The sequence below is a fragment of the Euprymna scolopes genome, chromosome 19, assembly GCF_053919585.1.
Source record: "Euprymna scolopes isolate OS-2025 chromosome 19, ASM5391958v1, whole genome shotgun sequence".
NCBI classification, from domain to species: Eukaryota; Metazoa; Mollusca; class Cephalopoda; order Sepiida; family Sepiolidae; genus Euprymna; species Euprymna scolopes.
In genome coordinates, this window is record NC_136500.1 from 118,975,093 (window position 1) to 119,047,181 (window position 72,089).

The 72,089-nt window shown below is 33.3% G+C and overlaps 1 long non-coding RNA gene across 1 annotated transcript; it reads right to left on the minus strand.

Annotated features, from left to right (window-relative positions):
- Positions 1-50,021: 50,021 nt before the first annotated feature.
- LOC145239912 (uncharacterized) lies at positions 50,022-60,420 on the minus strand. The gene is made up of 2 exons (XR_013862402.1): positions 60,171-60,420; positions 50,022-53,328 (listed from the first exon to the last, which is right to left on the minus strand). It is a non-coding gene; the product is annotated as an uncharacterized LOC145239912 (long non-coding RNA).
- Between the last annotated feature and the right edge of the window lie 11,669 nt (positions 60,421-72,089).

Genomic DNA, 72,089 nt, shown 5'->3' on the forward strand with positions numbered 1-72,089 from the left:
TTCGAGAATATTTGTACAAGTGCCCCTTTTAGTGATTACCTGGTTCGAGAATATTTGTACAAGTGCCCCTTTTAGTGATTACCTGGTTCGAGAATATTTGTACAAGTGCCCCTTTTAGTGATTACCTGGTTCGAGAATATTTGTACAAGTGCCCCTTTTAGTGATTACCTGGTTCGAGAATATTTGTACAAGTGCCCCTTTTAGTGATTACCTGGTTCGAGAATATTTGTACAAGTGCCCCTTTTAGTGATTACCTGGTTCGAGAATATTTGTACAAGTGCCCCTTTTAGTGATTACCTGGTTCGAGAATATTTGTACAAGTGCCCCTTTTAGTGATTACCTGGTTCGAGAATATTTGTACAAGTGCCCCTTTTAGTGATTACCTGGTTCGAGAATATTTTTACAAGTGCCCCTTTTAGTGATTACCTGGTTCGAGAATATTTGTACAAGTGTCCCTTTTAGTGATTACCTGGTTCGAGAATATTTGTACAAGTGCCCCTTTTAGTGATTACCTGGTTCGAGAATATTTGTACAAGTGCCCCTTTTAGTGATTACCTGGTTCGAGAATATTTGTACAAGTGCCCCTTTTAGTGATTACCTGGTTCGAGCATATTTGTACAAGTGCCCCTTTTAGTGATTACCTGGTTCGAGAATATTTTTACAAGTGCCCCTTTTAGTGATTACCTGGTTCGAGAATATTTGTACAAGTGCCCCGTTTAGTGATTACCTGGTTCGAGAATATTTTTACAAGTGGCCGTTTTAGTGATTACCTGGTTCGAGAATATTTGTACAAGTGCCCCTTTTAGTGATTACCTGGTTCGAGAATATTTGTACAAGTGCCCCTTTTAGTGATTACCTTGTTCGAGAATATTTGTACAAGTGCCCCTTTTAGTGATGACCTGGTTCGAGAATATTTGTACAAGTGCCCCTTTTAGTGATTACCTGGTTCGAGAATATTTGTACAAGTGCCCCTTTTAGTGATTACCTGGTTCGAGAATATTTGTACAAGTGCCCCTTTTAGTGATTACCTGGTTCGAGAATATTTGTACAAGTGCCCCTTTTAGTGATTACCTGGTTCGAGAATATTTTTACAAGTGCCCCTTTTAGTGATTACCTGGTTCGAGAATATTTGTACAAGTGCCCCTTTTAGTGATTACCTGGTTCGAGAATATTTGTACAAGTGCCCCTTTTAATGATTACCTGGTTCGAGAATATTTTTACAAGTGCCCCTTTTAGTGATTACCTGGTTCGAGAATATTTGTACAAGTGCCCCTTTTAGTGATTACCTGGTTCGAGAATATTTGTACAAGTGCCCCTTTTAATGATTACCTGGTTCGAGAATATTTTTACAAGTGCCCCTTTTAGTGATTACCTGGTTCGAGAATATTTGTACAAGTGCCCCGTTTAGTGATTACCTGGTTCGAGAATATTTGTACAAGTGCCCCTTTTAGTGATTACCTGGTTCGAGAATATTTGTACAAGTGCCCCTTTTAGTGATTACCTGGTTCGAGAATATTTGTACAAGTGCCCCTTTTAGTGATTACCTGGTTCGAGAATATTTGTACAAGTGCCCCTTTTAGTGATTACCTGGTTCGAGAATATTTGTACAAGTGCCCCTTTTAATGATTACCTGGTTCGAGAATATTTTTACAAGTGCCCCTTTTAGTGATTACCTGGTTCGAGAATATTTGTACAAGTGCCCCTTTTTGTGATTACCTGGTTCGAGAATATTTGTACAAGTGCCCCTTTTAATGATTACCTGGTTCGAGAATATTTTTACAAGTGCCCCTTTTAGTGATTACCTGGTTCGAGAATATTTGTACAAGTGCCCCGTTTAGTGATTACCTGGTTCGAGAATATTTGTACAAGTGCCTCTTTTAGTGATTACCTGGTTCGAGAATATTTGTACAAGTGCCCCTTTTAGTGATTACCTGGTTCGAGAATATTTGTACAAGTGCCCCTTTTAGTGATTACCTGGTTCGAGAATATTTGTACAAGTGCCCCTTTTAGTGATTACCTGGTTCGAGAATATTTGTACAAGTGCCTCTTTTAGTGATTACCTGGTTCGAGAATATTTGTACAAGTGCCCCTTTTAGTGATTACCTGGTTCGAGAATATTTGTACAAGTGCCCCGTTTAGTGATTACCTGGTTCGAGAATATTTGTACAAGTGCCCCTTTTAGTGATTACCTGGTTCGAGAATATTTGTACAAGTGCCCCTTTTAGTGATTACCTGGTTCGAGAATATTTGTACAAGTGCCCCTTTTAGTGATTACCTGGTTCGAGAATATTTGTACAAGTGCCTCTTTTAGTGATTACCTGGTTCGAGAATATTTGTACAAGTGCCTCTTTTAGTGATTACCTGGTTCGAGAATATTTGTACAAGTGCCCCTTTTAGTGATTACCTGGTTCGAGAATATTTGTACAAGTGCCCCTTTTAGTGATTACCTGATTCGAGAATATTTGTACAAGTGCCCCTTTTAGTGATTACCTGGTTCGAGAATATTTGTACAAGTGCCCCGTTTAGTGATTACCTGGTTCGAGAATATTTGTACAAGTGCCCCTTTTAGTGATTACCTGGTTCGAGAATATTTGTACAAGTGCCTCTTTTAGTGATTACCTGGTTCGAGAATATTTGTACAAGTGCCCCTTTTAGTGATTACCTGGTTCAAGAATATTTGTACAAGTGCACCTTTTAATGATTACCTGTTTTAAACGGCAAATCTGCCAAAAAATTTATTTATTTATTTTTACTTTTTTCATGAAAATAAAAGCATCGTAATTTGTAACAATATATTTTTTTTCAGGAACTTTATGGGAAAAGCTACTAAAGTCAGTATTAATGAATTCGATATAACTCAAAGAAAAATAAATTTGTCGAACTAACGGTATTATCATTGAATTAAGCATTGTTTATTCAATATTTTAAGACAGAAAACTTATAATTGCAAAAAAATATTTCTACTGTTCTTTTAAGATTGAATGGTTCGTGTAATTTTTATATGTAAAATGCTTTTAGGGTTTGTGCTTTTAGAGCAGAACCTAAGAAAATAAATGATTCAACACAAGCTTCTGAAACAATGAACAGAACAATTTCAATAAACGTAACAAAGAAAAAAAGGTTTATTCTGGCCAATGTGCACAGGGAGATATTTTTCCAGGTCAAAACTGGACTCTGGCCATTTGGTGCTGTCATGGTAGTTATTCCCAGTGGGAATCGTTGATAACGGATGAGATGACACAGAGATAGAGAGAACGAGGAAAGGTATTGTAGCTCCGATGCCGCCACGTCGAATCTACTCAAAACAGAATATTGGCACACTGACTCAACTGTAAAACCTAGTTGCGTGTGTGTGGATGTATAAACATCATTTCAGCTCTGCGTACATTTACCTTTCTCCACCCATGCAAATTCAGGGGACTTATCAGTGAAACTTTACCCGTTCATGCAGATGTCGTAAGAAGCATCTCACGTCATAAGCATGTTATTCTTTTCATCCAATCCAAGGAAAACAAATTTAAAAAAATGTTTTTTTCTGAAGGCCTCTGTGGAGCCGGTCGGAAATGTATAAAAAGGGCATTTTTTGTGGCCAAACAAATCAGTCGACCACAAGTCAGCATGCTGCAACCTCATCATCATCATCATCATCGACTCCATCTGCATGGACGTGAAACACGCACGCGGTCGCACGCCTCACAAGTAATTCCTCCATGTGGAGATAGACTTGTTACCCTGATGGACTTTTTATTTTTACACTTTTCTATCTCATGGCTAAAGTAAGCGATGGACTTTTATACCGTTATTTCTTCCTAAAAAAAAAACTGGTTATTTCTAACCAAGAACTTTTACTTATCTCCTTCAAAACATTCAATTACCCCAGTTGAAGGATTTTCTTGATTATTTCAATAGATAAAAAAACATTCAATTACTTCAGTCACTGGACTTTTCTTGGTTAGTTCATTTAAAAAAACAAAAAAAACATTCAATTACCTCAGTCGCAGGACTTTTCTACTTCATCACATGTAGATCTTTTTATACCTTGGTTGCAGAACTGTCTTTTTCATTGCCCGAAAAAAACTTTTAATACCACAGTCACGGAACTGTCTTCTTCATTATATAAAAAGCATTTAATTACCTCAGTCACCTTTCACAAAGAAAACAATCCTCTCTGTTCTCTTTGTTTATTTACAATTTAAAAAAAAAAAAAAAAATTTGTATTTAATTCATCAATTCATCTTAGTCATCTTTGCTTGATTGTTCAACTCCATTTTTATACTGCCACTGCCTGGGAGTCATAATATGCAACACTGGTTTGTTTTGTAGTGAGACAGTATATTTATCTGTATTGTTTAATAGCATAGTGTCACACGCGTTGTGGCTATGAAATTTTTACCGCACTTTACTAGCTATGTTTCTCTGGTTTTCTTATCGATGGTGAAAAATGCTTAAGATTTGCGATGAAGATTGATGAGTATTCTATGTCGCAATTTTGCGATACTAGAATCATGTCAGATTTGCATTCATAACTTAGTGTTATATCTAAGATTCACTAAGACCCTTGATTATTTTAGCTTAGTGTGAATTCTTATCGGTAATCAATTCAAACCAAGATTAGAATGATCTGTCACATTCTACAACCCACAGTAATTATCTTGTAATCGATGAAAACTCTTGTTCTTTTTTAAGCTACACTTTCAATATGTAGCAAAGAGCTTTTTTATAAGTAAGACAGAAGTGTAATTTGTATTTGTCACTGTTATGGGGATGAGGGTTGTGTCGCCTTTTATTAGCCATGCTTGTGCAACTGCTCACCAATCAACAAATTGATGAATAAAACATGATTTTGTCATACTGTAAATAAGACAAACGATATAATCAACAATCCAAGTGTTATTCATAGCTCTGACATTATTTGTTTTCGGTGTATGTTAGGATATATTTGTTATCTGCCTGACCTCATGGTTTATTTTCTTTATCTTAGACCTCCCGACCGAGACATTTTTAAGATTTCCTTTAAGTGCAATTGTTTGAATATATCTGGAACTGAGGTTATTACATATATTTGTCAGATAGTTTTGATTTTTTTTATTTACTTCAGTAAGTTTTAAAAGATCAAGGGGTCTCCTTATGGATCCAACATTTGAGTTCATTTTGATTTGAATTTATTTCGAAATTACTCTCACCTAAGTATTTACTTATTTCAGAGCCCATGCTATTTTAAAATCATTAAATTCTAATATTTTATCTTTCCCGTGCAGCTCTATTCATAATATAATAATTTAGAGAGGTGACATCAATAATGAGCACAGTTCTTTGGAGGTTTCTATTATTATAATGGCCTTGTTGTTAATGTGCCTTTATATATGACTTTTTATTTTATGTTATGGCTGTAGCTTATGTCCCATGTCAAGTTTCATTTCTCCACAGATAATGCAATGGAGGTATTTACAGACTGTCTTGAAACAGACAGTGCGAAAACCATCTTCCAATAAAGTTGAACATTGAACATTCAGACATTAGGTTGATTGCGCGTTTGAGTTGAAGGAGTGAGCTGATTCAATACAGGAGTAAGCTATTTGAATACATCTGGAACTTGATTTATTTGATATATTTGTCAGATTTTTGTGGTATATGTTACCAAATATTCAACGACCTGTCAAGTTACATCTTTCCACAGATCACCCAATGGAGGTATTTTTTTTTTACACAGTGATCACAACTTATCAAGGCCCGGAAGCCACTCAGGGATAAGGGTTATGAATTTACAGACTGTGTTGTAACAGACTGTAAAACCATCTGCCAATAAGAGTGAATATATGAAAAAGGCTGCACTGGCCATTCCCTAGTAGGCCAGACATTTTTTAAATCCATTTGTGAGTAAGCCTTGATATTGACTAAAATGAAAGTCTCCCACTGTTGAAGTGAAGAATCCATTTCCTGCTCTTGTATGCTGTTCCCATTCTTGTTATCTGGTGTCGATATATATATATATTTCTTTCGTTTTCTTCTTGCCATTTTGTCACTGGTTCATCATATACATCTGCAGCATTTACCAGTATAACACGCAAAGTTTTTTAGTGATTGAATTTTGTATGAGTAGACTGCACCGTTCTCATTTTCATGTTTAACTTTTGAATTACTTCCCCTTGCTTACTATGGTTTCTCACCATTTCTATTTCTATTTAACTTTTAAAGTTCTGCCCCATAATAAGGTGGCCCGATATGCCCGGTTTATTTCAGTGTGGCATAGACTGTTTTCTTTTTGTGTAACACACATGCGTTTATCGAATATGGCTTTTGTAAATTGTTAGTTATTTTAAAAACACTTTATTTATACAAATAAAAATATTGAAATAGTGGAAAAGAATATAGATCTTCGGCTTTTTTATTTCATGAAATAAAGTGGTTCCTAAGTTGGAACTAATATTTCCTTTCATTTCGATTAAAATTGAATACCAGTATTTTTTAAGTATAGATTCTTACAAAAGCATCAAATGACACAAGCTTAACTGATGAAGAAGTATAATTTTATTTCTGCGCACAATCCTAGCAAATGTGTTCAATGTAATACTGTCTAGCCTGTAGGTCTCATATGAATAAATGTGAATGCTTATTTACTATAAGCTTATATACTATAAACATAATTTGCAAGCTTTTACTAATTGTGTGTTTCATTAAACATTATTTAAAAGAAAGACTATTCTCATATTCTGCAAAATTATGACTTTTCCCCCATGTGAGTTTTCATATGTTTGACTAACGTTGATGTTTTAGAACAAGAATATCCACACACTTCACAAGAATGTGGCTTTTCACCAGTGTGCGTTCTCATATGTGTCACTAACGTTGATTTTTGAGAAAAAGAATATCCACAAACTTCACAAGTATGTGGCTTTTCCCCAGTGTGAGTTCTCATATGTCTTACTAACGATGATTTCTGAGAAGTAGAATATCCACAAACTTCACAAGAATATGGTTTTTCCCCAGTGTGTGTTCTCATATGTATCACTAACGTTGATTTTTGATAACAAGAATATCCACACACTTCACAAGAATGTGGCATTTCCCCAATGTGATTTCTCATATGTGTCATTAAAGATGATTTTCCAGAACAAGAATATTCACAAACTTCACAAAAATGTGTCTTTTCCCCAGTGTGAGTTCTTATATGTCTCACTAACATTGATTTTCGAGACGAGGAATATCCACACACTTCACAAGTATGTGGCTTTTCCCCAGTGTGAATTCTAATATGTATCACTAAGTCTGATTTTCGAGAACAAGAATATCCACACACTTTACAAGTATGTGGCTTTTCCCCAGTGTGAGTTCTCATATGTCTTACTAATGATGATATTTCCGAACAAGAATAGCCACACACTTCACAAGAATGTGGCTTTTCCCCAGTATGAGTTCTCATATGTCTCACTAAATTTGACTTTTGAGATGAAGAATATTCACACTCTTCACAAGAATGTAGCATTTTCTATTTTTATTTACTTCAGTTAATTCAAAATATGAGTTAACACCTTATTTCATTAAGATTTTGGATTTTTACGATTCAATTTATGTATTTTCTTATTTTTTGTCGTCTTTTAATCGTTTTCAGGTTCTGATATTTTATTTTATGCATTCAACTTCATCAATGCCATAATCATTTGGGAATGTGATATCAATAATGAGCGCACGTCTTCCTTTTGAGATCAAGAATACCTTCATGCTTTATAAATTACCTTATTAATTTATACAAGCTGATGATGGGGATCTATATCAACTGTTAAAGATATATTCATATATATTCCAACCGAGATATCTTTTTAAAATGCATCAGAATGTCAACACACGTTACAAAAACATTGCCTCTCTCTCTTTTTAAATTGTTTCATTAATTTGTACAAGCTAATGATGGGGCTTTATATCAAATGTTAAACATATAAGATATTTTTATAGCATTGTATTAAATTTTTTCAGTAATTTGTGAATTGATCTCTTATGACCTTTTGCTTTATTTAAACACATATTTAACAAAAATCGATATTACCTTTAAGATGTGTTATGTTTTTGTCACTATTTCACCATCATTTCAAAATTCGTTAAATAGTTGTGTCCAGTATAATAAATCGTCCCACAGATATTGCTGTACTCTTCCAATTAATGTCAGAAGTGTTTATAGGATAATGTTTAAAGAAAATGATACTCCGTGAAAATTCAATCAGGAACATCTGTAAAAAATAATGAAATTCAATATCTTTTATATTTGCATTCCTATATTAGTATTATGTTTGTTTATTGTTGTCAATGTTATTGGATTGAACTCACAACGTCTAGATTAACTTAATCTAAAATATTCATTGACAAAACGTTACAAAAATCATCTGATATTTTCTAGCTTAACACAGTCAGGCAATAATGGTTTTGCTTAAGATATAATCTAGTTAAAATTATATCTAGCCTTGTTTTTATGATTTAGATCCTGGTCAGAAGAGAAATACTTATATTTATACATATACAATATATATACATATAAAAAGAGCCATGACAGAAAACGAACTGGAAATCTAAGACTCGAGTTTCACCCTCATTTTTCCTTCATTAGTTAGACATATCTGAACCCAGGATTCAAAACTCGAGCCTCTTGCAAGCGAAGCAAGCACTCTGCTAACTGAGCAAACACTCCATACACAAAAAATTCTATTACCACAGATGAAGCAAACTGTGGCAAAATCTGACAGTGGAATGAACCTACTTTGTCTCGAGAAGGGACGCAGTCATCCAACCAGCTAATAACCCCAAGGCAATGTCTCACAAGTAGAAATTTGCAACTCACAAGGACGATGCCATCAAGCAATGCTATATATATATATATATATATATATATATATGTAGCTTAATGTCACAATGAATGTAAAATAGATTAATTTTATCAAAAAGTATTTCCTGCATACACATATTTTCCTTCTTCAATTGTAATTGTTATATGAATATACATATGCAGAATTATCCAAATATTAAAACATTGTTTCTTTAGTGCCAGACGACACTGATTTGGTTGAAAAACAGCTGCAACAATATTCTATACACTTAATTTTTTTTTATTTATTTATACTGTTATGTTTGCCATATATTTATCAATTTTTCAATCCTATTAGTCTATGACGGGCGTGCAATAAGTAATGCCCCTGACCTATTTCCCATAGTAGTAGAACAATGAAACTTGGCACAGTTATTAGTCTTTCTCTAGATAAGAATTACCCAGGGATATGCATTTCTCCCATCGTTTGATGCAGCTCTGGAAACCGTTTTTGTAGAACACGCCAGGTTGGTCCTCCAACCATGACGTGACTTCAGAAATCAAGGCTGCATCATATGGAAAACGCTTTCCTTTCAAAAATAACTTCATGGCTGGGAAGAGGTGAAAGTCAGAGGGTGCTAGGTCAAGAGAGTAGGGAGGATGGGATAGGATTTCATAACCACACGCCTGTGCTTCTGATCTGGCGAAATGCGAATTGTGGACCGGAGCATTGTCCTGTAGGAGGAGGGTACCTTTGCTGATCTTGCCCCGCCTTTTGATTTTGATAGCTTCCCTTAATTTCCTCAAAAGTGAAGCATAATAGGCTCCTGTAATTGTGGTAACCTTTGCCAGGAAATCTGTCATCACTACTACGTCCTGGTCCCAGAAGACTGTGAGCATGACCTTGCCAATGGAGGGCTGCACCCTTGCCTTCTTTGGAGGTTGTGAGTACAAGTGCTTCCACTGCATTGACTGGGCTTTGGTCTCTGGATCATAGTGATGGACCCAGGCTTCATCCTGTGTAATCAATCTTTTGAAAAACTTTGACTCATCTTCTTGGCAGATCTCCAGATTCATTCTCGAGCACTCAACGCGTTCTCGCTTCTGGAATGGTGTGAGCAACCTGGGAATCCATCTGGCAGACACCTTATGCATATGTAAATGGTCATGAATGATAGTCTCCACAGACCCTGTACTAATCTTGACATCCTGGGCTATTTGGCGAATAGGAATGCGCCGATCTTTGAAAATGGCAGCCTCACCTTGATGGAAAAATGCCTCATCAATTGCAGAAGTGGGGTGACCAGGTTTGGGAGCTGTTTCCACAGACCTCCGGCCATGTTTGAATTCACGATGCCAGCGTTTTACAAGGTCATATGATGGGGCATTATCACCATAAGTTTCTTTCATTTCATCAAAAGTCTCCTGTGGTGTGCGTCTTTTCAAATACAAAAACCAGATCACTGCTCGATATTCAACAGGCTCCATTTCACACCTGACTCTGTTAAAACACCTGTAAAACAGAAACCACAATTAGTTCAGAGCTGTAATTTGCAACATAACCCATAAAGATATAAATCATTGCACATGCAAAATTTCAGTTAGATTAGACAACTGGAAGTGGGTCAGGGGCATCACTTATTGCACGCCACTTGTATCTTAAGTGAAGAAATATATCCGTTCATCTATCTTCATATAACATCTTTTGTAACTGCAGCCATTTCATTTATCAGTGTGTAAATGTTTCAGCTATCTTTAAATATTGGTACAAAAATTATTTTAGTTTATGAATTATCAATTGCATTCAGAAATAATTTGCAGCCGTTTCATTTATCAGTGTGTTAACGTTTCAGCTATCTTTAAATATTGGTATAAACATTTTTTTAGTTTACTTATTATCAAATGCATTAGCGAATAATTTGAGAACATTACAAAGACTTATAAAAAAAACATAGGGTATTTTTAAGACAAATGTAAAATTGATAGATTTCTGCGAGAGAAATAATTTCCTGTTTGGGATTTTACACATCTGTGTTAGTCCTTTGTTATTTTCATTTTATATATTCATGCACATCTGTTTCTGTTTACATTGTGTTTTATTGCGTAATGCCAATGAACTGTTGATTTATCATCCCAAACTAAAAACGTGTATTCATTTTTAAAAATTTAAAAACTTGCAAATAGGTTCATCCTATTCTACAAAAACCTATCATCCCCAAACATAAAATGTGTATTTATTTTTAAAAAAATTTTGAATTTTCAAATTATCACCAGAAAAAAAAACACGAACAAACCTAGAACCCAATCCTCCAACGTAGACCCCTACAACCATGTCTCCTTCTCTAACATCAGGGGTCTACGTTCCAACCTTCCAGAGGTTGAAACCCAATTACAGGAGATGAAACCAGACATATTCTTCCTAAGCGAAACTGGCATAGGGCCGACCACTTCCCTAGATGAGTTCATAATTAATGGAACTGTAACTTAATTTCTAAATCTGACCCCCAAGATCGCCATCGGCATGGAATATGTGCCTACGTTAAAGATGGCTTTCTATGTCGTAGGAATATCTCCAGAGAAGACCCCAATTTACTTTATATGTGCTTCCGGGTTGCTTACAAAACTGCATTTATATTTGCCCTCTATCGCCCTCACAACAGCGAAGTTACAATCTTTAAGAGCATATACAAGAGAAAATTGGCCACATCCTGTCTGCTCATACTTTGGCTAACATTCACATCTGTGGTGACTTCAATGTTCACAATGTGGAATGGCTGACCCACTCAAACAAGACATAAGGAGGGGCAGTTCTGTCATGACTTCTCCATTGCTTATGACCTCACTTAGATTGTTCACGATCCCACCCGTGTGCCCGATACTACCGATCAGTATGCAAGCTTGCTAGACCTTTTTCTCACAACTTCCCTTGAGCTATGTTCATGTTCTGTTCTATCTCCTCTTGGATCTTCTGACCACTCGGTTGTATCAGTTAAGATAAAAATGAAATGCAACAAGTCTTCAGATGCACCTCTCCACTGTACAGTATATCGATACACTACGCCTAACTGGGATAGCTTCCGTACATTTATATCTCATCTAACTCTGCATTCCATGTATAAAAAGGATGTGTCTTCTATAGTATTAGACCTGAGCGAAATGTTAATTGTAGGTATAAACGGATTCATACCATCCATAAAATTCCAACAAAAACCTACCAGCCAGCCATGGTTCTCCCCAGAATATGCTGCTGCCATCGCACACAGAAATCACTTTTTCCATAGCTACCAACATAATAGATGTACTTAGACTAAAGCTGCTTTCAGGACTGCCAGCAACCACTGTAAAAGAGTAATAAAAAATGCAAGAGAGCTATATGCTCAGTCCCTTAAATCCAAAGTAGCTGAGCAGCGGCTTGGTTCCCACAAGTTTTGACTGATAGCAAACAGGATCCTGAACAGAAGCGTGCGTTCTATCCCAACCATCATCAATGGACCTGAGGTCATCTTGTCAGCATCAGACAAAGCCAAACTATTTGCCAAGAAATTTGTAGCTAATCCTACCCTATGTGACCAAGGCCATCAAGTCCCCGGATTTCCTCCTATAACAGACAATCCACAATGCAACATACAAATATCTATGCATGATGTTGCCAAGCTAATCAAGAACCTTGATGGCATTCCAATTATAGTGTTGAAAAAGCTTCAATCAGAACTTGCCCGCATACTTACAAAACTTTTTAAGCATTGTCTTAAGGAGAATTGCTTCCCAACACCCTGGAAAATCTTTTCAGTGTGCCCTGTATTTAAGAATTCAGGTGATAGGTTATCTGCCTCTCAGTACAGGCCAATAAGTCTCCTGTGTGTCCATTAGTAAGTTGCTGGAATTCATATTAAATAAAGAAGTAGTCAACCACCTCAGCAAAAATAACTTTCTCAGTGACATGCAATATGGTTTCCGTTCTGCTAGATCTACAGTAAATGTGCTAACGGTTATATCTCATAGGATTAGTGAATCTCTTGACAAAGGTTTTATTTCTAGGGCAATTATTTTTGACATATAAAAGGCCTTCGATAAGGTATGGCATAAAGGCCTACTTCACAAGATTTCCAGCTACGGTATAACTGGAAATGTTTTCTCAATTATTAAATCATTTCTCATAAGAGTAGTGGTTGATGGGCAGAAATCAAAAGCCCAGAGTATTAATGCTGGTGTCATTCAAGGGTCCATCCTGGGCCCAACTCTTTTCATGATCTACATCAATGATCTCCCAAAACACTTAAATCGTTCATTGACATTTATGTTGACGACACGACCATCTATGGCAACACATCAAAGGCCATAAATAACAAAGTTCTCTCTGATTCTCTCTCCTCTGATCTTGAGCGAGTGGTACAATGGGGGAAGAGGTGGCTGGTTACTTTTAATGCATCTAAAACCAAGCTTTTATCTTTACATCATCCACACTCTGATCCCCATCTGGCATCAATTGAAATGGATGGCTCTCGTCTAGGAGAAGCCTCATGTTTTGACAAGCTTTTTGGATTGACCTTTACTCTTGATCTTAAATGGAACATGTACAACAAATCTGTTGTCAAGGTCACTGGAAAAATTATGGGATCCTTCTACCGCTCCAGAAGATATCTCACTGCTGATGCAATTCTCTACCTATATAAAAGCTAAGTACGTCAGAGGATGGAGTACTGCTGCCATATCTGGACAGGAGCTGCTAAAAACAGCCTATCTTGCCTTGAAAGAGTACAAAATAGACTTCGTAGCCTAGTGGGGGATGCCCTTTTCTCTTCCCTGCAACCTCTCTCCCACAGAAGAGACTTTGTGAGCTTGTCATTTTATCGTTATTGCCATTGGAAGTGCTCGTCTGAACTCCAATCTCTGGTACCCTCTACTAATCCTTCATGAAAAACACCCGTCTAACTGAAACCACTGTCAGTAATTTTGCCCACTCTTTATCTGTGCTTAAATCGAAACGTAGATTCCATGGAGAAAGCTTCTTTCTTAGAAGTGCACGCCTGTGGAACTCTCTTCTGTTTGCCTGTTTCCGACCCAACTACAACTTAGATTTCTTCAAGTCCAACATAAACAAGTTCCTTATAAACCTCTCCCTTAAGTAAGACACTTTATCAGAACTCCATTACTAACAATTACTACGATATTGTCCCACTGCCTGCTGTACACGCAATAACCGTTATCCCCGAGTGGCCTCTGGGCCTTGATAAGTGGTGACTTTCATGTAAAAAAACAAAAAATATGTTCCTCCTATTCTATAAAAATACTCTAAATGCTCCAAAAATATTTTTCAATTGTTTTCAACATTTTCAATACTGCACAAATATAAGTATTGACATGTTAACAGATTAGGTTTATTAGGAAAGTAATTGTAAAGTTAGAAGAAATAAAATATAGTTTTATCAAATGTACCTATTTACAATGTCTCCCCACGGGACAGAGTTAGACACCAGGGTCGTTTTTTAACGTGGAGAAAAGGTACAAAAAAAAAATTGTCTCAGTCGTGAAGGATTTCTCCTCCACCGAAAGAGAACAAGAAATAGAAGTGCAGCATCTGAAGAACAGATACTACACTTTGATCTTGACCAAAAGGCCAAGTAAGACATCAAATGTAAAATGATCCTCAAAATGTTGTATTTTGTTAAATATATAATTTCTAAAATTCAAATATAAACCTTAGCGCAATAACTCTTTACTAAAATAGGTAATTATTATAAGGTACCTTGAATAAAGCTAATAATAAATGCAGTATTTACATATAAAATTTCGTGAATTCCATTTCAGTCATTGAAATGGTCAAAACTTGTACACATATTTGAAGGTCACCATCTTTCCTTTAAATATTTTTAGAAAATTTTTCAAAAATATTTTCATGAGCTAAATCTTCTTAGGATTGTTATGATGATTTTTTTTTTTATCAAAAAAAGTGTGTATGGTTTGTTTTGTGAGGCATTTTCGTTATTTATTTTATAAACCATTCATATATTATAAGTGAAGTATGAAGCAATATATTTTTTCACATCATACCTAAAATTCCTGCATGTCCATACAGCGAAGAAAAGAAGGAAAAGAATTACTAAGGATGTTTAATTATTTTTTTCTTTCCTTGGTGGTTAATTCATATATATATATATATATATATATATATATATATATATATATATATAATAAAATTAACTTTCTTGAAGTTACATATTTGGATTTTACCGTCACTGTATTATTTATCTTCCACCAGACTATCCATTCGTGTGTAATCACCTTTTTCTTCACCATATTTCCTCTGCTTCACTTTTTTGTTTTCAAGTAAGATCTTTGACTTACTTGTTATTTCATCAAATACTTTTGCATGCAAAATCCGATCCCGCATTTTGCTAATTCCTACCCTCTGATGAGAAGGAAAGTATTTCTTCGAAACTCTGCGGATTAAGGACTATCCATTAATCTAGTGTTCCCTTTTCAGATTAAATATGTTTTTAACTCATTTTAAAGTGGTTTTTAACATGTTTTATTAACTGTTTGCTCGTAGGTCATGTCATGTGCTACTGGTACCATGTAACTCAGTACTACCTGCCTCATGGTCGGGTCACCGGCGACTAAACTGGTTCCCCCACCAGACTTGTTTGGTGAGAAGGGCGGCTAGTCTCCCTGAAGGATTAAAAACAAGACCTTCCAAAGGGCGAATGAACTCTTTTTCTGGGTCAACGGCCAACTAGCACCGTGTATATTTGTGTGTGTGTATATGTGTGTTGGGGTGGAGAGGGCTCCCATAAGCCGTGGTGAAGGCAACCTTTCTAGGAGAAGCAAATCTCTGATTTAAAAAAACATAAAGCGGAAGACTATTACCCGCATTAAGCTAGTCTGCAGTTTAATTTCTTGCTGGCTATCTTGCTCTTGCTTGTTGCTGGATCTCAACATTTTGAACCGAGAGAGAGACTAAGCTGTCGTACAAAGCTAAGACACTGTAACATCATATTTGTATAGATACTCCCTCAGCGATTTGGGCTCATGGATTTTAAATGTCTGAGGGAGTGGCACTCGTCTGACAATACTTTGCAATCATCACATATATATGTATGTATATATATATATATATATATATATATATATATATATATATATATATATGTGTGTGTGTGTGTGTGTGTGTGTGTGTGTAAGAGATATGAATAATAATAAAAAAAGAACATAAACACTTAAGTAAAATATCTAAATATGAAATATATAAAATATGAAATATATAAAATATGGAATACATAAAATATGGAATATATAAAATATGGAATATATAAAATATGAAATATATAAAATATGAAATATATAAAATATGAAATATATAAAATATGGAATATCTAAATATGAAATATATAAAATATGAAATATATAAAATATGAAATATATAAAATATGAAATATATAAAATATGGAATATCTAAATATGAAATATATAAAATATGAAATATATAAAATATGAAATATATAAAATATGAAATATATAAAATATGAAATATATAAAATATAAAATATCTAAATATGAAATATCTAAATATGAAATATATAAAATATGGAATAAATATAAATACATAGGAATTAATTTTAAACATGTAATTAATATTAAAAAATATACGGGTACTCATGCAGAGAGTGATCTGTGCTCAAATAATAACATTATTATTTAAAAAGCCATTCTTAACATGGGTAGGGAAGGGTATTTTGCACCTATTCTGTACTTTAACCTTAAAATTGAATTAAAAAAAACATATCATAACACTTTAATTAAACTTGGAAATATGATTTTAAAAAAATAGCGCGGATCACTCTCTGCATTAGCACCAAAATACGGGGAAAAAATAAGACAACAAATGCAAGTGAGAAAAATAAAAAAATAGCTAGAAATTTTGGAGGCTTTCATTAATAATTGGACACAAATGCTTAAACATAAACTTCATTGCAGCGTCTATTTAAAGAAGTATGAATAACAATATCGGGGAAATATGTGAAAACGTAAAGATAAAGGCTTCGTTTTTTAACTATGAAACTTTTCCCAAAAATTGTTTGTTTATTACTCTTTTGACAATATTTTTATATTTGGTGTAAAATCATGTAACTATAGAACTGCAGTGTTTAACTTATTTTAAATAAATACATTATACATAATTCTCTCTCAACATAACAGATGAATTTCTACATCAAAATAGAATTGTCAAGCGACATAATATAATAATATACATTAGGCACTGCCAAATGAATGTGAAAAATTGTGAAAAAAAGGAGCGCATGATTCCATGACGTCAGACTTCTGTTAACTATACGAACTATGGAAAAGCAGAAGCGACTTAATGAATTTTTAAAACCTTTGTTTCTCTTCTTCAAACTTCAATTAATAATTAATATTTGTTATAATTTTGTTAGGTTTTAAGATTTACACAGTTTAATAATTAATAATATTATAAATATTTGTATATTAAATATGAAATACGGTTTTACTGAATGTTCATTTGGTTACCTACGGGGTTTCATATTTTGTTCGGTAAAAAGAGACAAACAAAATATGAGGGGGGAGCTACACAATGTTTAATATTTGTGCAATATTTTCAAATCGGTTTTAATCTGGAGATAAAATAGCTGATAAGAGCCGTATTCATATTAAAACTTAATATATAAAAAAAAAATTAAATACAATTAATTAAAATCAATGTTATAACGGAGCATTTCGAAATAATGGAATTTAAATCATTTTAATCTTTAAAAAATTAATTAGTGTTTACGAAGTTTTTTTTTCTTGGCAATTCAACTGATTATAGTATATATAAATTCGAAAAAAAACTATTAAAAAACATAATATTAAATTTATATCATTATTTTAATTGCAACTTCAAGGTAAATTTTTCTTCAATACGTGTATTTAAATTTAAAAAAATAAATATATTTTACTTATTTGAACTGTTATGTGCCATAACAAATAGAAATTTCGATAGATTTTAATATATTTTGTTCAAATTTCGAAAAAATAAACATGGGGGGGGGGCACGTACTAAAAACATATTTCCCCTCGTATATTTTAGGGAAACTGCATTTCATATGTAATTTCATTCTAAACTGGATAAGTAACGAAAATTTCACGAAAATCTGACTATTAGTTGATTTTTGCTAGATTTATTAAACACGGGTATGTTTTCACGTTCGAAATGCTTACTACAATGGGAACGTTATTTTAAAGCGCCAATTATGTAAACACGATTTTCGTTTCACAATTTCATTATTTTCCTACGATGAAATAATTTTTTTAAAAATTATTACTGGTTTATTTTGCCCTTCTTTTAAATGGTGCAAAAGTGATATTGATAATATGGATTTGTATTACTGTACACATAGATTCGAAAAAGTTGTCAAAAAACAAATATATAACAAATAAATGTTATCAAAGGCAAGATAAGTTACTTTTCTACCAAACTGGATATATTTTTCGTGTTTTTATTCAATGTAACATGTTTATTCAGCTCGAAAACCATACAGTGTTTAGCGATGTATTGGAACATTCAAGATGGCGTCTTATTCTCTCTTTAACACGGTAAGTGTGGGAAAAGATGTTATAAATAAAAAACCGGAGAAAATACTGTTAAAAACTTGCTCAATATATGTTACCGTGACATAGGTTGACATATATTCGGCGGGTGTTTAATAGTATTTTGTATAGTTTTTTTTTTATTTATAACACCTTTTTCCATACTTACGGTGTTAAAGAGGGTGTGAGACAGACGCCATCTTGAATTTTCGAATACATCGGTAAACACTATGTTTTTCGAGCTGAATAAATATGTTACATTGAATAAAAACACAAAAAATATATCCAGTTTGGCAGAAAAGTAACTTATCTTGCCTTTGATAACATTTATTTGGGTCGACCTAGACGAGAGTACCCAAAATGGCCGACCAGGACTGAGATATGACACTTGACCGGATGTAATGGAAGAAATATCTCATGTATTTAATTTAAGCCGTCGTTTCGTATCTTACAACATCGTATCTTACAACATATACAACAAATACTTTATTGTAACTTTTTCTTTAATCTTTAATAATTTATAAATATTTATATAAAATTATCAGAAAAAAGCCAAATTTGAAGCCAAAATTGAAAAAGAAACCAAACTGTCAACCCTGATAGGCACTTGAATTTATTTATTTACGTTGTTTCCTTAATAAATTATTTCAGCTAGAGCCGTGTTGCCAAAGTACATTCAAGTGCCTATCAGGGTTGCCAGCTTGGCTTTTTTTTCAATTCTGATAATTTTATATAAATATTTATTAAATATAGATTATTAAAGAAAAAGTTACAATAAAGTATTTGTTGTATATGTTGTAAGATACGATGTTGTAAGATACGAAACGACGGCTTAAATTAAATACATGAGATATTTCTTCCATTACATCCGGTCACGTGTCATATCTCAGTCCTGGTCGGCCATTTTGGGTACTCTCGTCTAGGTCGACCTTTATTTGTTATATATTTGTTTTTTGACAACTTTTTCGAATCTATGTGTACAGTAATACAAACCCAATAATATTAATTTATAATAAAGTTACATCGTTTTACATATGGGGGGGGTAATTCTGTGGTGACTTTTGGAGGTGCCTAATAACAATGATATATAATATGATATAGTGCTTTTAAAATGGAAAAAATATATATATAAACAATCAAATTATTGTATTTATTGTAATTGTTTTTTGTTTTTTTTCTAAAATCATACGATTTTACTTTGTAAAATTTGTGAAAAAATCCATATGCTTCATATGATTACAAGTGATTTCTTTGCATAGGAGATTCATCTTTTTTAATTACGTCTGTTATGGCGAAATCATTCAGATTTCAATAAAAAATAAACTTATTTTTACGTTTAAGAAGTTATTTTTACGTTTTAAAAGTTATTGAACGGAATTTGTTAAAGTGCAAAAAAAAAAGCCCTTACCTTTTCTTCAGGGAATTTAATAAGATAAAATATCGTAATGGAGATGTTATTTAGTGTTCAGAACAAAGAATTTGTTTGCTTCTTTAGTAAATTGATACAGTTTTGTTTTGTGTGTCATTAAGAAATAAAATATATGAAAATACAAAAGAAACAAAATTAGAAGATAAAAATTACGATTTAAAGGTAAAATTATTTGAAGAGAAAAAAACAATAGATTTAGATCACGGTGTAGGTATGTCGGTGTAATTATTATTTCGTTCTTCGTATAAAAAGGTCCATTTATTAGTTAAGTCTGTCAAATTAAGTGTTAAATGTGTCAAATTGTTTCCTTATCAAATTTAGATTATATTTGTAAATATTTAAGTCTCGTAGACATTTCTTTAGTTACTTTTAATTTGTGAGTCCAATTTCTTAAAAAATAAAAGCTATGAAAGTATAAAAATCAGGTTTGATTTTCAAGGTTGAACATTTCATTATTATTTGGATTAATCGAACTACTGTTAACTCTCGAGATTGTTGTACTATTCACTGCCAACCATGTTGCATTATTCTGTTGTATTTGTTAGAACGAATAAGTAAACATAAAGGAGATATAACGATGAGACGTCTTTAAGGTATAAGAAGCCATTTTTTATTCTGTTCCAAGGGTCGTAACTCGTGAAGTTAACAATACAAAAAAGATGAGATAATCCATATCTTGACATCTCTCTTTCTTAAAGGAAATGTTTTTGATTCAGCAGAGTTTGTTGGATGAGTTTTCGAATATGAACCTTTTCTACATATCGTATCTTTTTTTGGGGGGAGGGGTTACAAGACGACCCTATTTTGTGATTATTTAAGATGATTTATTAGTACTGGATTGTTTTATATGTGCAGGACTGTATATTTCTGCATATGGGGTGCAGATGCTTGTATGTGTATTGGGAATTTCTGCAGGATGTATATCTGAAATATTGAGTGATGGAAGCTGAGTATGATGCAGGGGCGTATTATGTATTTCTTTTCAGTCTGTTTTGTCGCTGTTCCTATGAAAAAAAATGGCTATGACTTTACCTGCCTTCGCAGGCGATGTTCGAGTTCGGTTTACTCAATTCGAATCCTATTTTTCAGCGAATAATGTTTCGGAGCAACAACAACTCCACATACTCTTCAGTGCATTCCCTGCGTCGTTAACGCCAGTTGTAAAAGATTTAATAACTGACACCCCTCCGCATGCAACTTACGATAGTATTAAGCGGGAGCTTTTGCTCTGGACGTCTGTGCTGGCAGAAAAACGTTTCCAGATGTTAGTACACGACGAGCTTTTGGGGGGCATATGCTAACAGAGTTGCTCCACAGAATGAGGGAGCTGGCAGAAAATGTCCCCGCTGACAGTGCCCTTATAAAGTAGCTTTTCTTTTCGAGGCTGCCTCCACAAATTAAGGCGATACTGGCACCCATGCTGGAGAAGCATCCCATAGATGAGATAGCGAAATCAGCAGATAAAGTGATAGACTTCACTACTACCGCCTCCATCCTACACCCACAGGCCGCAGCCTCTATATACTTTATGACTACTATGGATGCAAGTCAAAACGCCGCATCTGTGGCTATTCTCGACGCTATTAAGAGGTTATGAAGCTTAAAGCCAGTAGGTCTCATTCGCCCAGACACCGCTACAAAAGCCATTCGTCTTCTCCACACTACCGTCACCGTTCAAACATGTCAGGACTATGTTTTTATCATAGTTGCTATGGCGCTGAGGCGTGGAAATGCAAAAACCCCTGTTCGTACATGAGCCAGGGAAACTAAGGTCTGGGGAGCTGAGCACAACATGCTCTTCACGGGATATTTTCAACAACTGTGCCTATTTCATCACAGATTCCCTATTCCAAGCATGTTGCTTGGTTGATACCAGAGCGGCCTGCAGTATTTGGCCACTGAAACTTCTCACAGAGAAGCCTCCAGTGTCGACCATCACACTGCAGGCGGTAAATCACGCCCCCATCACCACGTACAGTCAAATTTCTCGTTCTCTGGACTTGAGATTACAGAGAGACTTTACATGGGTCTTCACTATAGCAGATTTATCCTACCCCATACTAGGCGCAGACTTCCTGAACCACTTCAACCTGATAGTAGATATGCGCAGACGCTGGCTGATAGATGCAAATACAGAACTTTCTGTCTCTGGTGTGAAAACAAACACCCCCCTCTATCAGCCAAGTATTCTTCATTGCTGCTTCAGATAACCAGTATCAGACCGCCTTACACTCCTACCCGGAGTTAACAAATTTAAATTTTGTGGTAAGCGAACCCACGCACACTACAAAACACCACATCGAGACCACAGGTGCTCCTGTTTTCTCACGCCCTCGCCGCCTCCCTGCTGATAAACTTAAGGCAGCGAAGGCAGAATTCAACCATATGCTGCAGCTAAAAATAATACGCCCCTCGTCCAGTCCATTGCATATGGCCCCAAAACGAGATTGAGATTGGCATCCGACTGGGGACTACCGACGACTCAATGCCATGACGATACTTGATCGTTACCCAATTCCACATATACAAGATTTTGCTTCCTCTCTGCATGGTTGTAAGACCTTCTCCAAACTAGACCTGGTTAAGGCTTACCATCAGATTCCAGTGAATTCGGCCGACATACCCAAGACTGCGGTAATCACTCCATTCGGAGTGTTTGAATTCTTAACTATGCCCTTTGGTTTACGAAAAGTGGCTAGCACATTTCAGCACTTCATGGACGAAGTAGTGCGTGACTTGGACTTAGTCTATAACTATATAGATGACATTCTCGTGGCAAGTGCCTCACCCGAGGAACATGTCACTCACCTCTGCCTACTATTCGAACGGTTTCAGCGATATCAGGTCAGGATTAACCCTGGTAAATGTGTTTTCGGTTCGCCGTCACTAGTTTTCCTGGGCCACATTATCAGCCCAGGCGGTATGTCTCTGTTACCGGAAAAGGTGAAGGCTCTACAAGACCTTCAACCACCCACTTCACTTCGCCAACTAAGGCACTTCCTCAGTCTGTTAAACTATGACAGACACTTTCTCCCACACTGTGCGGATCTCCTAGCTCCTCTTTCCGACCTGTTACATAATAGGAAGAAGAAAAATGAGCAAATCTCACTTAATGAGATCCAGCTTAAGGCTTTTAATGAAGTGAAAACAAAACTGGTGAGAACATCTCTACTTGCATATCCTGTACCCGATGCCATTTCCAACATTCACTTGAGGGCCATCATTTTATGACCGACACTGATCACCGTGCGCTTACATATACACTGCGTTCTAAGCTGGACAAATATTCTCCCTGTGAAACGCGCCACTTGGATTTTGTTTCGCAATTTACCAGCGATATCCGACATATCTTGGGTGAGCAGAATGCTGCGGCAGATGCTTTGTCCCGCCTTCCCATTAATTTTCTGTCCTCACCATCGGATATCGACTTACAGCAGATGGCCTTAGACCAGCCAAGTCTGGACACGTTGGATCTGTTACCTGAATTTGCAACTTGCAAATTCGCATACCTGCCCGTGCCTACCTCGGATATGCAGATCATTTGTGACACTTCAACGGATTCATCTCAACCATTTGTTCCATTGACTCATCGTATAGTTGTTTTTGACACCCTACACAATCTGGCACACCCTGGATGCAGAGCCACAGTGAAGCTGATTACAACTAGATTTTTCTGGCCAAATATGAGGTGTGATATCACTGCCTGGGCACGTTCCTGTGTATCCTGCCAAAAATCAAAGGTGCACAAGCATATCCGTGCACCCCTTGGAACATTCACCACCCCAGACGCTCGGTTTAGCCATGTACACATCGACCTGGTTGGACCTTGGCTGGTCAGTCAGGGATTTACTTATCTCCTGATCTGTATAGACCATTTCACACGGTGGCCTGAAGCCATTCCCTTCACAGACATTTCAGTTGAGTCTGTAGTGCGAGCCCTTATATTAGGCTGGATATCGCGTTACAGAGTTCCCACCACCATCACCACTGATCGTGGCATACAGTTTGAATCCCACCTCTTCCACGAACTCTCCAGGATTCTAGGGATCCAACGTATTCGCACTACAAGCTATCACCCTGCTTCTAATGTGATGATTGAATGCTTCCATCGCCAATTGAAAGCAGCATTACGTGATTCTCAGTCGAGAATTGAACAAAGTCTACTTTGATGTCCAGGTCTAAATATAAGCCCGAAAATGCTCACAGTAAAACACGATAGCCAAGAGCTCACGCTTGATATTGGCATAGCGGTGCTCCATCTCGGTCAATGATTTTGAAGCAAACGCTATGGGTTTGCCTTCTGGTATTAGTACTGCACCCAATCCTTTATATGATACATCAACATATGATATATGTATCAGTGCATAGCCACAAAATAAGCATTCTTATTCTGTAGAGTAAGGTTCCATATTTTTGGTAAATCCCGCTTGTTTCAATCTAGTCCCGCAGAATTGAGTCACTGCATCGAGCTCAGAAATTGCACTCTTTGACAGTACACTTAGATCATTGTAAAACTTGTCAAAAGCCCCTCCTTCACAAAAGATGACAAAGTCTTGGGAGCAACACTTCCTTTCATGAAAACTCAAGTCATGAAGACCCAAATTATCATATCTTAGTAAAGCTTTTCTTTATGTAACCAACCACATTAACGGGCAATCCTATCTACTTTATGTTAATACTAGGCAATCGATAACGCATCTGCACAAACTATTTATTCCTCGAATATGTAGAGGACAGATAGCCCATTAATGTGGTTTGCAATTCCATCGTCAATTGTTAAGTAGGAGAAATGAAGAGACGTTGTATGCCGTTATATGATTACAACCAAAGTAATTTGTACAAAACAATGCACTATGTTACTTGTGTTTTTGTTAAATGAGACATGTTAAATGTATGTGGTAGTCAATATCAGTAAAAGAAGGAAGGTCCACATGTGGAGATGGGTTATCGACGTCTTTATCTTAAGAATGTTAACACCGGAAAGAAAGAAACATGACTCCTTAAGGGGAGAGTTCTCAAACCAAAGGGGCATAACTCAGAATGCTAAGGTTTACTCTCTTAACAGTTTTGTCCTCAAGTTCTTGATGAAAGGTCGATGCACATCTTCACTTGTTAAGAGTTCCAGCAAAAAGGGAATGAATAATACAAAATGGAAGTGAACATAACTGTATCGCCCCTTGGTGGCAAGGCATGGTGTAACCAGAGTTGAAGGGCGATAATCGTGTTTACATTAAGGTCATCTGTTTGTATGTATGAGTTCACTTCACATAAATATGTTGAATATCTAGGACATAATTTACAAAACTGGGTTAGAACATAGTAAAGACTTGATTTGACCAAACACTTCCTGACAAGCTGATGTTCAAAGAAATTTCAAGCAATTAGGTGAGCGGTATTGCTATATTGGTAAAATTTTGGTAGAATTTCCTATAATATCCGGCTGAGGAATCGCCTTAGACTCTTTCGGTTGTTTAGGAGAAGAGTAATCAATGATACCTTGAATTTTGGTTCTGACGGGGATATTTTCCCATAACTGAACACGTGTTCTGATTATGTAACTTCAGCTATCCCAAGAGCGCTCTTTGCTAAATGGACGTTGAGGTTTGCCCGCCCGCGTCTGTCAAATACGATGGTCAGGATGTTATATGTCCAAGTCAGCTATTATATATATAACTATATCGTATGCATAAGTCTTGACACAAACACAAACATTCATTATCTTCTGGAAGGCTGTCTGTGAATTCTTCATCCCAAAAGGCATAACTCGGTACTGGTTATCCGGTAGCAATAATAATTTGTGTGAGTTATAATATGTATAACTTTGAATTGTGAGAAAATATATCTACACACTTTTGTTTTATTTTACTTTGGTTTGTTTTAAGAGATCAGTGATAAAAGAGAAATCAATGATAACTTGAATTTTGTGTCTGACGGGGATATTTTCCCACAACCAAACATGTGTCCTGACTATGTAACTAACTTCAACAATAGCAAAAGGACTCTTGGATAAATGGACACTTAGATTTGCCTGCCCGAGTCTGTCAAATAGGATCCTCAAGGATGTTTTATGTTCTAGCCAGCTATTATTATATACAACTGTATCGTTGATATGGAAATGTCTCACAGACATATATGCATCATCTTCTGGAAGGGTATCTGTGATTTCTTCATTCCAAAAGGCATAACTCGGTACGGGACATCCGGTTATAATAATAATTCTCTCCTGAATGCAGTGAAGTGATTCACTTGTAAGCTAGTCTAAAGAGCCATTGTTATCTATAGAGTCTTCGGTGAATTCATTCAGATAATACTTTGAACGCTGTTGCTTATCCCAGTCCCTGAGTTTTTTTTTTTCATAATGGACGTTCATGCTATATTTTTTTACCACACTTTTGCTTATTTTTGTAGCAGACGTGCTTTCTGATTGTGTCTCATTTGTAAGACTTTTGTGTCCAAAATCTTTGGCCAGTTTCCTCCACAGTGTGAGTGCTTATATGTGTCACTAAATCTGGTGGGTAACTTTTTCAGAACAAGAGACACACACTTCAAAAGACTATAGACTGCTCTAATGTGAGTTAAAATAAAAATATCTTCACACTTTTGTTTTATTATTTTATTTCTTTTAAGAGATCAATGGGCTTCGTCCTAGCGCGAACACTTGATTATTATGATTTGAATTAATATTGAAGGCTCTTCTTAGAATAGACATTGCTCCCTTTATAGCTGTTCTCTGTATTTCATGCCAGCTTGGTCTTCCAGGTCCTGTTTTTAAGTATTTCGTCAGATTTCATTCATTAAACTAGTTGCTTCTATCACAAGAAGTATAACATTGATTTCTTTAAAAGTTTGACCAGCTTCGTCCTCAGTGTGGCAGGTAATTTTTATTTCAGAACAAGAATTGCCACACAGTAAATATAACTATGGCTTCTTTCTTTTTTGTTTTATTTTACTTCAGTAAAATTTCTCAGAAATCAAGGGGCCCACAACCTGGGGCTTACACTTGAACTCTATATGAGATACATAGATATTCGAATGTTCCATTAAAGTTCTTTATCTCTTAAACAATGAGTTCATAAAAAAATTGGAACTTAATTTTCCTCTCCCCAATTAACCATTTTCATGTTGTAGTATATCTTTCATTTTAGTTTCGGTCTTACTGGATTCCAGGACAAGAAATTATCTAGTCTGGTGGAGTATCCACCTTCATGCGATTCCTTGAAGGGAGCACCATTTCTCGTAAAACTAATGTGAGTTAGTCATAGAAAGGAGGTTAACTTGGGTTGTAAATAATTTTTAATATTTGGTCAGGGTTTACTTCTTGAGAAACAATATCCTCATGCCAGGTTGTTCTGACAAACCCCTGTACAGAGAGATCTTAGACACTCGAGGACAGTGTCTAGTAGGCATACAAGTTCTCTTCAATCTGTAATTTCATATCAACTTTAATTTATGAGAAAAAGAATATCCACAAACTTCACAAGAGTATGGCTTTCCCCTTTTAATTTATTTTACTTGAGTAAGTTTTAAGAGATCAAGGGGCTCCCTCCTGGAGCTAACACTTGATTCTGTTATGATTTAAATTTATATCCATAGGCTCTTTTAAGAATAGATGCTGTTTACTTTATGGCTGCTATTTTTATTTCGTTGCAGCTTGGTTTTCCAGGGATTGCTTCTAAGTATTACTGAAGATTTTTTTTATTAAGCCAGTTGTTCCTATCACAACCAGTATAATGTTTATTTCTTTCATAGACCATGTGGTTTTTAGATCATTTTTAGGTCTATTAAGGCCAAAATCATTTGGGACTGTGACATCGATAATGAGCGCAGTTCTTTCGGGCTTGTTCTGGTATGATGGCCTTGTCTTATGCATCTACCCACCTGTATGTCTTTGTCATAGAACACGGTCACTTTTCCATTTTATGTTATCGGTGGTGGTTCATGTTCACAGATGTTTGTCGATCTGCCAAGTTGCATCTCTCCAGAGATCTTTCAATGGAGGTACTTACATACTTTGTTGTGACGGGCAGTGTAAAGGCCATCTGCCAATAAGATTAGACATGCAGACATTAGGTGGTTTGGGCTCTCAATCGCTGAGTGGCAAAACTGGCATTGCCCATTTGAATGTAGGCCAGCCATTTTTAAAATCCATTTGTGATTAATCCCTGATCTTGACTGGCTACAAAGTCTCATTAAATTGAAGTCTCCCGCTTTTGAGTCATTAAAGTGAAGCATCCCTGTCTATATATTCCTGTTTAAGCTCCTCTAGGAACTTTCCTGCTCTTTTATGTTGTTCCCATCCTGGTTTTATTGTGTCTTTCTCGATTTCAGTGTATTTCTTTCTTTTTTCTTTTAATCTGTGTTGCTGGTTCATCATATACCTCGGCAGTATTTTCAAGTATGACACCTGCTAAGTTTTCAACAAGCTTTGCGACTGAGGTTTGTTGGGGTAGACGTTCATGGTGGTCCCTCACTATTTCTATTGTCATATCTGTTGGGCTTTTAATATACTGCCCCATGCTTAATATGGTGGCTCGATATGCACGGTTTATTTCACTAAAACCGAGCCCACCCTCTTTTTGTGATAGGTGTATCCTGTCCATACATTGATTTTGATAAATTATTTTATGTTACGTTAGGAGTTTCCTGGTCTTTTTATATAGCCTATTGATATTGCATTGAGGACAGTCAATAATACCAAACCCATATGAGATGACATGGATTGCAAGCTGATTTATGGCAGATATTTTGTTTTGGGGACTTAATTCGGATTCTTTTTAAGGCGTGATGTGTATTCTTGTTCCACCTTATGTCTCATTTTTTCATGCTCCACAGTTACATTCTCCTCTATACCGAGGTACTTATATGTGGCATCCTCTCCTAGATCTTCAATACAACCATCATTGAACTGAATATTATTTAATGTTGTCTTTTTCCTTTTTTTATTCTGCATTTGGCACATTTGTCAAATCCAAACTCCATGCAGACATCCTCTGTGAAAGTCTTTACAGTCTCTATCAGGGAGACAAGCTGTTTTTCTGTATCTGCACAGTTTTTGAGATCGTCTAAAAGATGTAAATGATTTATTCTTTTACTTTTCCCCCCTTTTGTTTTATTTTACTTCAGTCGAACTTCTCAGAAATCATGGGCCCCAAACACGTGGGGCTAACACTTGAACTTTATATGAGATACATAGATATTCGAATGTTCTATTTAAGTTCTTTATCTCTCAAACATTGAGTTAGTAAGAAATTGAGAACATAATTTTCCTCTCCCCAATTAACTATTTTTATACGTTGTAGTATATCTTTCATTTTGGTCTCTTGGTCTTACTGGATTTCAGGACAAGAATTTATCTAGTCTGGTGGAGTATCCAACTTTGTGCTATTACTCGAGGTAACATTACTTGGAGAAAGTGCACTATACCTCATAAAAGCTAATTTGAGTTAGATCTTATTTGGGCAACGAATACTATGTGATTTTGAATATTTGGTCAGAGTTTACTTCTTTGGAAAAAGTAGCCCCATGCCAGGTTGTTCTGACAGACCCCTGTACAGAGAGACCGTAGACACTCGAGGACAGTGTCTAGTAGGCATTCAATCTGATCTTTCAGAAGAGGAATGTCTGCAATCTTCGCATGAATATGGCTTTTCCTCAGTGTGAATTCTCATTTGTCTCACTAATGTTGATTTTAGAGAAGAAGAATCTCCACACACTTCACAAGAATATGGCTTTTCCGATTTTTTTTTTATTTTACCTCCTGGAGCTAACACTTGATTCTGTTATGATTTAAATTTATATCCGAGGGCTCTTTTAAGAATAGATGCTGTTCCCTTTATGGCTGCTATTTGTATTTCATTACAGCTTGGTCTTCTAGGGATTGCTAAGTATGTCTTAAGATTCTTTTTTATTAAGCCAGTTGCTCCTGTCACAACCAGTATAATATTTATTTCTTTTAGAGACCATGTCGTTTTTAGATCATTTTTTAGGTTCTGATATTTTGTTATCTTTTCCCGTTCAGCTCTATTAAGGCCGAAATCATTTGGGACTGTAATATTGATAGTGAGCACGGTTATTTCGGGCTTGTTCCATATTGCAACATCTGGTTTGAGGGCCTTGTCTTTTATGTATCTGCCCACCTGTATGTCTTTGTCATAGAACATGGTCACTTTTCCATCTGATGTTATCGGTGGTGGTTCATGTTCCTAGATATTCATCGATCTGTCAAGCTGCATCTCTCCACAGATCTTCCAATGGAGGTACTTACATACTTTGTTGTGACGGGCAGTGTAAAGGCCATCTGCCAATATGATTGGGTATGCAGCCATTAGGTGGCTTGGGCTCTCAATTGCTGAGTGGCAAAACCGGCATCGCTTATTTGTTTTGGGGACTTAATTCGGATTCCAGCCATTTTTTTTAATCCATTTGTGTGTAAGCCCTGATCTTGACTGGCTATAATGAGGCTTTCCTCATTAAATGGAAATCTCCCGTTCTTGAGCCATTGGAGTGAAGCATCTTTGTCTCTATATTCCTGTTTTAGCTCCTCCAGGAACTTTCCTGCTCTTTTATGTTGTTCCCATCTTCGTTTTCTTGTGTCTATTTCGATTTCAGCGTATTTCTGTCTCTGTTTTCTTGCAATCTGTGTTGCTGGTTCATCATATACCTCGGCAGTATTTTCCAGTATGTCACCCCACAAAGTTTTCAGAAAGCTTTGTGATTGAGGTTTGTTGGGGTAGGCGTTCATGGTGGTCCCTCACTATTTCTATTGTCATATCTGTTGAGCTTTTAATATACTGCCTCATGCTTACTGTGGTGGCTCGATATGCATGGTTTATTTCAGTGAGATCGAGGCCACCCTCTTTTCGTGATAGGTATATTCTGTGTATACATTGGTTTCAATATATTATGTATGGACAGGATATACCTATCACGGAGAGAGGGTGGCCAGTGTAAGTTCTCATAAGTGTCACTAACCTTGATTTTATAGGAGAAGAATATCCACAAACTTCACAAGAATGTGGCTGTTCATCACTGTATTACTGCATGTTTTACTAAAATTGATAATTATGAATGTATTTATAAATATGCCATTTTACTTGCGTATTTTAGTCCTAATTTACAGATTTCTGCAGATTTGAGAAACAGCCACAGCTGTCTCTTTCTTTAACATAGGATTCAACAATTATTTTTTATATAAATGCTGATTCATTAAAATACAATAAACGTGTAAATAAAAAATAACACAAATTCCATATTTTTAATATCGTTGATAACATATCAGTTTTTGTTTGTTTTACTTAGATAAGCATTTTTGACAAAAATCTAATGTCTAATTAAATAGTATATTTTTAGAAGATTTTTTTTTAATTAGAGAGTTTTACTTTTTTATGTCCATCTGTTATAAAGCATGGCGGAGTCAATATTTTTTTTTTTTTTTTGGACAGCAATAAAAAAAATAAACGGAATTATAATGTTTAAAGTATTTTATAAGTTATTGAATGGAATTTTAAAAAAGTATTTAAAAAAAAAAAAAAAACTTACCTTTCATTCCAGTAATTAAAAAAAAAAATGGCAGGATGAATTCCGAATTCCTTTTTCTATTGTGTTCAAAACAGAAAATGTGTTTTGTTTGATAGGATTTCTTTAAATTGATACAACTTTTGTTTTGTGTGTTCAATCCGTTAAGAAAAAAAAGTAATATAAACGAATCAAAATTAAAAGATGAAAAACACGTGAAATTATTTAAATAGAAAATTAACTTCTAAACAACAATGAATTTAGGTCATCGTAAAGCGGTGAAATCATTATTTTGTTCCTCGTGTAAAAAATGTCCGTTAATTAGTCAAGTGTGCCAAATTGTTTCCTTATCAATTTTGTATTATATTTTTCAATGCTTAAGAGTTGTGATTTCATTAATAAATCTATCTTTTATGCGTCGAATGAATTTTAAAAATAAAATAGTTACTCTTGCATAATTTGACCTGGATTCTCGGGAATTCCCGTCAAGGGCGAGACCGGCAATAATCCATTTCAGCCGAACGTTGTAACAGACGCAGACTAACTAAAAATAAATAAATAACAAACAAAAAAACTACCTTTTAAAGGACTAAAAATATTTTTATTTATTTTATTTTATTTTATTTATTTATTTTTTACTTTTGCAAAGTATTTATCAACAAAATGTTGTTTTTCTCTTCAAGAAAAGATGAAAGTTTTACTTTTTAACCGTAAATTATTACGTGTAAGTACAAGTTTCTTTTTTTAATACTTTTTTCAGCCAAGTTTTTTTTTGGGTGGGGGGGGTCCACAGGAATTATATATATATATATATATATATATATATATATATATATATATATATATATATATATATATATATATATATATACTGGATATACTGGGTGTCCACAAAGTCTGGCTACATTATGCAGCCAGACTTTGTGGGCACCGTGTATATTATGTAGCCAGACTTTGTGGGCACTATGTAGATTATGTAGCCATACTTTGTGTGCACCGTGTATATTATGTAGCCAGACTTTGTGGGCACCATGTAGATTATGTAGCCAGACTTTGTGGGCACCGTGTAGATTATGCAGCTGTCACCCCCCACCCACTCTCTCACCTTCACCCGCCTGTTGCGGACGATCGTCGACCTCCGAACCCTTCTACTGCTGGTGATAATTCTTGGCCGTCTAAGTTACGGGTATGAGGTGGTGACTGAATTATCGGTGGATCGTCTAGTTATACGTCCTGGACCTAGTTTGTTGTGTACCCTCTTAACGACGAACGTCATCGAAAGAGGGCCGTGGATTTGTGGTGTAGTTTAAAGAAAAACAGGACAAACGGTTATACACACCATAATATATTCAAATGAAACAGTAGAGGTCTTATCACTCTTTCAGAGCTTTGAAGGAAGCGATGTGTTAGCGTTCTACAAACAATGTCGAAGGTATCAGCTTTCAAACTTATTGAGTGTTGGCCTCTGGGGATCTGGGTGGACGCGCATGTCTCAAAAGCTCCTCGGCTCTATGCATATATCTTTTCATCTGAGAGTCTGTCGCTCTGGCATTCTCGGCTTCTTCACCCCTGCCTCTTCCCGGCAGCCTCTCTCTGTTTTATCTCTCTTGGATATATATACCAGCTTTCAAGTTTGACCTCTGAATCCGACGCAGATATGATTTCACTGACAGATATATATTCAATTGTCAATTCATGAGTTGATTTCGTCATTCCTAAAAATAACACAATCGCTTCCCTCATATCCGATTGAGTTTCAAACAAACAGTTATTAATCTTCAACATACACAGAGTTCTCAGGTTCTTGAATAAACAACTTGAAACCAAGTGGTTTCGTCTTACTTTCTAACGGGGGGGGGACATAAAAATGGGGACAACTTTCTATAATTCAAATATACTAAATTTGTACTGAAGTTGATTCATAGCAACATTTTCTTTTTTATATATTGTTTTACAGAGTATATATCTAAAACAGATACACATAGTTGTCACCCCCTTACTTCGTTACACAGCCAAACTTTGTGGGAACCCTGTATATATATATATATTTTACTCTTACTATTGAATAATGGCAGCCGCTTCCTTTTCAACAGCTGAATGGTTTAGTTCAGAGCCGTGTAGAGTTCGTGAAAAAAAAACAACTGGTCTACCATTTTGGTTGAGGACTCCAGAAAGAGCCCAATCAGCGGCATCAGTCTCCAACTCAAGGGGAGCATTCTCGTCGATAGTTTTTATTACAGCTGATTCAATATCTAGCTTTAGACTGTCAAATGCATTTCGAGCTTCCTGATTAAGGGGAAATAAATTGGTCTTAATAAGAGGCTGAATCTTATCAGAATACCTATGGATCCACTATGAATAATACGAGAAAAAAACCATGGCTCGCTTGAGTGATTTGCCGTCAGTTGGATAAGGGAGTTCTTTTAAAGGCTTCAACCTCTCAGAGTCGGGTTTAATTTGACCGTTGGGTCCAATGATATAACCCATGGAGCTCAGTTCATTTACAGAAAACACACACTGTTCTTTATTGTACGTAATTTTCCGTTTTTCTGCTACTTTGATAAATTTCGCCAGATTCTCATCGTGTTACTCCTGATCCTTTCCACAGATGAAAATATTGTCCAGGTATTCAAAGGTGTCGTGTAAGCCCTCAGAACTAATAATTTCATCGACAATTCGCTGAAAACAAGCAACTCCATTTGTAACCCCAAAGGGTATTCGGGTGAATTGATACAAACTAGTTAGCTTCAAAAGCAGTGAATGATTTGTCATTCTCATTGATGGGGATCTGGTGATACGCATTTTTCAGGTCGATTGTGCTGAATACATTATACTGAGCAACCTTATTCACTACATCATCCAGCCGAGGCAGGGGGTAGGCATCAAGGCTTGTGTACTTACTCACAATCTCAGAATAATCAATGACCATTCTCTTTTTCTGATTATCGGATTTAACCACGACCACTTGTGCCCCCCAGAGGGAGTTTGAGTTGTCGATGATCCCCTCCTTTAAAAGGCTCTTAACTTCTGAGTTAATGAACTTGCTATCACTTAAGCTATAACGTCTAGACTTGGTGGCAACAGGTTTACAGTTCTTATTTATATTAGCAAAAAGTTAAGGCGGTTCCACCGAAACCATAGTGAGTCCACAAATCTCAATAGGAGTTGAAATCCCACCGTACTTGAAGGTAACGCTTTCATGTTTACTTTGAAAATCCAGTCTAAGAATCACATCACAACAAAGGTTATTTAAAACTGACAGTTTCTGGTTGGGATACATACGTTTGTTGAAAAGTACGTTAGGAAAACAAGCACCTACCACTTTGGGTGAGAGGTCAGACGATGCCATCGAAACTCTCGAGTCTGTATCTGTTATTTTTAAATCCAGATCCTCAGCTACTTTGGTATGAATAAAACTGTCAGAGCTACCACTGTCCATTAGTGCTCTTAATGGCCGACCCAAAATGTGAATTTTTACGGTGGATCTCTGTAGGGACGATGGAACTGCCGAACTCGAACTTATAGAGGCTAAGTTTGGATAATGGACCGAGGCAGAAATTGATTAAGTAGTATTATTTGATTTGCAGCATTTTGCAAAATGCCCGATCCGTTTACAATCGATGACAAACAGTCGATTTCGCTGGACATCGTGATTTTGGGTGTTTATACTTTCCACAGTTCGAACATTTTATTTCTGATTTAGCAGCACTTAGATTTATTTGATTAAAATCCAAGTCCGATGTCTCTTCCTTCCCGAGGGCTGCAGCGGTTGGTTCCCGATATCGTGCTGGTGAATACGATTCCATATTCCTCATTGCATTGTCCAGCGCTCGGGCTTGGCCAAACATAGTATCCAGGTCGAGCGTTGTATTTTGCAACAAACGCTGGCAAATGGTATGGGACTGAATTCCGGCAATAAAGGCATCCCGAATCGATTCATTAGCGTATATTGCCGCGCTGACGTCCCTAAAATTGCAGTCCTTGCTAAGGACTCGTAATGCTCGAAGATACTCATCCAGACTTTCTCCTGGTTGCTGACGCCTCGTGGCGAGTAGATGACGTGCGTATATCCCGTCTTTTGGTTTGATAAAGTGTTCCTCCAGTTTGAGACAGGCTTCTTCATAATTTCCGCAATCACTGACATATTCGAAAACATCCGGTGAAATAAAATTTATCAGGACCCACAATTTGTTGAGATTTTCCTGGGGTAGTGCCGCTAAAACTATTTGAACGTAGCAAGCCAGTGCTTAAATTCCCGCTCGGCATTAGATGAATTAGGGGTTACGTCCAATCAGGAAGGCCTCAGGGCACGATCCATTTTAAAATCTTTTACTTTTTTTTACCCTTTTGTGCTAATAAAATTGTTGTAAGTAAAAACAAATACTGTATACCCTTTAAATAAGGTTTTTATTCGCACAAATGAACGATACATCAGGTCCGACGTCAACACTAAAAAGTAGCATGGCGGACACTACTGTAGTAGTATACAGAGCTAGTGCTTCGTCAGGAGAGTGCTATTGAGAAGTTTTGTATCCATACGAAACACAATACAACACAATGCTCGACTTAACCTGATAATTCCGGTCTCGCCCGATCCATGCTTGATGGGAATTCCCGAGAATCCGGTTCAAATCATGCAAGAGTACCATAAAATATATGAAGATATAAAAATTATTATGTTTTGGATTAGTCGAACTACTGTTAACATCCAAGATGTTTGAATAATCCAAACAATCTTCATATAAAAAAAAATTGCGAAACTGAATGTTTCACGTAAACCACTCAAATAAGAAAAAACTGAATTGCACAAACGACGAAGTCAATCAAATGACAAAAATAGATTTGCGCAAAAAAACAAAACAAAAAAAAAACTATAACCACATGATTACAATATAAAACTGGCAACTTTTTGCTAACAACTGTTTCGTGTTATCACCAGTGTGGCGAGATAAAGACAGACATTCACTCCTTCTTTAAAAAGGAAGTAATCAATTTTGACTAGCCGCGGCAACGCCACTTAATAATGCTAATGTATTATTTTCGGTCATTATTTTCCAAATCAGTGCCCCTCCCCATCTAGTAAGTAGTTTTTTTCTGTCCTATTTTGTTTGCTAATATTATTTATGCTTTGCGTTATCATTATTCTGACAAGTTGAAGGATTTACTTGTTTAAATGAGATATAGTTCTGCCGAAGATCATGAATGGCATCATCCCCGGCATTATTTTCTCTTTTCAGAGGAAGATTGTAACTTGCCAATCGTTGTGGCGCTGATACTTGGAATACTTTATATCATATTTTGAAAACTAATAAAAAGTAATTTATTTATTGCTGAGTATTATCCGCATCTTTTTAGTTACTGTTTCACGACGTTTCGGCCAACTATTCCTCTGGCCTTCCTCAGGTGGTAACCGCAACGGGATAGGAACTCCGAATTTCCTAACTGCATCCTCAGCAATAGGTGTGTCAGAAACTTTGTGAAAAATATTGAATAATTCGACCCCATGTCTTTCCAAGCTTATAACTACTCGAAAAATGTAATTCAAACCCTAATTTTTTTTCAGTTAAAGGATCAAGGATCAAGGTTTAATTTTTTAAAAAATACAAACAACGTTTTTTTTTTTTTTTTAAAAAAAGAGGTTTTAAACTTCGGACTTTACAGGTAAATTTCCAAAAAAAAAACTATTCTTTTTTTGTTGTTGTTTTAAATTTGAATATATTATTAATTCATCTTTTATCTTCAATTTATGATATATAAAACTTTGGACAGAAATTAATTATTTACTTTTAATAGACATTTCAAAATAGGGGGCGTGAATTAAAAAAAAAACGTTTGTCTAAAATATTATATTCAGTTTATTGGAAAGAACATAAAATTTTACAGTGACCCTAGTAGTTTCCAAGATCTGAAGAAATGTTAGTTTAAAGAAAGTGGGGGATCACTTTTCTATAATAATTTAACGTATAATGATCACCCACTTTATGGCCACCACTAGTGTAAAACTTGAATTTACGCCGCTGAAGTACACATTTGTCGAATTTTTGTTGGAGGAGTGTCAACGTGTGGGTGCTCAATTTACGTAAAATTCTTCATATGTTGGAAACTACTCGTTTGCTTGAATTTTAAACATTAATTTCGTTTTCAACATCCTCCAAAACATGTCTTAATTTTCCAAGTTTTTTTTCTATAGCGTGGACAGTCGATTGTCTGCCCCTTGCTGATCTTATATTCCAAACATTTCCAATAGGTGTCGCTAGCAGTGTATCATTCAAACACAAGATGGTGGGAAGTTTTTCTTCGATAAAATGTCTCATAATATTTGATTTTCTTAAATAAAAAAAAAAACCCTACTTGATCGATTTACAGGATTTTTGGAATATGACATTTTCATTCAGTGACAAGTACGTACATTATAAAATATTTTCAGATTTTTATAGTAAAAAAGATTATTTGTGGACCATTTATATACTTGCACCGTTCTTTTAACAGCGATGACTTTTTACAAACAATAAAATCCGACTCGAACAGTACTCTTATAAAATAAATCCATCGTTTAAAAACGACACCCTTTTTCCTTGTCAGCACAACAGGATTTCATTTTAAATTCCGCATTAAAATAGGACTTCTAAACATACAAGTAGACCAAACTGCATTCCAACGCGTTCATTTGACGACGATAGTTAAAGAAATCCAACGAATCCCACTGGGATTAACAAACAAAAAGACAAAAAAGTCCGACTCAACTTCATATCTTCAACCTTCGCAGTTTGACACGACTCATTCAATTCTCTCTTCGACAACCCTTTTCAATTTTAATGTGACTTTTAATTTTTCAGGTTCGAAGCGAATCATTTAAATTTTCCCATTACATCTCGGCTGCATTGGTTCCATATTTAAAGCTGGAATAGCTTTTAATCGAAAAAAAAAAAAAACTGGGACTGGATTCTCAGCAACACTCTCTGCTCTAATCACATTCCATCTGGTTCTCGAGAACTCAACAGCTCGACTCCCCCAAACATGTTAACTACCGGCCTTATATTATCTCATTTATGCAAATTAATGCGCGCTCAAACCTGATTTTGTCGTCTTCTCGTCTCCCATCGCTCGGGTTTCGAGTTCGCACTTGCAGCCCACCTCCGTGACTGCAGTCACACTACAGTTTTCACTACAGGTAAATTAGTCTTTCTCTTCTCTGTGAGTCAAATCTCTCCAGAAATAAAACTTGGGAAACTCCCAGAACGCTTCTATATATCTTCTCTTTATGAAAGGAGATTTAGTTGTATAGCACCACTGATGACGTATCATGGCCAGAATTAAAGAGCCACATGGAGCAAATAATGCAGTGGAAACGCCAAAACGGCCAGAGTAAATGAAAGTAGACAACAAAAACGAAGCAATGACTCATGAAGTCGTAGCAAAATTTGTGACTAATTGAAACAAGGATTTCATAAAACTAAGAGAATTTAACGCCGTCAGCAATTTGAAGAATTTGAAGAATTTGAAGAATTTGCTCCGAAATTCTTATCAATATTATCTCTAGTAATTTCCGTTCTCAGTTGCTCACTGGTCGTTAGGAAGAAGCAGAAATAAGCTTATCTAAATGACCTAGAGATAATATATCGACCAAATCCAACGCTATTAAGCAATAGTTAAATAATGAAGTTGCTCTATATCAATAACAAGTAAGTGAGCTACTGTAGATTTTCACAAGGGTCGCACTAAGTAGAGGTCATGATGACACAGAACTGGATAAACAGCATCGTTCACAGGAATTTAATCATAGATGATAAAACGTGTAAGATTTAAGTACAAATCGAAAAGTCAGATAATTTAAACAACACAAAAGTCTGGATGGCGAATGATTGCATGCTTTTTGAGAAAGAAACAAATTTCAACTCAGTTTTGTGCAATGAAGACAGCCAATAACATGAGTTGTCGATGGCAACCGAACTATAGTCATCAATTTATGCAAGTCTGTCTATGGCAGAAAGAAACCTTTGATGATCACTAATTTATATTGATATTTTTACCTGTAGAATTCGTTTATTCATCGATTAAATTACGAGGATAAGTTAAATAAACAATTATCTAGGAGTATGTTTGTCTTTCTCTTCTCTCTGAGTCAATTCTTTCCAGAGAATCTCTAAGAACACCTCTGTATATCTTTTCAGTGTAAAAGGAGTTTTATTTGTATAGTACCACTAATGACGTATCGTGGCCAGGGTTAAAGAGATATGCGAGGCAGATCATTCAATGAAAAACGAAATGGTCACAGGGAACCAGAATAGACGAGAAAAACAAAGCAGCCACTAGACGAAACATGACATCAAAGCGAAATCTTTGACTAATTTAAACAATGATTTTGCAAAGCTAAGAGAATCTCGTCAGCAATTAAAAGATTTTGTTCCGAAATTCTCTTCAATAACTCTACAATAACTCTCGTTTCAAATTGCTCAATAGTCATCAGAAATAGGCAGAATCATTTGACAAATTTGTCATCATGATAAAAAACACTCGACTAAAGATGTGAGTTAGGTCAACTGAGCGACAGCTTGGTATAGGGTGTTACAATTATAGGCAGTAATGATCCACGCTTACAAGAATTTTTTTTAGCCGAATCAGATTTAAATCAGAAATAACATAAAAGCATGACAGGCGATTAAACTTGGGTGTTATAAGTGATGAAGCACAATAAATTTTACAAAAAAACAAACAAACAAAACAAAAAACGGAATAACAAAGAAAAACACGAAACAACTATTTATAAGTGAGATATCAAATTTTCTAAACACTAATAAAACTGATGAGAAAATAAAAAAAATGCAAATTCTGTTTATTCTCAAATTCTCATGTAAACTGCTCTGCATACGGACATACCTGAAATAAATGTAATAAACAAATACTTTTACAAATCTTGTTAAATATCAGTATATAAAGTGCATCAAAAATACAGTGAGCCATCATCAAGAGGATGATAAATCCAAAACTTTTGGTGGTTGCATCTCTGCCAAATTTTCATCCATGAATAGAAAAAAAAACAAAGGTCGACAAAATCAATGCTTTATCCTATGATTGGGACGCAAATTTACAAGTGAATAAGACAAATATTTAACATAGACTCAAGCTGCCAAATGAACGTTCTTCCTGTAAGAAAATTATACAAGATTATACCAAATGCGCTTAAATTTAAAATCAAAATTATATAATATTATCTGCCTATAACAACACACAGCACTACCAGTCCGAGGTAACTGCATTGCTCAAATAACAAGAAATGATTTAATGCATCGTGTATTATGGTAGATATAGATGCATCTCATACATGTGAACTGAAACACTGAACAAACCTGAACCTCATTAATCGAATAGATAAGATTAACACAAGTTTGATTTTTTTTCTCAAAATTCAAAGTATGTTTTTGAACACTTCGTACACATCACGTCACAATGATCCCAGAAACTGGTCATAAACCTTCAGGGAATATTAATTTTTTTTAACAGAACTAAAAAAATGAGGGAAATGACAGAATTAGATGAACACTCGTCTATTTGTAAACACTATCAATAATTCCCCCCACTCTTTATCTGTGCCTAAACCTAAACGTAGATTCCATGAACAAAGCTTCTTTCTTAGAACTGCACGCCTGTGGAATTGTCTTCCGCTTTCATGCTTTCCGGCTGACTACAATATGGTTGTCTTCAAGTCTAACGTAAATAAGTTCTTGATGAGCCGTTCCATATAAGTTATCAAATTTACCAAATTTTCATTACTAATGATTACTATATTGTCCAATTTCTACTGTACACTCTTTAACCCTTATCCTTGAGTGGCCTCTTGGCCTTGATAATGTGGTGATGTGTATGTAAAAAAAAACTGCAAAATGGATATCATCACTAGTCATAGTGGTAAAACCTGTTGCCCTCTTCATATATGTCTTGAAATCTTAACAAGACGATAAAAACAGAGCACTAGCTGCTACCAACAGCATTGGATATAATGAACGATAGTTGAATCATGCAATGTATTCTGGCAAATCAAATTTTCACTTTTAACTTGGCGAGCAATTCAGATCCACACTCACCCAATATGGTATATAAATAATGTGAATAAAACGTGTTATGCAAAAATAGTATCAATTATTGAACGCATTAAAGAATGCAGTGACTCACAAGACGATCAGATCGGTTGGGCAAATACTTAAACATTTTACAAGAAAAACAAATGAAATTCTGAAAACTGCAATAAAATCAGGCATAAAACTAAATCAATGATTGTACTAATTTAACATTTCTAAGACACAAAATGCATAACTATCATACATATGCCAGATCCAACATATAAAACAGAACTACAGCGTCTTTCTTAGGCATGGTAAGTTAAGAAAATCCATTTCTAATTTAGCAAATGAAACTGCACTGCATTACACTTAGTAAAAGATAACACAGTTCAACATTAAAATACTTGGGTCTGAGCTTCTTTATATTAATCAATGCAAAGGCTCGGAACCAAGTTGGAAAAAACACAAAATAATTATTGGGATCTAGTGTATTTGCTAGCCGCTTTTTTAAATTGGCTGTGAGAACTATTGCCCCTTTAGAACTCGGAATACAACTTATAGCATTTGCATCTAAACATTTTCATGAATTTCTATATAGACGACTCTGTCTCACTAACAATTGATAACAAACTTTCAAAACCAGTGTCACAGAATCGATTACTATAACTCCACCAACCGTACAACTTTTCTTAATGCATCTACAGAAATATAATTTTTAAATCGATTATATTAAAGTAAAACTAATATATGTTGTTTACACAATCAACTGTATACCACAAAACCATGATATACCAGAAAGTTCTGACAAAGAAATGAACTACTTTGTGCACTGCATAATGTCTTCAAAACAAATCAGTGACAGACATCGACAACAGATAACTGAGACATCTAATGATGAAACATTGCAACAGTAAATTATTATAGATAAAATAGCAGTCTCCATTCTTTAATTATAGAGATGACCTGAAATACTAGGCGGGGTTAATATTAAAAAGCTAACAACTTATTGTACCAATCAATATGCGAGCATAAATGCATACGATTTTGAAAACCTATTAAACCTATGAACAAAGAAAGATCTGGGAATTAAAAAACTAAATCCAATCTCAGGCAGGCCTGTTTTGACCGTCATGAACAAAGAAATATATATAATAAAAAAAACTGTAATTTCTGTCAACGTTCTAGCTTTCGCCAATGTTCAGTGCCACTGATTTTGCATGATTTAGCGGACTAACATTGGTATCAGGTTGGCACAGATATCTTCAGACTGCATGGATTACTACTCATTTTTTCAAATTGTCCAACATATTCAGAAAATAAAATCGTTAGTCAGTTGGCTTTGTTACTGTTGTTCGATTACTATATACCGTCTGAATTAACATTAGGCTTCATTAATGTTTACATTTTTGCATCGGCCGGTGGTGATGTAGGGCTTTACTTCTCCACTAGCGGAGTCAAATGTGATTTTGTTGCTAATAGCCTATAATTTAAATCCAATGAATACGAAAAAATGCAACAAAATATGACTTTTCTTATATAACAAGTAATCCACAATATCCACAATATAATGGTCTAGTAGAAAGTACAATTCTACCTCTGAATAAAACATTGCAAAATGCTTCTATGATCGAGACTTGAAATTTCTAATCTGAAATCGAGGAACCCATCTCCGAACTGTGCTGACATGAAATGCATCGGCTTCATAAGCAATCAACATGCACATGAAGGAATTGAATGACACATCTTGGCGTTTTTGCATTGAATGTTATATTTTAGGTAAAGATAATTTATTCAAAACAGATTTTCAAACCCCTGTTTATGTTACTGGATGCTGATTAGGAAAATAGCATTTTAAAGCATTTTGTCTATATTTAGATAGTTTTTCATATAATACTTTTCAGTTAAATAATGTATGTGTAAAAGAAATAACCGATTCCTATATGATCGTCCCCTTCACTTAAAATCAGACAAATATAAAAGAAATCAACCAATGTAAATAGGATTTTCCGTATTTATTAACGACCATTTTCTTTAATCTCAGTTAATATTTATTATTTTGTGTGAACAAAAATATGTTTACTAAATTTATAGTTTTAAATATTAAAAAAAACGTATAATTATTTTGCTTTTTTAATAAAATTAAGGTATTGTAGATGTTATCAACAAAATTAAACGTGTATGTTCCAGCAATATTGCGAAAAAGACCCTAAAATCTGTGTTAATAAAAGACTCATAGATAAATTTGTTTCTTGTCATGACGATATTTATATTGAATAACCATTAAGTACTCAACATTTTTATCCAAAATAATATAATTGCAAAACACATTTGATGTGATTTTAATAACACTCTGTGAAAATGTTAGATACATATTTACAGAAATTAGATAATTTATACGAATGACTAATTTGAAAAAATGATGGAGAGAATAACCAAATAATACAATAAATAAAATCCAAGTTTGTAACTTTAAATAAAAAATCATTTAAGTTTAAATTCTATTTAATCATGATTAAAAATTGTTTTAACTAATTTTACTAAATAATAAAATTTAAGAATAAATTAAGTAATGTAATTTGTGAGGATTGATTTTATGAATAACATGTTGCAAAAGGTAATTCAAATTCTATGAAAGGACATTTGAAAATGTTAAATATTGATAATAATAAATTGTTTATTCGACATTTTTACCGACAATAATATGATTGCAAAAACATTTCATGTAATTTAAATGATAACGTTCTCCATGAAAATTGTATTCATACACGTGTAAATATCGATATGAGAAATAATTGAAGTGACGGATCATTTAGAAACTAGTTTATATAAATTGGATATTTTATTCTAACGAGTAATTTGAAGAATGGCGAAATATTAATGATAAATAAATCTAAGTATGTAACATTATTTAGAAATAATCATTTATTTTAAATTAAAATTCTATTTAAATATTGGAATGCTATAGTTTTATTAACACGTAAATGTATTTTCTTTTTATCTCTAAAACACAATAAAAATTTCAAAATAATCATAATTTGAATTTTATAGTTTTATTAACACGTAAATGTATTTCTTTTTATCTCTAAAACACAATAAAAATTTCCAAATAATCATAATTTGAATTTTATAGTTTTATTAACACGTAAATGTATTTCCTTTTATCTCTAAAACACAATAGAAATTTCCAAATAATCCTAATTTGAATTTTATAGTTTTATTAACACGTAAATGTATTTTCTTTTTATCTCTAAAACACAATAAAAATTTCAACATAATCATAATTTGAATTTTATAGTTTTATTAACACGTAAATATATATTCTTTTTATCTCTAAAACACAATAAAAATTTCCAAATAATGATAATTTGAATTTTATAGTTTTATTAACACGTAAATGTATTTTCTTTTTATCTCTAAAACACAATAAAAATTTCCAAATAATCATAATTTGAATTTTATAGTTTTATTAACACGTAAATGTATTTCCTTTTATCTTTAAAACAAAATAAAAATTTCCAAATAATCATAATTTGAATTTTATTGTTTTATTAACACGTAAATGTATTTTCTTTTTATCTCTAAAACACAATAAAAATTTCCAAATAATAATGATTTGAATTTTATAGTTTTATTAACACGTAAATGTATTTTCTTTTATCTCTAAAACACAATAAAAATTTCCAAATAATCATCATTTGAATTTTATAGTTTTATAAAAACGTAAAAGTATTTTCTTTTATCTCTAAAACACAATAAAAATTTCCAAATAATCATAATTTGAATTTCATAGTTTTATTAACACGTAAATGTATTTTCTTTTTATCTCTAAAACACACTAAAAATTTCCAAATAATCATCATTTGAATTTTATTGTTTTATTAACACGTAAATGTATTTTCTTTTTATCTCTAAAACACAATAAAAATTTCCAAATAATTATAATTTGAATTTTATAGTTTTATTAACACGTAAATGTATTTTCTTTTTATCTCTAAAACACAATAAAAATTTCCAAATAATCATGATTTGAATTTTATAGTTTTATTAACACGTAAATGTATTTTCTTTTATCTCTAAAACACAATAAAAATTTCCAAATAATCATAATTTTAATTTTATAGTTTTATTAACACGTAAATGTATTTTCTTTTTATCTTTAAAACACAATAAAAATTTCCAAATAATCATCATTTGAATTTTATAGTTTTATTAACACGTAAATGTATTTTCTTTTATCTCTAAAACACAATAAAAATTTCCGAATAATCATAATTTGAATTTTATTGTTTTATTAACACGTAAATATATATTCTTTTTATCTCTAAAACACAATCCAAATTTCCAAATAATCATAATTTGAATTTTATAGCTTTATTAACACGTAAATGTATTTCCTTTTATCTTTAAAACAAAATAACAATTTCCCAATAATCATAATTTGAATTTTATAGTTTTATTAACACGTAAATATATATTCTTTTTATCTCTAAAATACAATAAAAATTTCGAAATAATCATAATTTGAATTTTATAGTTTTATTAACACGTAAATGTATTTTCTTTTTATCTCTAAAACACAATAAAAATTTCCAAATAATCATAATTTGAATTTTATAGTTTTATTAACACGTAAATGTATTTTCTTTTTATCTCTAAAACACAATGAAAATTTCCAAATAATCATAATTTGAATTTTATAGTTTTATTAACACGTAAATGTATTTCCTTTTATCTTTAAAACACAATAAAAATTTCCAAATAATCATAATTTGAATTTTATAGTTTTATTAACACGTAAATGTATTTTCTTTTTATCTCTAAAACACAATAAAAATTTCCAAATAATCATAATTTGAATTTTATAGTTTTATTAACACGTAAATGTATTTCCTTTTATCTCTAAAACACAATATAAATTTCCAAATAATCCTAATTTGAATTTTATAGTTTTATTAACACGTAAATGTATTTTCTTTTATCTCTAAAACACAATAAAAATTTCCAAATAATCATCATTTGAATTTTATAGTTTTATTAACACGTAAGTGTATTTTCTTTTTATCTCTAAAACACAATAAAAATTTCCAAATAATCATAATTTGAATTTTATAGTTTTATTAACACGTAAATGTATTTCCTTTTATCTGTAAAACACAATAAAAATTTCCAAATAATCATAATTTGAATTTTATTGTGTTATTAACACGTAAATGTATTTCCTTTTATCTCTAAAACACAATAAAAATTTCCAAATAATCATAATTTGAATTTTATAGTTTTATTAACACGTAAATATATTTTCTTTTTATCTCTAAAACACAATAAACATTTCCAAATAATCATGATTTGAATTTTATAGTTTTATTAACACGTAAATGTATTTTCTTTTTATCTCTAAAACACAATAAAAATTTCCAAATTATCATCATTATAATTTTATAGTTTTATTAACACGTAAATGTATTTTCTTTTATCTCTAAAACACAATAAAAATTTCCAAATAATCATAATTTGAATTTTATAGTTTTATTAACACGTAAATGTATTTTCTTTTTATCTCTAAAACACAAAAAAAAAAATTCCAAATAATCATAATTTGAATTTCATAGTTTTATTAACACGTAAATGTATTTTCTTTTTATCTCTAAAACACAAGAAAAATTCCAAATAATCATAATTTGAATTTCATAGTTTTATTAACACGTAAATGTATTTTCTTCTATCTCTAAAACACAATAAAAATTTCCAAATAATCATCATTTGAATTTTATAGTTTTATTAACACGTAAATGTATTTTCTTTTTATCTCTAAAACACAATAAAAATTTCAAAATAATCATAATTTGAATTTCATAGTTTTATTAACACGTAAATGTATTTTCTTTTTATCTCTAAAACACAATAAAAATTTCCAAATAATCATAATTTGAATTTTATAGTTTTATTAACACGTAAATGTATTTTCTTTTATCTCTAAAACACAATAAAAATTTCCAAATAATGATAATTTTAATTTTATAGTTTTATTAACACGTAAATGTATTTCCTTTTATCTCTAAAACACAATAAAAATTTCCAAATAATCATAATTTGAATTTTATAGTTTTATTAACACGTAAATGTATTTCCTTTTATCTCTAAAACACAATAAACATTTCCAAATAATCATAATTTGAATTTTATAGTTTTATTAACACGTAAATGTATTTTCTTTTATCTCTAAAACAAAATAAAAATTTCCAAATAATCATAATTTGAATTTTATAGTTTTATTAACACGTAAATGTATTTTCTTTTTATCTCTAAAACACAAAAAAAAAAAATTCCAAATAATCATAATTTGAATTTTATAGTTTTATTAACACGTAAATGTATTTTCTTTTTATCTCTAAAACACAATAAAAATTTCCAAATAATCATAATTTGAATTTTATAGTTTTATTAACACGTAAATGTATTTCATTTTATCTCTAAAACACAATAAAAATTTCCAAATAATCATAATTTGAATTTTATTGTTTTATTAACACGTAAATGTATTTTCTTTTCATCTCTAAAACACAATAAAAATTTCCAAACAATAATAATTTGAATTTTATAGTTTTATTAACACGTAAATGTATTTTCTTTTATCTCTAAAACACATTAACAATTTCCAAATAATCATAATTTGAATTTTATAGTTTTATTAACACGTAAATATATATTCTTTTTATCTCTAAAACACAATACAAATTTCCAAATAATAATAATTTGAATTTTATAGTTTTATTAACACGTAAATGTATTTTCTTTTATCTTTAAAACACAATAAACATTTCCAAATAATCATAATTTGAATTTTATAGTTTTATTAACACGTAAATGTATTTCCTTTTATCTCTAAAACACAATAAACATTTCCAAATAATCATAATTTGAATTTTATAGTTTTATTAACACGTAAATGTATTTTCTTTTATCTCTAAAACACAATAAAAATTTCCAAATAATCATCATTTGAATTTTATTGTTTTATTAACACGTAAATGTATTTTCTTTTTATCTCTAAAACACAATAAAAATTTCCAAATAATCATAATTTGAATTTTATCGTTTTATTAACACGTAAATGTATTTCCTTTTATCTTTAAAACACAATAAAAATTTCCAAATAATCATAATTTGAATTTTATAGTTTTATTAACACGTAAATGTATTTTCTTTTTATCTCTAAAACACAATAAAAATTTCCAAATAATCACAATTTGAATTTTATAGTTTTATTAAAACGTAAATGTATTTCCTTTTATCTCTAAAACACAATAAAAATTTCCAAATAATCATCATTATTTTATAGTTTTATTTACACGTAAATTTATTTTCTTTTATTTTTAAAACACAATAAAGATTTCCAAATAATCATCATTATAATTTTATAGTTTTATTAACACGTAAATGTATTTTCTTTTATCTTTAAAACACAATAAAGATTTCCAAATAATCATAATTTGAATTTTATTGTTTTATTAACACGTAAATGTATTTCCTTTTATCTCTAAAACACAATAAAAATTTCCAAATAATCATAATTTGAATTTTATAGTTTTATTAACACGTAAATATATTTTCTTTTATCTCTAAAACACAATAAAAATTTCCAAATAATCATAATTTGAATTGTATAGTTTTATTAACATGTAAATGTATTTTCTTTTATCTTTAAAACACAATAAAAATTTCCAAATAATGATAATTTTAATTTTATAGTTTTATTAACACGTAAATGTATTTCCTTTTATCTCTAAAACACAATAAAAATTTCCAAATAATCATAATTTGAATTTTATATTTTTATTAACACGTAAATGTATTTTCTTTTTATCTCTAAAACACAATAAAAATTTCCAAATAATCATAATTTGAATTTTATAGTTTTATTAACATGTAAATGTATTTCCTTTTATCTTTAAAACACAATAAAAATTTCCAAATAATGATAATTTGAATTTTATAGTTTTATTAACACGTAAATATATTTCCTTTTATCTCTAAAACACAATAAAAATTTCCAAATAATCATAATTTGAATTGTATAGTTTTATTAACACGTAAATGTATTTTCTTTTATCTCTAAAACACAATAAAAATTTCCAAATAATCATCATTATTATTTTATAGTTTTATTTACACGTAAATGTATTTTCTTTTATTTTTAAAACACAATAAAAATTTCCAAATAATCATCATTATAATTTTATAGTTTTATTTACAAGTTAATTTATTTTCTTTTATTTTTAAAACATAATAAATATTTCTAAATAATCATAATTTGAATTTTATTGTTTTATTAACACGTTAATGTATTTCCCTTAATCTTTAAAACACAATAAAAAATTTTACTGGTGCTTTTGAATGTGAATGACTTATTTCCAACAGTTACCGGAATGATAAAGATCTTTTTAAGATTCCAATTTTGTATTTCGTTAACTTTTCCCTTTCAGTCTATTTAGCCCAGCATCTATTTAATCCATATAAAAAAATAAGACAAAAAAAAATTACGAAAAGAGGTGAATGGGAGGGGATGGAATATCTTGTCTCAGGACTCCAGTACAATATATACCGGACAGCAGGACACATGAAATAACAAGATAAACGTAACATGAAAGTTTATAAATTTTATTTGAGGATTAGCATTAGCTAAAGAATAGGGGGTTGAGAAAATAAAATAAAATAAAAACATATAAAATAACAGCAAAAAAAAACGAAGGGCATTTTGGGAAGAGAATTCTGTTCTCTTAAGTAATTAATGGAGTCGAGTAGAAAACATCATCCGTATTTTATAAAGCAAAGGAAATGTCCATTCAATGTTCAATGTTCAATGTTCAGCGCGGACAGACGAGGGTGAAAGAGAGAGAGAGAGAGAGAGAGGGAGAGTAAGAGATAAAATAGCAAAAGGTAGCTTACTGTTTGCCGATACGCGTGTTTGGTATATTGTCCTGTTTTTGTTCGTTTCTCACTTCGGTCCCAATTCCTCTTTCGTATTGTTATCACATAAAGCAAGCATCATCCACAGAAAATTCTCGCAATTTCTTTTGTTAGGTGAGAGCTACGCATCATGCGTCTAGCTCTGTCGCTGGTCCGACCCCGAAAGAGGAAGATGGCTCCAAAATTCGATATTCAACTTTTTGCAGATAGTCCAGTAGAGATATTTACATGCTCCATTGTGTCAGATCATATAATAGTTATCCGCCAGCACACGCTTACAGTTAGATATTACTTAGACCACTAATTTTTTTAAATTGGTCATCAAGCCTTGATCTTGGGCAGCTATTATAATTCTCTCCCGGTCATAGTGGAACGATCCTCTTTTCAGTTAGTCTATGGAGCGTATATGATCTTGAGTGAATTCATCCATAAAATACTGGATGTGCTGTTTGTTAGTCCCTACTTTCAGTGTCTTGAAATGGGAGTTCTTGTGTATTTCTGGCAACTCTTTTGAGCTATTTTTCGACCAGACTTATTTTCTGATTCTGTCTCATTTGTAAAACAGTCTTGTCAAAAATGTTTGGCCAGTGCCATGATTATATATTTCTGTTGTCTCTTGTTTCGTAGTGTTTCAGTACTGTTTTAAGATTTGGGTTTTGGGTTCTCATCAGGTATTTTCATGGTGTTTGTTTTTTATATTTCCGACGGTTCTTTCTGGTGTATGTTCCTAGAATTTGCTGCTGCATTCAATATTCAGTTTTTTGCAGATTGTCCAGTGGAGATATTTACATACTCCATTGTGTTTGGTCGTCTAATAGTTATCCTCCAGCAGACCCTTACAGTTAGATATCACGTGGTTCACACTCTCTACTTCTGTGTGGCAGAACCTGCACTTGTTCTTATTACTTAGGCCACACTTTCTTAAATTGTAACAAATGTTTGGCTGGTTTTGTCATGATGTATTTCTACTGTCTCTTATTTTATGGTGTTTGATAACTGTTTAAAGATATGGGCTATTCTCCGGTTGTATAGTTCTGCAATGTAATTTTTATGTTTTACTAAACTTATTTTTTTCAGAACATTGTGAGTTCTCATATTTATATATACACAGAAATTTTAGGGAATTATAGAAGAATATAGTTTTCCCTATTCCCTTTTTTGTTTTATTTTACTTTAATTGAAGTTCTCAGAAGTCAAGGGGACCACAACCTGGGGCTAACACTTAAACTTTTTTATGAGATTCATAGATATTCGAATGTTCCATTTAAGTTCTTTATCTCTCAAGCACTGAGTTAGTAAAGAAATTGAGAACATAATTTTCCTCTCCCCAATTAACCAGTTTCATACGTTGTAGTATATCTTTCATGTTGGTCTCTTGGTCTTACTGGATTTCAGGACAATAATTTATCTAGTCTGGTGGAGTATCCAGCTTCGTGGTATTACTTGAGGTAACATCACTTGGAGAAGGTGCACCATTTCTCGGAAAAGCTAATGTGGGTAAGCCATAGTGTGATCTTATTTGGGCAGCGAATACAAAATGTGATTTTGAATATTTGGTCAGGGTTTACTTCTATGGAAAAAGTATCCTCATGCCAGGTTGTTCTGACAAACCTCTGTACAGAGAGACCTTAGACACTCGAGGACAGTGTCTAGTAGGCATTCAAGTTCTCTCCCCATAGTCTCTAGTGTGAGTCCTCATATGTCTCACTAACTTTGAGTTTTCAGTGCACGAATATCCACACACCATACAAACATGTGGCTTTTCTCCAGTGTGAGTTTTCATATGCCTCACTAAATTTGATTTTTTAGAAAAAGAATATTCACACACTTCACAAGTATGTGGCTTTTCGCCAGTGTGAGTTCTAACATGTATCGCTAACAATGACTTAACAGGAAAAGAAAATCCACACACTTCACAAGAATGTGGCTTTTCCCCAGTGTGAGTTTTCATATGTCTCACTAAACTTGATTTTTCAGAACAAGAATATTTACATAGTTCACAAACATGTGGTTTCTCTCCAGTGTGAGTTCTCATATGTTTCACTAAATATGATTTTTCAGTGCAAGAATATTTACACAGTTCACAAAAATGTGCCTTTTCCCCAGTATGAGTTCTCATATGTCTCACTAAGTTTGATTTTCTTGCAAAAGAATAATCACAAACTCCACAAGAATGTGGCTTTTCCCCCGTGTGTGTTCTCATGTGTTTCACTAAATTTGATTTTGTAGAAAACGAATACTTACATAGTTCACAACTATATGGCTTTTCCTTAGTGTGAATTCTTATATGTGTCACTAACTTTGATTTTTCAGAACAACAATATCCACACACTTCACAGGAATGTGGCTTTTCCCCAGTGTGAATTCTCATATGTTTCACCAAACTTGATTTTTCAGAACAAGCATATTTACATAGTTCACAAGAATATGGCTTTTCCTTAGTGTGAGTTCTCATATGTGCAGTTAAATGTGATTTTTGGGAACAAGAATATCCGCATATTATACAAGAATGTGGCTTTTCCCTAGTGTGAGTTCTCATATGCTTCACCAAACTTGATTTTTCAGAACAGGAATATGCACAAAGTTCACAAGAATGTGACTTTTGTCGACTTTGCCCCTGCATGTTTTTCTCTCTAAAGATGTTGAAGTAAACTTTACTTAATGCTTAGAGAAATAAGCATATGAATATCGTTCTTAATCACATGGAATTTTATGTTCGTTTTTCTTAGAGAAACTTCATAATATAGGATTTATATAATGTACTTGTTGAAAAGGAAAAATATTAAATATTTCACTAATATAAATATGATGTGTGTCTTGACTATTGTACAAATATTAAACAAAATTATCCAGTAAAATAGATCTTCCTACAGATATCGTAAAATATTTATGTGGCTGTTATAAGGCAAATGTTGCCTGTAGATTAATGTTTGATAAAAATAATGGTCCGTTAAAATTCAATAAATGCGTTCAATCAGGAACATCTGTAAAGACAAATAAATGAAATTCAATATGTTTTGTATCGTCTTTAACATATTACTATTCAGTTTGCTTATTCTTGACAACAGTATTGAATTAGACGTAAAACGTCTTGATCAATTTTATCTAAAAGTCAAAATCATATAAGAAACATTAGAAAAATTACGAGATATTTTCTTACTTGATAAATAACCAGTCGATAAAGGGGTTTCTAAAGATATTATTTAGAGAAAAACGAACTATATACACACATGCCAATAAAAAAAGAAAGATATAAAAAATTATATACTAATATATATATATATATATATATATATATATATATATATATTCATTAATTTATTCCAAGAAAGGCGTTCAAGCAGGAATATTTTTAAATAAAAATATAAAATTTGATATTTTTAATATCGTCATTCAGACATTGTTTTGAACAATACTAAATTCACAAACTTAAGAGTGGAAAAATAAGAACCGGGCAATATTAGTGTTGCTTAGGATATAGTCCAGAGACCAAATAAAGTTTTTATAAGAAAATTCTTCACATTGGTTCAGGAGTCATTGGTGACATTAAAATTGCGCCAATGATTTGCATTGTAACTCAACCTTGCAGGTAATGAGTTTTTGATGAGTAGTTGCTGACGTCTTTCGATTTTCTCTTTCTTTTTTGTGCAGTTGTCACCAATTGTAGTCAGTATTTGATTTTTACCATGAGTTGGCACTTGAAACGATAATTCGTTGCATGGATATTTCCACAAAGTAGCCCACTGTTTATCGGCATATCTTATAAAAATTTAAGTTGTATATTGGCATATCTTCAAAATATCCCCCTGTTTATTGACATCTTCAAAGTATCCCAGCTGTTTATTGACATATCTTCGAAGTATCCCACCTGTTTATTGATATATTTTCAAAGTATCCCAATTGTTTATTGACATATCGGCAGTTTCTCAGCTGTTTATTGACATATCTTCAAAGTATCTCTGCTGTTTATTGATATATCTTCAAAGTATCCCACCTGTTTAATGATATATCTTCAAAGTATCCCATCTGTTTATGTAACTTCAAAGTATACCCCCTGTTTATTGACATATTTTCAAAATATCCCAGCTATTTTTTGACATATCTTCCAAGTATTTCCCTTGCTTATTGACATATCTTCATAAAATCCTAGCTGTTTATTGATATATCTTGAACGTATCCTACATGTTTATAAATATCTTTTTAAAGTATGCTCCTGTTTGTTGGCATATGGTCAAAGTATCTCAACTGTTTATTGACATATCTTCACATATCCGAGTTGTTTATTTCTCTGTTTATTTTGTATCTCAACGCAGGCCTCCCGCCACTGCTTTCTTTACAATCAATGTCATGAGATATCAAGATTTAGAGAATTCTATGTTCATTCATTCCCAATAAATGCATTTCCTGAAAACTCTCAACACATTTGGACAATATTATGGCAAAAAGATGTTCACAAACAATTCTTGTTGAATACATTAATTTGTTACTTTTCCATAAATATAGTGTCTATCTTTCTGATCTGTATAATAATGTAATTAACATAGATTTTAGATTTTAGTTTTAAGTCTAATTGTACACTTGTCCAACTGTCGATTCCCCAGCTTTCTAAATGCAATTCCATTAGAAATCTCATCAATAATGTTGGATGAATGTGTCAGTGAGACATAAGTTCTCTTCCTTGTTATACATTTTCATCAGTGAATGAAACATAAGACTATTATTGTCCCTCTTTTGAACATAACGTACAATCCTTCAAAGGTAGCATAGTACTTATCTTTTTCATAGTCATATTAACATCGACACTTTCCCATGGGAATAGGCAGATGGGGACCAGACAAAATGGTGAAGTATGGCACACAAAGAAGGAGAAAGTAAGAAGTATTGCCCGATTCCCCACCTACACTCCCTTGCAAATACAGCCTGCAACTCTTCTATGACCATTTGGGGCTTGCAAACCATGTAAAGTATAGACATCCTAGAAGACAGGGACCAAATGATGGACCGATACTCAGACATGAGTGGGCGCCGCTGATGATATATATATATATATATATATATATATATATATATATATATATATGTATATATAAAGTAATGTGATTTATAATTTAAAATTTAAAAATCAAATTTTTATTAAATTAAAAATCCATTTCATAAGAAGGAACAACAACAAAATCAATTATCTGTACAATCGTTTCGGAAAAACAATGCTTTTTATTGTGGTATACATCAAGTTATGTAGAATAATTATATATAGTTTTTTGGTAAGCAAGGTCTCCACATCAGCAAATTTTGAAGGGTTTTTATTGAATTTAAAAGACACCATAAATTATAAATCACATTACTTAATATTGAATTAGCTCTAGGACATTTAACTATCGAGCTTATTATATATCTAAATTACAAGGAGCACTTTCTCTTTCCTGTATTTTAATTAAACTAGTAATTTCACTGTTACATTAAAATACACTCAGCTCTTTAGACTATTGTTCTAATCTCCCCTCTCTCTCTCTCTCTCTCTCTCTCTATATATATATATATATATATATATATATATATATATATATATATATATATATATATATATATATATTAAATGAGAGGGAGAGCTAGGATTAGATGAGTAACAACGAATGTTCCACACTATGCTTTTATTGATTGCTTATGTTGGAGCGTAGCGGCTGGTGAATATCACAATCAAAAGAGAATATCATCATTCTACCAGGTATGGGTCCAGGAAGTCATGATAGTTTTTTAGCAAACCCTCCTTCTGATTAACGTGATTTCAAGACAGCAAGAAAACCTGATGTGACTCTTTTTCATTTTTACTAAAACAGTAAAACAATCCTTTTTTAATTCTTCAAATTGTGAATAACCAGCAAGACTTGTTTCACTAAATGCTGAAATATTAATGTTATGCTTTTTTAGTTTTAAATAAAAAATGCACTGTCGAGGAGAGTACAACCATGTCCTGAATCGAAATCGAGTGCTTTCTTTTCAATCTGATTTGACTGTAAATTACCTAACCAGGCAGCTGCAATAAGCTGCCAAGCAAGCGAGTATTTGTTTAAAGCTTCTTATATTGCCTCCCGCTTACATACAAAGGAGATGCAATGTCCAAATAGATCTGCTTTGAAAGCCACTGAACACAGACTGCATATTTATTCACACCCAGTGATTAGCACTGAGGAGGAATCTTCATCTGCTTTCATTACTCTCTGTCAATCCATTTCCAATTGTTTATAATACTGGATGAATAAATCTTTAGTTTTTCAACGAATGAATTCTTTTAATCATGAAGGCATTGCACACTTTATTGTTCTGAGAGAATTGCTGAACAGATTATTTCATGGCAGTTTTTGAATTTAGAAATTCTCAAGATACCCCTCTCTCTCTCTCTCTCTCTCTCTCTCTCTCTCTCTCTCTCTCTCTATGTATATATATAAAAAGTCGGATTATGTAGGTGCTAAGTCTGCGATAGGTTAAAATTAATATATTTTTTTCCATCCGGGAATTTAAACAGCATTTTTTTTTTTATTTTTGCATTTTTTATTCAAAGATTTTTTAGACTATATATATATATATATATATATATATATATATATATATATATATATATATATATATATATATATATATATTGGCATGGGTGCCCGGAGTTGCCCTGGTGTTTGGAGGTGTGTGTTGAGCCAAAAAAAAAACGTGGTAGTAGGAAGGCAGGCTCGAACCCGTACCACAAAGGAGGAAAAGAACATGAAAAAACGTGACGTCTTTGCCGTTGAAACCACCACAAAACCGGAAGTGACATAGGTTTAAATTAAGGCTGGACAATCGAAAAGAGGGGATGACTTTCGGAAATATTGGCAAAAAAAGCGACCTCTCCCTGAAGAAAAGTTCCCAGTTAAGGGTGAAGAAATTAATGTTTTTAGGCAATTCTTCTGTATTTGTCATCGGAAGGGTCGAGCTTCAAAACGATACTGATCTTTTGAAAATCCGTCGCCTCTATCGAAAGTTTTAGGCAGGCATGCAAACATACATACATAGATGTTTATATTTGAAGCTCAAATTTTCGACCCAACCCAATTAAAATGCTTGCCCTATCTCTGAATACCTTTTATGTAAAATTTCAAATGTTTAGACCAGAAATTGTCTGAGAAATTTGGTAGGACCCACAAACGTCAAATTATTTTACTTTTATGACGCTTTAACATTTATTGTTTTGGACTCAAATCAAGTTATTAAGTTAGATCCATGTCTAAGGAACCTATATCTAAAATTTCAAGTGTTTGGACCAACAATTGGTGGAGGAGTTTGGTAGAGTTCTCAACTTTGACCTCTTAACAGCCAAATTTCTAGCCGAAAACTGATTACAATTACAGGTGTCTAAATGGAATATGCATCTGTAATTTTAACGAAAGGAAAATAGAAACTAAAAAGGGTGGCGGGTATGATTTAATTCTGCTTACAACCAATTTCAAAGTCATGCAGGCCGCACCCAAAGCAAATACCATTTATATTTGGTAGACAACTAATTCAACTCCTGTAAGAACACCACCACCTCTCTCTCTCTCTCTCTCTCTATATATATATATATATATATACATATATATATATATATTTATATATATTTATATATTTGATGTTATACAATGAATTCTTTACATAATTATTGTGCTATGATTAAAAACTGAGATAAAGTCGCATAAAGAATATGTTCAGCAGCAGAAATTAATTTATTTATTATATTGTTATGTTTAAAATGGATTTCTTACATGATAGTCATCAGAGGAATCCCAATACTTGTTCAAGAATCAAAAATGAAACAAAATACTGGTAGAAACCAATCCAGTAAGAGTCAGGATGACACTGTTTGCAAAGTTTTGTTATGTTCACAGATATTTTTATGATATATTTGGTTTAATAAACTGTTAGGCGAGAGTAGAGAATAGTTAACAGCACTTGGGCTTTAATCTCACTGCCCCAAATGTAAAAAAGCAAAACCAATCTTTCTCTCTAACCCTTAGTCCCACTATAACAATTGGAAACTGTGAATGATTTCATAGCTCGTTGACCCCTTACGGGCCATAAATGGGTACTCATTATACATTAAATTTATATAGAAAAGTGATACTCTACACTAAAATCTTAAATATTTATCATTTGTTTTATCAAAATTACTTCTTTGCATGTCTTTAAAGCTTTTGATGTGTGATGACAAAAAGGGTAGATTTGTAATTGTTTTTATGGTTGGATTGTAAAGATTTACAAATATTTTTTCCAACATAAAGTTTCTGCTAATTAGTGAAGACCGATAAATGAGTATTCATATAAGATAATACATAAAAAGTCAAACCGGAGTTTCTAGCAACAAAATAGGTACAGACAGTCATCCCTGCTGAAATAAAAACGTTATTTAAAAAGCCATTCTTAAGATGGGGAGGGGAGGGTGTTTTGTACCTATTCTGTACTTTAATCTTACAACTGAATAAAAAAAAACATATCATAAAACTTTAATTAAGCGTAGAAATCGATTAAAAAAATAGCGCGGATCATTCTCTGCATTAGCACCAAAAATTCAAACCGAATTAAAAAAATAAAAACCGGAAAATCAGTTTTTGTGCTCAGTTGTCCAACAATTGACAACTTTCTGACCAACATCGAAATTAAATTATTGTGTTTATGGTTATTAGTTTTTAAAGAAATCTAAATATCAGATTGAATAATATATTTTTAAAATAAAAAGAATATGATTCTCCGATTACAAAAAGTGTGTGTGTATATATATATATATATATATATATATATATATATATATATATAAGAATATGATTCTCCGATTTAAAAAAGGATAAATATATATATATATATATATATATATATATATATATATATATATGTATATATATACATACATACATGTGGGGCAAATGCACTTACTGATCCGCGCTATTTTTAAAATCATATTTCAAAGTTCAATTACAGTTTTATGATATGTTTTTTTTTTATTCAATTGTAAGGTTAAATTACAGAATAGGTACAAAACATCCCTCCTCCCAATGTTAAGAATGGCTTTTTAAATAATAACGTTATTATTTCAACACGGATCATTAAGTGCATGAGTACTATATGTATATATATATATATATATATATATATATATATATATATATGTATGTATGTATGTATGTACATGGTGACCCCACAAAAACGGGCCCCAAATCTAATTAGGTCCCGTTTCTTAGTGCTTTGTCCAAATGAAATGAAACTTTGGTCATAACTAGTTTATTATATTCAAAACATCACATCAAAACACTAGGGTCTTTGGCCTTTTTTCTCCGTTCTACAGCATATGTTCTAGATGGCCTCCATTTAGCTTTTGTTTTCTTGGGGATCACCTTATATATATATATATATATATATAAATCGGAGGAATCAATTTGATTGCAAAAAAAAATATTTTAATGTATAAAATGATTTTAAAAGTTAATGACATAATACATAAGTGTAGACTAAAAAAAGATTTTTTCTTAAAATATTAAACCAATTAAATATCGAAAAAGCAGTTTTTATACTCACTTGTCTAAAACTCTAGTTTTACTCAATTAAGCAATTTTTTAATAAAATCTAACTTTCAGATTGAATAATATATTTTTATGAGAGTACTTAATCGGAGAATTATATTCTTTTTTATTCACATCTGTTATAAAGCATGGCGGAATCAATATTTTTTTCGGATAACATTAAAAATAAACTCATTTTAATTTTTATGATGATTTTAAAACATATTGAATAGATTTTATTTTAGAAAAGAAAAAAAACCTCTTACCTTTCAAGAAATTCAATACGGGGGGAGGGAAAAAAGAGGGGATCAATTCTTTCTTTTTCTTTTGTGTTCAAAGCAGAAAAATTGTTTTGTTAGGATTTCTTTAGTAAATTGATACAACTTTTGTTTTGTGTGCCCAATTTAATAAGAAATTAAATATATGAAAATATAAAAGAATCAAAATTAAAAGATGAAAAACATGATTTAAACGTGAAACTATTTAAAGAGAAAATTAACTGCGAAGGAACTATGAATTTAGGTCATCGTAACACGGTGTAAGCAATCTTTCGTTCCTCGTGTAAAAAATGTCTGTTCATTAGTTAAATGTGTCGAATTGTTTTTGCATTCATATAAACACATTTGTTACGACATTTTAAAAATACAATATATGATGATAATTTTCATTTTTTTTATTGATCATTTTCGGCTCGAAAGTGTTTTCCATATCTGAATTGGTGATATCAAGTACAAGCCAACCCTATGCTGAGTGTTTCTAATTCAAACGGTCAGTAATTTTGTTCGACATAAGTTGTCGAATGTGATACGTATGATACAATAACCATTTATCTTAAAACTTTTGTTGTAATAATGCATCTAAACCTATTTTTTCTTGCGTCCTTAATGATTTGTTTGCTTGTCTGGATAATAAAATTGCCCTCCCCCCCCAAAAAAAAATAAATAAATAATACACATTTATTATTTCAATTTCTCTATTGATTCTCTCTGAAGTTTATCGAGACTTCATTGTGTAGAAGTTGTTCTCTTGATAGTGTAGATATGTCCGAGTTTGGTATTAATTTACATAAGTAATTCGTCAAACTTAGAAATGTTTGTATATTTGTTTATCATTTTTCATTTTCACGATAAACATTTGTTAAAATGCTTTTATTTTCGAAGGACCTGTTTTTATCCCTCGATTCGTAATTACGTGACTTAATCGCGAGTTAAAAGTTAGTGATTTTGAACTTTTGTTATCAATATATATCTGTTTGATAGGTCCAATTTGGAACTTTCGTTATCAATATATATATATATATCTGTTTGATAGGTTCAATTTTGAATGGACTTCGAGTTACTTATTGCTGCAAAGATAGCTTCTGTTCGTAAATAGCTGACATAATCACGAGTTAAAAGTTAGTGATTTTGAAATTTCTTTGTCAATTTTTAGGTCTCGATTCGTAATTAGGTAACTAAACACTAGGTGAGCGTATTTGTTAAATGAGACATGTTAAAAGTATGCAGTGTCAGAAATTTCGTGAAAATAGCGAATAATTCCACCCCATCTTTCCAAGCTTATAACTCCTGGAAAAATGCAATTCAAGCCCTAATTTTTTTGTCAATTAAAGGAGCAAGGACCAAGATTTCATAAAAAAAAAAAAAAAAAAAAAACGTGTTTTTTTTTAAAAAGGTTTTAAACTGCGGACTTTACAAGTAAAATTCTACAAGAACAATATGTTCTTTTTGTTTTAAATTTGAATATATTATGTATTGACCTTTTCTCTTCAATTTGTGAGTAAATAATTATGTACTTATGGGGGTCTAAATTAATTATTATTAGGCATTTACAAAATGGGAGGCGTGAATTATTCGACCCCCTGTCTTTCAAAGCTTATAACTCCTCGAAAAATGTAATTCAAGCCCTAATTTTTTTTTCAATTAAAGGAGCAAGGACCAAGGTTCCATTAAAAAAAAAAAAAGAAAAAACAAATAACGTGGTTTAAAAAAAAGGTTTTAAACTTCAAACTTTACAGGTAAAATTCTAAAAGAACACTATGTCTTTTTTTTTTTAAATTTGAATATATTATGTATTGACCTTTTCTCTTCAATTTGTGAGTAAATTAATTATTTACTTTCGGGTTACTAAATTAAGTATTTACTTTTTAATAGACACTTAAAAATTGGGATGGGGGGGTCGTGAATTAAAAAAAAAACGTTTGTCTAAAATATTATATTCGATTTATTGGAAAGAACATAAAATTTCACACTGACCCTGAAAATATCGTAAAAATAGAATCAATAGAAAAATTTTGATAGATTTTTAATTGAAAAATATTGAGTTCGGAAAATTCATTACTGTTTAAAAAAAATAAATAAATATTTCTATTACTTTTAAAACAACTGTAATAGTTTATTTTGGAAGTATGATCCATAAAGAAAATAAATAACCCACTTTTAACAGAGAAATTCCGAGATTTTTATATTGTATTCGCAGTTTCGTGTTAGGGGTGTCAAAAATTCCTACAAAAATTCTGATACACCTAGCGGTCCACAACTCAGAGATGGGTTATTGACGTCTTTATTTGAAGAAAGTTAACACCGGTAAAAGAGAAATATGACTCCTTAAGGAGAAAGTTCATGAACAAAAGGGACATAGCCCCGGATGCTAAGATTTACTCTTTTAACAGTTTTAATGGCGGAACACTGATAGAGAGACAGTTTTAAAAGTCGATTTATCATAATTTGTTTGCAGGTTTTCGACTACGTTTTGATTGTATTTTAAAGAGTTGATTTCCCAAGGGGGAAAAATATATTTGTACACATGAAAAAAAAAAAAAATGGTTATAATGAAAAATGGTGAAAAAGTTGTCAAAAAACAAATATATAACAAATAAATGTTATCAAAGGCAAGATAAGTTACTTTTCTACCTAACTGGATATATTTTTTGTGTTTTTATTCAATGTAACATGTTTATTCAGCTCGAAAACCATACAGTGTTTACCGATGTATTGGAAAATTCAAGATGGCGTCCCACACCCTCTTTAACAAGGTAAGTTTGGGAAAAGGTGTTATAAATAAAAAAAACTATACAAAATACTATTAAAAACCCGCCGAATATATATCAACCTATGTCACGGTAAAATATATTGAGCGAGTTTTTAACAGTATTTTATCCGGTTTGTTATTTATAACACCTTTTCCCAAACTTACCGTGTTAAAGAGAGAATCAGACGCCATCTTGAATTTTCCAATACATCGGTAAACACTGTATGTTTTTCGAGCTGAATAAACATGTTACATTGAATAAAAACACGAAAAATATATCCAGTTTGGTAGAAAAGTAACTTATCTTGCTTTTGATAACATTTATTTGTTATATATTTGTTTTTTGACAACTTTTTCGAATCTATGTGTACAGTAATACAAACCCGAAAAATGTTTTTATGACGACATCTGGAAATTGACAAGTTCAACTAAATTTTGAAGTGAAATAAATTCATTGTAAAAATTATTTGAAAGATAAATATTAGTTTTCTGGATCTATTTCAAAGATAATTAGTAAAGTCGTTTGAATTTAATTTTAAAAATTAAAAAAAAAAAACAACAAAAAAATGTTGCAAACAAAAATTATCTTAATTAGCCACCAAAAGTGTAAGATTCTGGCTTCGGACAAACAAAAAAAATATCGTCTTAGTATCTGTTTTATGGAAGTTCAAAAGGTAATTAAGCCGAAAAGCTATCTAAAAATTACGTTAGGTGGTTGGAGAAACGAGTGATTTTTTTTTTTTTTGCTGGCCATGTATTCGTACATTCCTATTGTGAACGTTTGTATAATTTTTACCATTTTTAAATTAAATTAGCTTGCAATGTTCATGCTTTAACTTTTTTTTTCAATATTTTATAAAATTTATGTTACGCTGAAGACTACATATTCATTCAGGCAAGGAAAATATTAGAATCATACATATAAAAAAATACCCGAAACCTGTAATATAAACAAATAAAGAGAAATAATTTTTGCAATCATAAGTTTTTGTGTGTGTGAAAATATTTAATAAACAATGCTTAATTTAATGATAATGCCAGGGGTTCTAGAAAATAATTTTTTCAAGTAATATCGAATTCGTTAATATGGGGTTTAAGGACCTTTTTCTGATAAAAAATATTTTTTTTTATTTTACCGTCACAATTTACGATGCTGCATTTTCATAAAAAAGCAAAAATAAATTAATTCATTTTTAGTACTGAAAACCATAACTTTAGTAAAAGTTTTTTTTTTTTTTTTTTTTTTTTTTAACAAAATAATACATTTCCACTAAGATTCAAAATTTGATAAATACTGGAAATTGCAATTGGTTAATTTATTCATTTTTTGGTGAATTTATAAGTAAAGAGAGGATTAATTTTTTTTATACATTTTGAACAACGGCTATTCATTTTGTTCGCACCTACTAAATACGAACTTTTAAAAGTAAATTCGAAGTTTCTCCATCATCAGATGTATGTCAATGCACATTTGGTAGTATCATTGTCAATTTTGTAGGATAAGCTTGCAGGGTAGAACACCTTATTATTTCATACAAATCCCGGCATCTTTTTGTCTTAAGTGACGCCAAACAAAGAGTGACAAAATATTTAAATATCATTACGTGTTACAAATCTCCAAGTTGAGTTGCCCAATAAATTTAATTTTGCTAACAGAGAATACACATGTATCATTTTATGTTATTCCTGCTGCCTCCATTCTCTCTAGCACTATTTTTAAACGCTGGTCATGTTCCTGTTGGCTTCTCCCACTGACAAGAACATCATCTATGTCACAGATGACTCCTGGTATTCCTGACAAAATATGTGCCATTTCGCGGTGAAAAATTTCAGGGCCTGAACTTATTCCAAATGGTAGGCGCTTATAGCAATATCTTCCAAATGGCGTAATAAAAGTGGTAAGCTTCTGAGAATCTTCATGCAACATAATTTGATGGAATCCGCTGTTGCAATCCACTTTACTGAATATCTTGGCTCCATCAAGTTGAGCTAATAACTGGTCTGAAGAAGGTAGTGGGAAATGTTCACGCTTCACACTTTCATTAAGTTTAGTGAAGTCAACACAAAGTCTGATTTTACCATCCTTCTTTGGAACTGCTACAATAGGAGCACAGCAATCAGTAGGTATTTCGATTGGGCGGATGATATCTTCACTTTCTAATATTTTAAGTTCATTCTGGACATTTTGCTTCATAGGAAGTGCTAGTCGTCTGGGAGTTGTAATTGAAAAAGGTTGAGCATTCTTATCCAAATGTATTTTATAAACATGCTTCAGTTTTCCTTGTCCTGTAAATACTTTTGAAAATTTTTTTTTTGTATTGGTGATCTCTGCCTTCTATAGAGTTGATTTTGCTCAACAAGTTCAAAGCTTTAATTGCTGGTCCACCCAACAATGGTTTCATCAAGTCCTTAACGATGTACAACTCTTGCAGTGAATGTTTTCTCTATAACAAAGTGTAGCATCTACTTTTCCAATCACCTTTATCTTGTTCTGACCTGATCCATATAGTTTTTTATCCGTCTGCTTTATTATAGGAGAATTTTTCCTAAAGAACCGGTCCGGCACTACAGTAACATCAGCGCCTGTGTCCAACCTGAAGTTGACTATTCTGCTGTTCTTCGCGGTGGTGACCTTTATATTGGCTTGCCAGTCGATTTTTCCTTCCTCTTCACCATTTTTAATGTTTCCCAAATGAGATCGACCCTACGAAGTCATTTTCTTCTTTTGCAACTCCCCTTACCGACTTTGCTCTACATTCCGATGCATAATGTCCTAGTTTTTTTTTTTACATTTATTGCATGTTGCACGCATCGCTGGGCAGTCATTTCTGCCGTGTGAGGTAAAATATCCACATCGTATGCACTTTCTTTTAGTCATTTTATTATTGTACTGAAAATTTTTTTTCTAAATACACGGTTTATTTGTGTATCTGGTTCTGCTGAGGATATAGCTTGTGACTGTTGCTTTGAGGTTTCATGTGCTCTACCCATTTGCAGGCATGTATCTAGAGTTAAGATTTTATCAGCTAAAAAAATTTCCCTTAAAATATCATCCTTCACCCCAACAACAACTTGATCCCTAATTAATCTGTTCGTTAATTGTCCAAAATTGCAACTTTTTGCAAGCTGACGTAGAACCGCTATATAAGTTTATATATTTTCTTCTGGTTCCTGCTTTCGAAGGTGAAATTTATATGACCCGTACGCTTCATGCGTTTCTCCAACAAAGAAGTCCTCATATTTTTGCAAGACTTTTGGAAGATTATTTCGATCCTTCTCTGAATTAAAATGTAACCCTTCAAAAATATCGAAACATTCCTCACCGATTATAGAAAGGAAAACAGAAGTCTGATATACTGAATCAACCTCGTTTGACAATCGACTGGCCACAGAATAATTTAAAAAATTTCGTTTAAATTTCCTCCAATAATTCGCAAGATTTCCTGACAGAGATATTTTATCCGGGGGCGGTATATTGGCGTTGAAATTTCTTTGAGCCATGATTTTATTTTATTTATTTATTTTTTATTTTTGCTTTTTTTTTGTAAAAATAAAACAAACTTACTATTTTTCTGACGAAACTCTTCTTTTTTTTTCTTTCTTTTTTTTTTCTTTTTGGTAACTTCGGTTGTTCGGGTTTGTTTGCTGTTTTGATGTCTTTCTTTTTTTCTTTTATATATAAAATTCTTCTCTTTTTTTTTTTCGATCTCACTTCTGACTCCATGTAAGGTTTTGAAGGGTTTAGTATAAGAACAGAACAAAAAGAGAAATATGAAATACGACAGGATTTATTGACTCACTCTTACAGCCCGCGTGGGGCTCGATTATATTACAATTTTTGTCTCTCGTTCTAAAAGAGTTCAATAAGAGGAAAGATGGTTAACAGACCAAGGGAGGAAATTCTGATTATTCCACAACTCGAGCATTTATTCAATATAATTGAATAGAAGATTTAAAGCATCGTAATCACTCGAGCATGTATTCAATATTATTGGATAGCAGATTTAAAATATTGTAATCACTCGAGCATTTACTCAATATTATTGAATAGCAGATTTAAAACTATGTAATCACTCGAGCATTTATTCAGAATTATTGGATAGCAGATTTAAAATATTGTAATCACTCGAGCCGAGCATTTATTCAATATTATTGGATAGCAGATTTAAAATATTGTAATCACTCGAGCATTTATTCAATATTATTGAATAGCAGATTTAAAATATTGTAATCCCTCGAGCATTTATTCAATATTATTGAATAGCAGATTTAAAATATTGTAATCACTCGAGCAGTGATTCTTTTTTGGGACGCCAGGACGGGTGATTCTTTTTTGGGACGCCAGGACGCCAGCTCGCCAAAAAGTACGCCACGAGCCAAATTTCATTCCGTCATAAAAACAACTTCATACAGAAAAAAAAACAACTTATTTTTACACTTTTATCTCTCGAATAAACATGAAATTATATATTAAACACCGTGTTTATTATTTTTAATATCCAACAAAGGAGTTGAAGTCAATGATTTTGATTTTAAAACAAAACGAATTTTTGGGATAAATCTCTGTTTGACATGCTCATAAATTATTTTTTCTAAAGAATAAAATTGAATAAAGTTTATTTTTACAAGAATGTTCAGACATTTACCTAGCAAATAAGCATAAGAATACATAGTCCGAACTGCGTTTATTATTTAAAAAAAAATCAAAATTATACATCGGGTATGACGTGTGGGGGTCGCCTGGCCTTTTTTTGGGAACTGACTTCCTCCACAAATAATAAAAATAAAAATAAGAAATCTTATGTGCAACACAAACGGAGGTTTATTTCCGGAATACAAATAACAAACAATAACAAGTTAAAACATAGTTCTCAATATTTCAGAATTCTTTTTTTTTGAGTTCATATGAAAGATGGAGAGTCTCTTTTTTTGTGTTCTTTGAATGTTCAAATTTGTAACAGAGACAATATTAATGTTCGTCTGTTAAAAGAGAGTATTAATGCGCGGAGCAGTGGAAATGAAATAATGGATGTTTGCACGCGTGGCAAGTCCTAATGAGAAAGCGTTGAATGAGTCGGAAGAGTTTAAAGAGACGAAAGAATGCTCGAAAGGCCAAGAGACTAAAGAGATAGATTTTGTGTTTGTGCATGTTTATATTTGATTTGATTGGCTCCAAACGAGCTCTAGAAAATCAGTTTTAAAATGTGTCCTAGGAGGAATTCCATTGGATGGAAGACATCACATGGGGTGCTTTCAACTAGGTCCGCACCTTTGGTATATAAAGGTCACGCCGGAATTTGCGTGGGTGTCATTTTTCATTTTTTTAACGCGCCGAAACAATCAATTGCACTGCGCGCCTAAATTGTATTTAACGATTTTAAATTTGAATATTAAACTGTGCCAACTGGCACAGACGTTAACTTCCTTTTTTTTTTCTTTTTTTTTTTTCTTAAACGAAAGTGACTTCGTTTGATAAAATTGTGTTTGGCGTACTCCTGAATTATTTTTTCTAAATAATAAAATTGAATGGAGTTTATTTTTACAAGAATGTTCAGACATTTATCTAGCAAATAAGCATAAAAATATATAGTCCAAACCGTGTTTATTATTTTTTTTTAATCCAAATTATACATCGGGTATTAAGTTGACTTCCTTTTTTTTCTTATACGAAAATGACTGTGTTTGATAAAATTGTGTTTGGCATAATTTGGACTTTTTAGAAATAATGAACGCGGGTTTTTATATAAAACACATTGTAAGACCGAAAGGCTGAAATAAATCCAGAAAAAAATTTCATTTTTTTTATCCTTTATATTTATTATTCGAGGCCGCTATATTGCTTTTAAAATTTGGCGCTTTTAAGGTTTAGCAGATTGGCCTTTTTAAGCTCTTTCATGAACTATGTTTTTAGCCGCCATATTTTTTTGTAATGAAAGAGCGTAAAAAAAGGTCAAATTTGGCCTTAAAGAAGCCAATCTGGCAAACCTAAAAAAGGCCAAAACTTTAAACGTGTAAGGCGTGCAGCACTGCAGCAGGGCAGTGCACAGTAAGTCTAGTAAAAAAAAAATGATAAAAAAGCTTAAAAATGAATTAAAAAGTATGGTGTAGTACCTTTTATAAAAATGATTTTTTTTGTTTGTTTTATTTCAGCCTTTGGGTCTAATAATGTTTTATATAAAAATAAATAGTGCTTATATTTTTTTGTCTGTCAAAACTACACATTATATGAAATATAGCGATGCAAATTTAGAGGTTTCTGGTTATAGTCCTTTTGTAATGACTTGGATCGGTAAATGCATGAGTTACACAGAAGCGCATCTCCAGTTGAGGATTGTGCAACACCCAGGCATGATAAAAGGCTCCTATCGCTCTTGGGATTTGTATAAAAAAAAGCCAACTAGTAAGTGGTCTGCAACAAAAAAAGAAAAAAAAAGAGAAGAAAAAGAAAAGAAAAACGCTTTTCATGAAAGGAAAATGAACTCGGGCACTAATTTTATCGTTTTAGCATATATATATATTCCTCTTCCACACATTGTCTCTAAGTCTTCCAAATGCGCTGCTCGTTGTGGAGATCCTATGGTTAACCTCAATGTCAATGTTGGTGGTGCGGGAGAGGGTGCTGCCAAGGTAGGTGAATTGCTCCACAGCATGGATCTTCTGCCCTTTGACAGTGATGCCGGGTTCATGGTATGCATCTCCTGGGGCGGGTTGGTACATAACTTCTGTCTTCTTTGTACTGATGGTGAGAATCCGTCCATTTGATGTTGCATCTCTATCTCATTTGGGGCATTAAGGGCACAATCATCGGCAAAGAGAAGATCTCTGATGATAGTTTCCCTCACTCTCGTGACTGCCTGCATTCGCCTAATGTTAAACAATTTCCCGTCACATCTGTACTTGATGTCAATGCCAGAGTGACTGTCTTTGAAAGCGTCCTGGAGCATGGCAGAGAAAACCATGCTGAAGAGTGTCGGGGCTAAGACACAGCCCTGCTTGACCCCGTTGGTCACAGGGAAGGGCTCTGAGGGGTCGCCGTCATCCAGTACACGAGCGGTCATGCCCTCATGGAACTGCCTGACAATGGCGATGAACCTGTCTGGACAACCAAATTTTTCCATGATCTATCAGAGGCCATTTCGGCAAACAGTGTCGAAGGCCTTGGTCAGGTCGATGAACGTGGTGTGGAGGCCCCGGTGCTGCTCGACACACTTCTCCTGCAGTTGGCGTGCAGCAAAGATCATATCAGTCGTCCCGCGGCCCGCTCGAAAGCCACACTGGCTCTCGGGAAGACGACCATCTTCAAGGTGCACCAGCAGGCGGTGAGAAGGACGCGGGCCAGGATTTTCCCGGCGATGGAAAGAAGGGATATCCCATGGTGGTTGTCACATGACTGACGATTTCCCTTGCGTTTGTAAATGTGAACGATAGTAGCATCATGAAAATCTTGGGGTAGTTCTTCACTCTTCCACATGGATTGGAAGAGTTCTGTCAGTCTTACAAGCAGTGTAGGTCCACCAGATTTGTATACTTCTGCTGGAATTAAGTCGGGGCCGGGGGCCTTTCCAGAGGAAAGTTGCTTGATGGCTTTGCTTACTTCCTCTGGTGAGGGTGGGATGTCGAGCTCCTTGTTGATAGGCTCCTGGCATAGTCGGTCGATGGCTTCATCGTTGATGGGAGATGGTCGGTTTAGCACGCTGTTAAAGTGCTCCCCCCATCTATCAAGGATCTGCTTTTTGTCATTCAAGAGAGTTGTTCCATCAGAGCTAAGCAGGGGGAGGAGCTAGAGGACTGGGGACCGTAGACAGCCCTCAGCTCATCGTAAAACTTCCTCATATCATGGCTATCAGCATGCTCCTGGATCTCATCTGCTTTGACGCTGAGCCAGGCATCCTGCATGGAGCGAAGTCTGGCCTGCACCTTGCTGCGGATGTTGATGAAGGCAGCTTTCTTTGTGAAGCACTTGGGGTCACTCTGATGTGCACGGAGAAGTTGGCATTTCTCCTCCAGGAGGGGTTGAATCTCAGAGTCATTTTCATCAAACCAGTCCTGGTGCTTCTTTTGCTTGTGTCCAATGATTTCGAGAGCGATGAAGTAGGTGGAGTCTCTGAGGTGTGCCCACTGATCTTCAATAGTGTCCGAGATGGTGAGGGGGACAGATAGCTTGTCGTTGATTGCTTCCTGTAGCTCATGGATGACATCTGGACTTTTAAGTTTTTCCACGTCAAGGCGCTTTGTGACTTTCTGACCCTGAGGCCGCCTCTTGGGTTGGATGTAGAGGCACATTTTGGATATGATCAGGCGGTGGTCTGTCCAACAGTCGGCACCACACACAACCTTGGTCAACCTTACATCTCTCCTGATCCTCTACTGATTCAGCCTGGAGTTGCATGACAACCAGTTACCGTGTGTGACCACGAGGAGACACAACAGAGGTCTTGATGATGGAGAGGCTGTGTACTGACAGGAGAAGACTTACGCACTCGGCTTCTCGTTTCGCGCAAGGCTAGCCAGTGGTGGTTGCTGAGAGCGAGATGGTGAGTAAGCCAAAACGCTACCTTATAGCTAACACACTTGCGCATCACATCACCCCGTGTGCATTGCACACACACACACACCGACGTGTGGACATGCCCTGACACATTACCAATCCCTATCCCAGCCATGGGTCAAATGGCCTCACTGCCTTGTGAGAGCCATGGAAATGGATAAGGCTAGGGGAGCAACCCCGACAGAAATGACGGAGTGGAGCCCCTTAGACGGTTGGACGGCATACTTGCATCATGGAATGTTCGTACCTTGCTCGACAACACCAGAGCTGACCGACCTGAGAGAAGAACTGCTCTCGTAGCAAGGGAGCTTGCTCGTTATAAGGTAGACATCGCAGCCCTCAGTGAGACTCGCCTCTCAGACAAGGGTCAACTGACAGAGTCAGGTGGCGGCTACACCTTTTTTTGGAGTGGACGCAGCAACAAGGAGCGCAGAGAGGCTGGCGTGGGCTTCACCATCAAGACTGAGCACATGAGGAAGCTGGTCGGCATCCCGGACGGCATCAATGACCGGCCGATGAAGATGCAACTCCCGCTCAGCAAGGCAAGAACCGTCACACTGATCAGCGCCTACGCACCAACCATGACTAACCCCAAAGATATCAAGGACCA